We start from the raw sequence: 72,089 nt of genomic DNA, 5'->3' as shown, positions 1-72,089 counted from the left end.
GCTGCATGGGGCATTATAAAGACAGGGGAGTGATATGCTGCATGGGGCATTATATGGGGGGTGACATCCTGCATGGGGCATTATATGGGGGGTGACATCCTGCATGGGGCATTATATGGGGGGTGACATCCTGCATGGGGCATTATATGGGGGGGTGACATCCTGCATGGGGCATTATATGGGGGATGACATCCTGCATGGGGCATTATATGGGGGGAAAGGGACATCCTGCATGGGGCATTATATGAGGGGAAGGGACATCCTGCATGGGGCATAATATGGGGGGGTGACATGCTGCATGGGGCATAATATGGGGGGGTGACATGCTGCATGGGGCATTATATGGGGGGTGACATGCTGCATGGGGCATTATATGGGGGGTGACATGCTGCATGGGGCATTATATGGGGGGTGGCATCCAGCATGGGGCATTATAAGGGGTGGAACAGCCTGCATATGGCATTATAAGGGGGAAACAGTCTGCCTATTGGGAACATTTACCTGCCCATTGAGGACCTATGCTGCCTATTGGGAATATTTACCTGCGTATTGGGGACATTTACCTGCCTATTGGGGACCTATGCTGCCTATTGGGTACATTTACCTGCCTATTGGGGACCTATGCTGCCTATTGGGTACATTTACCTGCCTATTGGGGACCTTTGCTGCCTAATGGGTACATTTACCTGCCTATTGGGGATATTTACCTGCCTACTGGGGACATTTACCTGCCTATTGGGGATATTTACCTGCCTATTGAGGACCGATGCTGCCTATTGGGGATATTTACCTGCCTATTGGGGACATTTACCTGCCTATTGGGGATATTTACCTGCCTATTGAGGACCGATGCTGCCTATTGGGTACATTTACCTGCCTATTGAGGACCGATGCTGCCTATTGGGGACATTTACCTGCCTATTGAGGACCTATGCTGCCTATTGGGGACATTTACCTGCCCACTGGGGACCTATGCTGCCTATTGGGGATATTTACCTGCCTATTGAGGACCTATGCTGCCTATTGGGGACATTTACCTGCCCACTGGGGACCTATGCTGCCTATTGGGGATATTTACCTGCCTATTGAGGACCTATGCTGCCTATTGGGTACAGTTACCTATCTATTGAAATACCGGTTGATTTAACTTTACTTGTTCTTCATTTTAAATATTGTATTTGTTCCTGTATTGTTTTTTTTTACTACAAAATAAGATATGTGCAGTGTGCATAGGAATTTGTTCATAGTTTTTTTTAAAAACTATATTCCGGCCCTCCCATGGTCTGAGGGACCGTGAACTGGCCCCCTGTTTAAAAAGTTTGAGGACCCCTGCCATACAGGATCACCAGTACATTTCTATGTAGATTCTTTTACCTGAAAGGTTCTTGGTAGTCTTTGCACAGTGACCTGGAAAATGGACTCTGAATTGTGCTGAGATCTCTGCTAGAACGTGGTATTTTAATATTTCAGCTTGTACATGACACTCTCCCTATGGAAGAAAGGATATATTGTCATTTACATCCCAGAAGAGACGACACGTGACGTCCCATATCTGCACAGTACCAGGGCTGGGGTCAGTTATAACAAGTACCAGGAAAAGAGAAAGCATCTGATTGTTGGTTCTGTCAATTTTTGTTCAATTACAGCAAAAACAATAAAATACAATCTCCCAATTGATTCATTCCACCTGTCACTTACATGAATGTCAGAAACAAGAAACAAATATCTGATCATTCAGAGGTTCAGGTGTAAAACTGTGTATGGAGAAATATGTCACATAATATGATGTATAAATCATACTTTATATGTGAACCCTTTTTATAAAATATAGATCGTTCCGTGTCATTTAAAAAAATATATAACATACCTTCCTGCTCATATTTCTTTTCTTTACCTGGAAAAATGCTCTTAGAAAGATCTTGTACAGCTTTCTGGTCATTGCTTTCCTCTGGTTACATGCGCTTGTGTAATAGAATCTGCATTGCACCTCGCCATTGTTTTCAAGACTTTCATGGGCCACCAGTGCTAACTTCAGTTTTTTTTTAATAGATAAAGCTGTACACAGTGCATAACCGTTACACAATCCAGGATTCTAGAAAGGATTTATTGAATATATTCACAAGATTAAAATACAAATTCAACATAAGTGACACATGTTGCTCAAGCCTGACTCAAGGTTTCATCTCACGGCTTTGTCTGAGGCATGATGAGGCTAAACTCTGGGTCATACCCCTTAATCATTCCCCGGACAAAGCCTTGATGCAAAACCCTTGGTCAGGCTTGTGAGAGGCATGCTGTCTTTAATGTTTTATGCTGAATTTAGATTTTAATCTTGTGAGCATTTTTAATCAACTTTGCTGGAATTAAGATCTTGTAATGGTTTTGTAATTTTTTGCAGGTGATGAAAATAAAAATCCTGATTGTACAGGAAAGCTTCAGGAGAGATTTATGTCACAACGTACAATGGTGGCTTATGTCTTTGGGAAATAATTTTGGACCTCTGCCTGCCCAGTTGATTTCTTCAGGCTTTGGTTGATATATTTTATGTTACATACTGTATGTGTTAGAGTTGTCTATTGTTATTATCTATTATTAGTAGTATTTAGGTTGTCTTTCACTTATTGGTTTATATTCCATCACCTCGATGCAATCTACTATCACATTATAACATCTCAAACTTCTCCTCCTGCTGATCCTCATGCACTTATGTCACTGAAATGTGAACACAACCAATCACTGCTGGGTTTAAAGCTTTAGGAAAGGGGATCAAATGGAATTAACACAGCAGGGGGATTAGAAATTGATTTTAGAATAAAAGACTTGGGCACTGATTCATCAAGACTTGTATTTTGCCAGACCTGATGAAGTGTGCAGAGGAGTAAGATGCACCAAATATATTAAGAGGTGTGCGCCTCCTCATAAATGAATGAATTTTCTAGCCGTAGTGCTCCGGCCTAAGAAATGTTCTCCAGTCAGCATAGTTAATTTACGCCACTTTTTTGGCAAAAATTATTAGGAAATTGTCAGGCTCATTCGGCCATGTTTCCTTCTGGCCGAGCTCCACTTTTCAAAAAGTTGGCTGAACAGGTAGGGAATGGCTTAAAAATGCTAAAAGTTGCAAAATGTTGTGTCGATATGAGTTATGTAAAATGTTTGTGACATTTCAAGCAATTTTATGCCGCAAAACTGGTGAAAACTGTTTGATGAATCATTTTCTTAATTAAACCTGTCATGTAAAATAACCCTGTTATGGGGTTAATCTGCAGGCTAATAGCGTTCTGACACAGTGCGTTGCTGACACTGAGTCCTGCCTGCTGTCAGTGACATGTGTTTCCCATAATTGGCACAGTCAGCTGCCACCCTATGATATGCAGGTGGTTGGTATAGGTATTGCGGTGCAGGGAGCCCATGGCTTCCTGTTCCGTGGTATATTTCAATTGAATGTGCATCCGAGGACACACATTCAGCTGAAAAAAGTGCTGGCATCAGCAGGCAGCCTTCCTACCTAGTTTTGGGAACTCTGGTGCCAGTGGGCTATGGTCTCAAGAACTGCATGTGGCCGCCGGGCTGCATGTTTGAGACCCCTGGTTTTGTGATATCATTGCTTGTATTGTGCTAGCATACCAGTACATATACTTGTCCCTTTCTGAATAAGTAAGTGTACATCTGTCCCTGACTGCGTGATAGTGTGATTCTATGTTCTCCTTTTATTGTCTTTCTCATATAGATGACGTGGCATAGGCGAGATTCACACACCCGGCTTCACAGTCTGTCATTTTATTACCATCTGTAGGTATCCTGACCTGAACTCAACAGCCTTATATGCAGAATGCCTATGAAGCTGTTGCGTTCTGCTCGGGAGACCCGTGGGTGGTTGGAAATTAAGGTCTGTACACAGATCGTGAAACTCTGACTTTTGAAGCCGGTCTTGCATATTAAAGGGGGTGTGAGTGATGAGGGGCATGGCCAAGAAAGACAAAATTTGCTGTAGCCCATTTTCCTTGATTTGAGAAGCGATTGAACAATATTCTATGTGGGATGCTGAGGTTTGTGTTGGCGCTGAATTTTAGTCCCAGTATGGCTGCACAAGTTATATGCTCCCCCTTTAGACCATGTTCACATATCCAGTATTTGGTTAGTATTTTACATAAGTATTTGTAAGCCAAAAGCAGGAGTGGGTGATAAATACAGAAGTGGTGACGTGTTTCTATTATACTTTTCCTGGTTTTGGCTTACAAATACTGATGTAAAATACTGACCAAATACTGATCGTGTGAATGTGGCCTTATACAAAGTGTGGGATATAAATATAATTACTGCACTACTGTTATTGGGCACAGCTGCATGTTATCGCTATATCTCATATTATACCTCCAGCTATATGACTGCTATAATCATTGTGTGGCACCTTGCCTATCACCCTATGTCGTCCCTATCACTGCATACATCACATACAGAATCACCAGTAAATTTCAATATAGACTCTTTTACCTAAAAGGTACGTGGCAGTCACTGGACCTGGGAGATGGATGCTGAATTGTTTTGAGATCTCTGCTGGAACGTGGACTTTTATTATATCAGCTTGTACAAGACACTGTCCTTATGGAAGACATGATATATTGTCATTTACATCCCAGAAGAGGTGACACGTGATGTCCCAAATTTGCACAGTACCAGACCTGGGGTCAGATATAACCAGAAGCTCCTCACCGGAACCAACTGACACATTCCAACTGTGATCTCACAAGGGCAGAAAAAGAAAGAATCTGATTGGTTGGTTCTAACTGTCACTCTGAAATGATGGAAAACAGAGCAAGCAGCTGATTGGTTCATTCCACCTGTCACTTATATAAATGACAGAATCAAGGAAGAAGCATCTGATCATTCAGAGGTTCACGTGTAAAACTGTGTCAATTATTAATAATGTGCAGGGGCAACAGTACCTGATATTACTGTGTTACCACTGTTTATATTGCTCTTATTGCCTCTAATGATCTCATCCCGATGGCGCCATCATCTGCCACCGCACTGATCATATTGCGTTGCCTCCGTTCATTAAAGGGAACCTGTCAGGATGGTTTTACTAATATAACCACAGGTATGGCTTTATAGGTCATAAAACAGCAGTAAAAATGATACATGTATTGTAGGAATCTGATGAGCCATCACTGAAACATAGAGCATTGAGGAACTCAGGCTGCTGCCTTCACCCTGACCAGAGGTGTTTGCATACCTCCCAACTTTTGAAGAACAGAAAGAGGGAGCGTAGCACGCTGCGGAGAATTTTGGCCACGCCCCTGGCCACACCCCAATCCACGTCCATTTACCATTTCTTTCTCCCCTGACAGGAGGAGTTGTCAGAAGGGCGCTGGTAATGAGGGACATTCAGCAGATCCCGAGACTGCAGGGTGCAGACCCAAATCCAGGACTGCCCTCTGTATCCAGGACTGCCCTCTGTATCCAGGACAGTTGTGACTAGAGATGAGCGGATGGATTTGTGTCACCCAGGGGGATATAGGGGACTCGGTACCCGGGCCTTTTACCTTGCTTGGGATGTCACGGCAGTCAGCTCCCAGGCCCGCACTCTGGGGTCTCTCTTGAAAAAAGGGATTTTTAGTGTATGGTTTGTTTCGTGACGCCACATGTGGCTTCTGGTAATAGATACCAGCGCTGCTTCAGACCTCTGGGGTGGTTGGTAGGGCAGCTGAGTTGGAATGGCTCCCCACAGGTGGAGCGGGTGCTAGGGCTTGTGGTGCAGGAGAGATGTCGCAGCGGAAATAACTGATGGAGGCAGCGGAGTGCAGTCATCCGAGTTTACTCACAGTTCTGTTCAAGTTCCTCAGGTACACTGTATGGGTGTCAGCCTCCCGCGTCGCGCTGCGTCTACCAGATAAAGGGTCCAGCACTTTCTCAAGTATATCAGGAGCGCTTGACGGAACCCCGCTTTCTTTATGTTCCTTACTAGACCGACTTCTCGAGCTGGGTCTTCTCCCTCCTGCCCTGCGCTTCCCAACACTCAGTCCCGATCGGGTGCTCTGAAGTTCCTCTGGACAACCTGGAGTTCCCGGACCTACTTGATGCCCTTCACGGTGACTAGGATGAGGCTGTGGCGACTGCACCATGGAAGTGCAGAAGCCTCTGGTTTTCCAGCCGAGACCTGGAGTAACACTGCTGGTCCAGGGACCGGTTCCCTTCTTGCGGCCTGATCCCTCTGACACTTGGCAGACTCGGGCATACGGGTGCCGTCCTGCACTCACCGTACCCCCTGGGATCCCTTATGTCAACGGAGACTTCCTCCTCTGCTCCCCTCCTGGGCTTCTATTACTAGGCCCCTTATGGAGCAGAGCTCCTAAAGAGACTCTGCTCCCCTCCTCTCCTTGCTACTCACTCTCTGTCCTCTGCACTACTCCTCACTAACTAAGATGGCTTCCCTTTATATACCTCCTATTATGGTGCTCCCCTACTCTACATCCTCCACCCTCACCAACTACTGGTTCCCCCTCTCTTTGGTTCCCCCCACTCCAGCCAGGGACAGGGCTCAGCAGAAAACACAGTGCATCTTGCCCTTCCAGCCGGCCTGGAGTAGTGTAGTGTTGAATGCGGGTGTTGGGGTTCCGGGCAGCACTCCTTCCTTACCTGAGAGAAGGAGACACCACACCTCTGGGTGAGGTGCAGTACCTCTGTGGCGACTGAACCCTCAGGGGCGCCACAGATTCACGGGTCTCCGGTCCAGCGTCCAGGTCAGTGCTACCTGGCGGCTGGACAGGAGGACATGAATCTTTAATCATCTGGCGTCCTGAGCGCATCTTTTGACCACCCAGGGCAGTGCGATGTCAACTGTGCGTCCATACAGTATGGGCCCCATATATAGCTCCATTCAGTACGGGCCCCATATATAGCTCCATACAATACAGGCCCCATATATTGCTCCATTCAGTACTGGCCCCATATATTGCACAATTCAGTATGGGCCCCATATATTTCTCCATTCAGTATGGGCCCCATATATTGCACAATTCAGTATGGGCCCCATATATTGCAAAATTCAGTATGTGCCCCATATATTGCACAATTCAGTATGAACCCCATATATAGCTCCATACAGTACGGGCCCCATATATTGCGCCGTTCAGTACGGACCTCATATATTGCTCCATACAGTATTGGCCCCATGTATTGCTCCATTCAGTATGGGCACCATATATTGCTCCATTTAGTATGGGCCCCATATAATGCTACATAGAGAATGGGCCCCATAAAATGCTCCATACAGTACAAACCCCATATAATGCTCCATACAGTACGGGCCCCATATATAGCTCCATTCAGTATGGGCACCATATATAGCTCCATACAGTTCGGGTCCCATATATTGCTCCATTCAGTATGGGCTCCATATAATGCTCCATACAGAATGAGCCCCATATAAAGTACAAATTTTATAATGGAACAGCAGCAATCAGCTATGGGCCATATATGAGCTATCAGGGTCTGGGCCAGCATTTACAGCTTTGAGCTGAACTTCAAATTAATCACTTCTTCCAGCCAGGACTCGTCTCTACATAAAATAACGCAGTTATCTAGAGCAGCTTACAAAGCACATTCCCCAGTTTTTCCCAACTTCTACACTTCACCAGATGAAGAAAAAAAGTGACAGTGTTAACCTGCACAGTAACAGGACACCCCCTCACTGAAAACAGTATCCTCAAAAATAAAATACATCACAGCAGTAATAATATCCTTTAATTAGCCCCTACAGTAATGTCCTACATCTTACCCCCATTTCTACATCCTGCCCCAATGTCTCCATCCTGCCCCCAATGTATCACATCCTGTCTCCATGTTTCCATTCTGCCCCCGAAGTCCCCCATGATTTCATCCTGCACCCATGTTTTCTGCCTCCAATGTCACCCATGTTTTCATCATGCCCTCATGTTTTCTGCCCCCAATGTTTCCCATGTTTTTATCCTGCCTCCATGTTTTCCGCGGCAGCCCCCAATGTTCCCTTTACTGTCCTGGTGCGGCTTTAAAAAATAAAAGTCAAAATCCTCTGCTGAATGAGGGAACCAGGGTGTGTGTAATATATGGGGGGAGGGGGTGGACGATAGGACAGATCTAAAGGATAAGGGGAAAGTGCTCATAGGGAGTCATTGAGATAGACGGGTACTGACAAGGGCACCAGGAGCCCCCCTGCCAGTCGTGCTGACTCGGAGGTGTTGTGTTAAGAGTGCACCCTCTATAGTCGCATGGGAAATGAGGTGATCTTGGCAGTGGATGGGAGCCCTGCAGCCGGCTGTGCTGCCATTTCCCCTGGGGCGTATGATCACATACATATCACAGATGCTGCAGACACCAGAACATCCTGACTGGGGGCCGCGGACACCGTGCGCCCTTACACGTAGGAGTTCAGATATAGATAATATTCCGGAATCCAGCAGAGCTAAGTCCATATTCATCATGGAGGATGGAGGCCCCATTTGCAGTGGCGACAGCAGTCAGGGGCCCCATAACGCAGTACAGGGCCCCCACAGAGCAGCCTCTCCTTATTGGTGGGTTTAGTCTGATGACATCATCTGTTGTCCAATCCTCAGGTGTTCTCCTGCCTGATCATTAACCTCGACGCCCTCAGCACTCACCTTCCCTGGGGAGGTACGGCACAAGAACAGCAACATAAGGGGTTCTCCGATCACAAAATATGTACAGTACAGACCAAAAATTTGGACACACCTTCTCATTTAAAGATTTTTCTGTATTTTCATGACTATGAAAATTGTACATTGACACTGAAGGCATCAAAACTATGAATTAACACATATGGAATTATATACTTAACAAAAAAGTGTGAAACAACTGAAAATATGTCTTATATTCTAGGTTCTTCAAAGTAGCCACCTTTTGCTTTGATAACTGCTTTGCACACTCTTGGCTTTCTCTTGATGAGCTTCAAGAGGTAGTCACCGGAAATGGTTTTCACTTCACAGGTGGGCCCTGTCAGGTTTAATAAGTGGGATTTCTTGCCTTATAAATGGGGTTGGGACCATCAGTTGTGTTGTGCAGAAGTCAGGTGGACACACAGCTGATAGTCGTACTGAATAGACTGTTAGAATTTGTATTATGGCAAGAAAAAAGCAGCTAAGTAAAGAAAAACGAGTGGCCATCATTACTTTAAGAAATAAAGGTCAGTCAGTCTGAAAAATTGAGAAAACTTTGAAAGTGTCCCCAAGTGCAGTTGCAAAATCCATCAAGCACTACAAAGAACCGGGCTCACATGAGGACCGCCCCAGGAAAGGAAGACCAAGAGTCACCTCTTCTTCTGAGGATAAGTTTATCCGAGTCACCAGCCTCAGAAATCGCAGGTTAACTGCAGCTCAGATTAGAGACCAGGTCAATGCCACACAGGGTTCTAGCAGCAGACACATCTCTACAACAACTGTTAAGAGGAGACTTTGTGCAGCAGGCCTTCATGGTAAAATAGCTGCTAGGAAACCACTGCTAAGGACAGGCAACAAGCAGAAGAGAATTGTTTGGGCTAAAGAACACAAGGAATGGACATTAGACCAGTGGAAATCTGTGCTTTGGTCTGATGAGTCCAAATTTGAGATCTTTGGTTCCAACCACCGTGTCTTTGTGCGACGCAGAAAAGGTGAGCGGATGGACTCTACATGCCTGGTTCCCACCGTGAAGCATGGAGGAGGAGGTGTGATGGTGTGGGGGTGCTTTGCTGGTGACACTGTTGGGGATTTATTCAAAATTGAAGGCATACTGAACCAGCATGGCTACCACAGCATCTTGCAGCGGCATGCTATCCCATCCGGTTTGCGTTTAGTTGGACCATCATTTATTTTTCAACAGGACAATGACCCCAAACACACCTCCAGGCTGTGTAAGGGTTATTTGACCAAGAAGGAGAGTGATGGGGTGCTACGCCAGATGACCTGGCCTCCACAGTCACCAGACCTGAACCCAATCGAGATGGTTTGGGGTGAGCTGGACTGTAGAGTGAAGGCAAAAGGGCCAACAAATGCTAAGCATCTCTGGGAACTCCTTCAAGATTGTTGGAAGACCATTTCCGGTGACTACCTCTTGAAGCTCATCAAGAGAATGCCAAGAGTGTGCAAAGCAGTCATCAAAGCAAAAGGTGGCTACTTTGAAGAACCTAGAATATAAGACATATTTTCAGTTGTTTCACACTTTTTGTTAAGTATATAATTTCACATGTGTTAATTCATAGTTTTGATGCCTTCAGTGTCAATGTACAATTTTCATAGTCATGAAAATACAGAAAAATCTTTAAATGAGAAGGTGTGTCCAAACCTTTGGTCTGTACTGTAGACCAACACTTTAAAAAACTGAAATGGTCCATTAAATGGTTCCCTATGTATAAATATGTCCTGCTGGGGCGGCGGGGGAGGGGAGTGACCAATGGGATCTGTAGTTTCCCCTGCACAGTTTTGAGGATTAGATCTGGAGATCCTTCTAGCCAGAGGTCTGATAATCCGGCACATATGATCCCGCCCCAGATTACTGGTGACCGTGCTGGACTCTGGGCCCATCCCCCTCTGCAGAGGGGTCCTACAGGCTGGGGCCCCACTGGGCACTATATGTTGCTGCAGGAGGACTGCCCCCAGGATCTTCTGGGACTTGTGGTCCTACAAGCTGGTGCCTCACCCTGCTGTGCCCGGGAGGTGACCTGCAGGGAGGGCATGTATGTGCTGCGGTGCAGGGAGAAGACACTCACCAGGTTCTATGGACTTTCCATCACTTCCATAGAGCCTGGCAGGATGTGTGTGCGCGGGGCTCGGGGGAGAGCTAGGCTGGAGTGCGCGCTGACATCAGCCACCAGCCAATCACTGTGATTGGCCGGCGGCTGTTAACTATTGCCTCGCGGGAAGGTCACCGCACGGCAATAGATTAAAAGTGAACCCGCGTCCGAGAATGCTGCCGCTCGGGCCCGGTGAGCAGAAGAATGGGGTCCCGACCGGGACCTCTCTGCTCACCGGGCCCCATACGCCAGTAAGGGTAGTAATGCCCTGATGGCGACCCTGAGTTGGATAGCAGATAATACTTCCAGTCAGTTTGTCACTACCACCACCCTGTCTTCCACACGGTCAAGTCTCAGTATCCGTGAGTCTGGATCATGTATTCCTCACTCTGATCCTCCTTCCTACCACCATGCCGAATGCCTGGAGACAAGTGATCCCACACTTGGACACTCCGAAGAGCTGTTAACTTTTCCATTTATAGATTCGGGCCTCTCGCCCGGCCAGCTTGAAGCGGGTCAAGAGGAGATCGCATGTAGCAATGCCCAAATTTTTGAGCAGCCACGGTCACACGAAGGTGACGGTGGGAAACTGCAATTACTGTTGCAAGAGGTGGATGATGATGATGAGACACAATTGCCAACAAGTCAGGAGCAGGCCCGGAGTGCGTACGTGGAAGACGAGGTGGTGGACGATGAAGTCACTGACCCAACCTGGCAAGGTGACATGCATAGTGAGGACAGCAGCACAGAGGGGAATGGAGGCGTAGCACCATAACAAGCAGGAACAAGCAGTGGGGTGGCCATAGACAAAAAGCGGGAAACTGTTCCCTGGAACACAAACATGAGGGAAGTTGCCAGTCCAACTGTTAGGTCTTCCAGAGTCTGGCTCTTTTTTAAAGACTGTCCAGATAGCCCCAAAAAGGCCATTTGCAACATCTGCCATGTCAGCATCAGCAAGGGCATCAAAACTACCAGCCTGACCACCACCAGCATGCTTAGGCACATGACAGCAAAGCACCCAACTAGTTGGGCCAAACCCCAGGGTCCAGAAACAGTGTCTGTGGGTGACACCACAGCCTGTGCCGCTGTTGTGCATGCACATCAATCCCCTGTCCATGGCGCAGGTGAAGATGCCTCCCACCCTGCAACTGTTGTTGCACACTTGCAACCACCACCATCAGCAACCATGTCCATGTCCTTGTCCCAGCGCAGCGTTCAGTTGTCCCTACCCCAGACCTTTGAATGCAAGCGTAAATACGCAGCCAACTACCCACAGACCAGAATACTAAACTGCCACATTTCTCGACTGCTTGCACTGGAAATGTTGCCTTTTAGGCTCGTGGAGATGGAATCTTTCCGCAACCTCATGGCGGCAGCCATCCCTCGGTACTCAATCCCCAGCCACCACTCTTTCTCATGGTGTGCCATCCCTACCTTACACAAGCACGTGTCCCAGAACTTTACCCGTGCCCTCAACAACACAGTTACTGGGAAGGTCCACCTAACCACGAACACGTGGACAAGTGCTTATGGCCAGGGATGGTACATCTTGCTGACGGCACACAGGGTTAATGTAACGGGTCTGGGAGGCGGAACCTCTGAGCAACTATACAAGGGGGCGGTCCTTGTAAGGAAGCGGGTGGCTCCCAGGGAAGACGGGCAGGTAATCACGGCAAGTGACAGGGACAGTCTCTGGGTAGAAGGGCAGGTAGTCACGGCAAGTGACAGGGACAGTCTCTGGGTAGAGGGGCAGGTAGTCACGGCAAGTGACAGGGACAGTCTCTGGGTAGAAGGACGGGTACTCACGGCAAGTGACAGGGACAGTCTCTGGACAGGCAGGTGGTCACGGCTAGTGACGGCAGAGCCTCCAGGTAGGCTAGCAGGCAGGTAGCAGGTGAGCTCTCCTAGGTGAGCAGGCGAGAGTCTCTGGACAGGCAGGTGGTCACGGCAAGTGACGGCGGAGCCTCCAGGTAGGCTAGCAGGCAGGTAGCAGATGAGCGCTCCCAGGTGAGCAGACAGTAGTCTCTGGACAGGCAGGTGGTCACGGCAAGTGACGGCGGAGCCTCCAGGTAGGCTAGCAGGCAGGTAGCAGATGAGCGCTCCCAGGTGAGCAGACAAGAGTCTCTGGACAGGCAGGTGGTCACGGCAAGTGACGGCGGAGCCTCCAGGTAGGCTAGCAGGCAGGTAGCAGACGAGCGCTCCCAGGTGAGCGGGCAGGCTGGTCCATAGACAGACTGACAGGTGTCGGAAGGCAGACCGTTGGACCGCAGGCTTGCAAGCAGGTAAACGGATATCTGGCAGGTATCAAGCAGGAATCAGGCAGGTGACTGGCAGGTAAAAGGCAGGAATCTGGCAGGTGACTGGCAGGTAACAGGCAGGAATCTGGCAGGTGACTGGCAGGTAACAGGCAGGAATCTGGCAGGTGACTGGCAGGTAACTGGAAACAGGACCTGAGGGCTGAAGCAGAGTGAAGGCTTTGCAACAACATTGCTTGGGCACCTCCATTTTGGAGGAGGTGCCTTATATATGGTGAAGTCCTCTGGCCATTGGCCGGGGACTCCTTAGGACGGCGCGCGCGGCCCCTTTAAGAGAGGGGGAGCGTGCGCGCGCGCGCCCTAAGCACCGTGGCCGGGCACAGAGCGGAGAGGTGAGGGGAACAGCGTCCCTGCCTAGCAGGAGGCAGGGACGCCGATGCTACAGTTAATATAGTGGAAGCCGGGAACAGGTCGGACCCTGGGACGGAACACGTCTTCCCGACACCAAGGATTGCTGGCCCTTGGTAAATCAGGGACGCCCCCACATTCTACAGCTCCTGCACCTCCTCCTCCTCTTCAGCCTCCATACCTGAAATGACCACATCAGTCGGAAGCTGGAACCATGGCAGCACTGCCTCGACCTGTCGGCAACAGACTGTGCTGAAGCTAATATGCTTAGGGGACAAACCATACACCGCTGGGGAGTTGTTGACAGCTGTAACAGAGCAGGCAGATCTGTGACTGTCATCACTGAACCTACAGCCAGGCATGGTTGTGTGTGACAATGGCCGGAACCTGGTGGCGGCTCTGAAGCTAGGCAAGCTCGCACATGTACAATGCCAGGCCCATGTGCTCAACCTAGCGGTTCAGCGGTTTTTCAAAACCTATTCGGATCTTCCTGAGCTGCTTGTCAAAGTACGCTGCATGTCTGCCTATTTTAGAAAGTCACCTACAGCTTCCTCCGCCCTCACCGTGCTTCAACAGCATTTGCAGCTTCCAGCTCACCGACTGGTGTGCGATGTCACCACGCATTGGAACTCAACCTTGCATATGTTGGGAAGGATTTGTGAGCAGCAGAGGGCAGTTGTTGAGTACCAGCTTCAACACGCCTGTCGGTATTCAGGTCAACCTCCGTACATAACAGCTGATGTGTGGGCATGGATGTCTGACATCTGTGCCGTCCTCCAAAATTTTGAGGACTCCACCAAGATGGTGAGTGGCAATGATGCCATAATTAGCATCACCATCCCGCTTCTCAGTCTACTGAAACGCTCACTGCTCACAATTAAAGAGGAGCCATTGCAGGTGGAGCACAATGAGATGGAGCAAGGAACCATACAGGGTGATGCCACACAGCCCAGCCTCATCTCAATGCAGATTGGGTGATAATGAGGAGGGGAAGGAAGAGGAGGAGGAACAGGAGCTGTTTTCCTGCGCCACAGACGGTACTACCCACACAACAGTCATACCATTTATTAAAAAGATTCCCATCTGAAAATGCTGGCGGCAGAGGTCACAGCTTGTTAGACAACCAAGGAGTACAGGTGAGGTAGGCACAAATATGATGCAGCAGAGGCAGGGGAACACTGTCAAAGGTGTGGGACAGTTTTCTCAGACCCACCAAGCACACAGGCCCTAATGCGTGGGGTACTCTGACAAGGAGATAAAAGTTTTGGAAGATGCTGAAGGAGTACCTTGCCGACCATACCAACGTCTCCCGTGATTCCTCTGTGCCTTATAATTATTGGGTATCCAAGCTGGATACGTGGCATGAACTGGCTCTCTATGCCTTGGAGGTCCTGGCTTGCCCTGCCACTAGCATTTTGTCAGAGCTGGTTTTTAGTGCCGCCGGGGGTATTATCACTGATAGGCGCATCCGCCTGTCAACTGAAAATGCTGACAGGCTGACTCTTATCAAAAGCAACAAGGGCTGGATTGGGCCAGACTTCTCAACAACACTGGATGATAGCAGCGGAACATAAGGTCAAATCCAGTGTTTTTTTTGTGAGGTCTATTCCCATGCACCTCTTCACACCCAGAAATGGGTATACGCTTCCTGATTTTGTTTATTTTCTGTTGTCCTCCTCCTTCTCCTCATCCTCCACCACCGTATCACCAGGGTGACCGTGATCCCACATAATTTTTTTAAGGGTGTTTATGATGCCCGTAGGAAATTTTTTTTAGAGGTCTACCTCTAACATTCTGTATGTTATACAGTATGTTCATGCATACCCCCCAGGGTTAAATGTTTTTTAGCCCATGCACTTTGTCCAATCCTTAACAATGGGAACTTTTTTTTTAATGAGGCCCTCCTCTACGTCTCTTGAAAGGGGTATTGGAGTGCGTCCTAATTTTTGGCAGTCATTGCAGTCACTGCATACGCAATAACAGTATAGGAGACCCACTCTTTAATAATGGGAACAACAAAGCATAGCCGGCTGATGGCCCTCTAACAATACTGGGGGATGACTGCTGGCCATCTACCAACAGTAAGGGCCATGTGATGGCCTTGTAAAAATAGGCCTTGTGTCTTTCACTGTCCCTCCATAAATGAAACAGGATGTGTCCGATCATGTCTCACACACCACATGGCCAGATAAGGTAGTAAAATAAAATTACATTTACCGGTGAATGAATTTTTCACCGTTGAAAGCAATGCAAAAGTGCAAAAAACACATCAAAAAGACTATATGTGAACAAGGTGTGGAGGAGCATTTTTGGTTTTGGTTATTTATTTTGTCTTATATACAAGTCATTACCCTGGAAAGAATGTTCCTTAACATTTTTTTCCAGGAAAATCCATTTTGGCTTCGTTTTTGTATGTTTTATTGTGAGTCCTTAAAAGTGCCCTAATACTCTGACAACATTGTTCACAGCAATGAACCGAGCATTACGATTTGCTCGACCCGAGCAACGAGCACCCGAGCATTTCAGTGCTTGCTCATCACTAGTAATAACCAGATTGTTAATAATAAGATTGTCATTGTGTCGTTTTGCACCCCAAACTGCTCTTCTACTGCCCCACCATGTACTCTGCTGCCTCCTCACCTTTCTGTGAGGGTTAACCTTTACCTCCCCCATTGCACTGAGCTTGTGTGTTATTCTGCTGTGTTATATGTCCTGTGCAGGGGAGATAAGGGTTGAGCTGCCCACAGTGCTCCCTTCTGTACTCTGTGACTTTTCACATCCACTCCATAGACTGTAAAAAAGATTCCCCTCCCTTTGCCCTTCACCTCATGCCCCATATGTGATGTGGTTCTATGCATGTGGAGCAGGGGTGGGCAAACAACTTTTTTTCCAATGCTCCCAATTTATTTATTGCTCAACCAACTGCTAATACAAGTTATGATGCAAAAAGTATTCAGGCTACGTTCACACAACTGAATTTTCGGTCCAGTGCTGTCTGTAAAAGAAAATAAACCTGACCTCACACAGACAGCACTAGGAGCAATGTTATAAAATAGAGCTATTCAGAGTGAAAAAGATCACATCACGCACTGGTCTTCTATATGTCGGATGATAATCGCCTATTGAAGTCTAATGAGTGCGAAAAAACAAAATTGGATCCCATATGAATCATCCATAAAGCATCCAATTTTTACAGATACATTTCCATTACTAACATAGGAAACTGTGTTCGTTCTTATAAATTTTATTCACTTCTGATATATAAAAATGGAAAATCTTATTTTTTTTATGCACTTATATAAACTTAACCATATACTCAACTGTTTTTTATAAAGCAATAAAATTTGTATTGTGCAGAATTAAAGGGGCTGTCCGGAACTGAAGGTGAATTTCATACTAGAAGTCTATTTAATTCAATAATCTAATCACTTTTCTAATACATTTCAATTAAAAATTCCCTACCATTTCCCCTCTACTCTAACTTCCTGTTTGCTTGTTTTTTGTTTTGTTTTTTTACTTCCAATTGTTGGTATATGCAACAGTTGTGGACTTCTTTGTTTGTGTGAAGGAGGAATTTATGCTGATCTGACAGTAGATGGCGATGTTGTGTAAAGTTTCCTTGTTTACTGTATTGTAAAAGAAAAAAAGTCTCTCTTGTACTTTCTGTTTTGTTCTTACTTCCTGGTGCAGTATTGAGTGACTGCGTGTTTTTTCCTTTACCTCATGTTCTGAGAAGTAAAAGCTTGTAATCCCATGTAATCTGCCCTGTGAAGTTTCTACCGCAACTGTGGGTATCCAGAAGCTGTGCAACACTAATGACATTTCATTTGAGAATTCCAGTGAATTTTGGGATACTCACACGGGACAACATCAGGAGTCAGAGGCTGCGGACCTTTTAACAAAGCGTCATCTGTGACCTGTGTTTCAGGGGATGGGCTAGTCCTTGCTTGCTTCGTGGTCTCCTTACAATTTCTACTGAGAGTGCTCTCTCCTTCTGGCTTGTCATTTCTCTCTAGAATAAGGCGCTAAGCTGAAATGCGTTGGTCTATCTGCACTGTCTCCTGGAATTTTCTTGGTGACCTGCTACTACAGTTTATGTGAGTATAAATGAGACTTTCACAGTGACTCCCCGGCACCTGCGCAATAGAACACTGCATCACTGTGCTCAGCCAAACGGGCCTGGGAGGAAACAAAGCACGCTCCCTGTGAACTGCGCTTTACGCATGCGCCGGGAGGTGAGGGGGAAAAAAGCGCATGTCACAGGGCCCTGTGACGTGCGGGGAGTGGGGGAAATATGGTAAACATGTACATAGGCGGGGAATTGGTGGAAGAACAAGCAGATGGGCGGGGATAGCTTGGCATCTGGGGGACGCCAAGCCTGTGAAAAACCAAGGAGATAAAACTACATTTCTCTGCATTTAGACCTCTACCATGGGCCATACTGGTATGTATAGATTTACTTTTCTATACTCTGTATGCCCATAGTAGAGGTCTGGTAACTCCAAAGAGGTGAGAGATTCCCTTTAACAACCACCAATACACATTAAAACATCAGTCATAAAGAGGCCTCATTCCTGATCGGCGATTAGGAATAAGTGCACAGCGCCTGCCAGTGGGCAAAAATCTCATGAGTGACAGCTGTATACGACAACTGACACACTGCAGCTTCGGCCCCTACTGGTTTTGGAACCGATCAGGCCCAATTAACCCCTTTCCACTGTCAATTGCGACAACCGCACCGAAGTTGTTAAAAGGGGTTTTAAAGATTCCGTTTGATACCATCACCCCCCTCGTGATCCTAATCGCTGATGGTGATAATTGCCATGGTACCCCAAGGTCATCTGATGACCCCACAGTACGGTGGTTTGTTAGATTCTGCTATAAGCAGGGCCTAACAGGCTGTGTCACTGAGTCACTGGCACGTCTTACGCACTGCAGTACAAGAGTAAACATATTTTTCCCCTCACCCATGACAGCACACCTTGAGAGAGGGATCCGCCCCACCAAGGACAGGAAACCGTCTGAAATAAAAGGGCGGTACCTCTCCATCGCTTCAGTTGGTTTCCTGTCCTTGATGGGAACCTGTCTGGAAGAAAGAAGACTTACCTGGGGCTGTTCCGGTGTGGAAGAGCGGGCACTGGCTTGTGCACCGGGTTCCAGTCTCCAGAAGTGCCGTCCGCAGCTCCCCTGGGGTCCTGCGTCCGAGCGGGCACACGCGGTGAGGCAGGTTACGTCCTCCCGTAGACAGCGGCGCCATCCTCCCCCTGCTGCTCCTGTCGGCCGCGCACCGGAGTGGTAACTTCCGGGTATGACACACCTGACGTCACGACGCGGGGCACGCTGGGAGAGGCGTGCCAGGTGACGTCAGGGGGGCGGCGCCTGATCCAAGATGGCGGCGCCCTGTGAAGCGTTCCTGGCTCTTTTTTTTCAGATGGAGCTCCGGCCTGGGAAGGGGGGAGGGCCCATGAAGCGGAGGAGGTTCTGGATGGCCCTATTTTAGGGGGGGCTATCCTGGAAGCGTGGTACGCTTCTGAAGCATGGCTGACCAGGATAGCCAAGAGCAGCAGCTAACCCCCCCCCCTCAGCAACGGAAGAAGCAGAGGGATGCCTCTCACACGGACAGCCGCTCGAGCAATCGCAGTGGCAGCCGCAGGAGCAAGGTGTCAAGCGCCTCTGGACCATCCAGAAATGAATCATCGGTTCCGCTACAGCCTCCGAATCCAGTACCCGTTTGTGACTTCCGGGGGTGAGTGATCTTCGTGAATGTCATCTTTTAGTAATGGGAAGTCTCTTATGTGCTTCCTTTTATAGGAGCCTAAGAAGAGTAGCGCCAAGCAAAAGCACAGAATGTGTGCCCTATGCCAAACTTCCCTTCCCATAGATTGGCAAAAGCCGCTTTGCCCGAACTGCGTTGCTAAAACTATAAAGGAAAATTCCCTGGATTTCGCATCTAATTTGAAATCTATAATCCACGCAGAGGTTCAGGGGTCCCTGAAGGGGTTGCTTAGAGGGAAGAAAAGATCCCATAGAGATGTCTCCTCCAACTCTGATTCATCCCAGTCCGAGGATCTGTGGCTGAGTGATTCATCATCCTCTTCCTCATCGGATAACGGTAGACCCTGTTTCCTCATTGAGAGTACGGACAGACTGGTTAGAGTAGTCAGATCAACCATGGGTCTGGGGGAGGAGAAAGCATCCAAATCCCGAGAAGACGTTATGTTTGCGGGCCTTGGAGAAAGAAAGAGATGCTCCTTTCCAGTAAACATTAAAATTCAGGGCCTCATTGAGAGTGGAAGAAACCAGAAAGATCAGGGGCCTTACCCTCCTTCTCTAAAAGAAGGTACCCCTTTGAAGAGAAGGACACTGAGCCTTGGGATAAGATCCCCAAAGTTGACGGGACTGTAGCCAGGTCGTCCAAAAAATCTTCCCTGCCCTTGGAGGACTCAGGCGACCTAAAAGATGCCCTTGATAAAAAAGGCTGACTCCTTTCTGCGTCACACTTGGGAAGCTGCAGCAGGAGGCCTGAAGCCAGCGGTAGCTGCCACCTGTGTGGCAAGAACCCTAATGGTGTGGCTCCAACAGTTGGAGGACCAACTTAAGGATAAAAAGGTCTCTAGGGATAGAATCCTTTCAAATCTACCCCTAATGCAGGCAGCATCTGCCTTCCTGGCGGACTCTTCAGCAGACTCTGTCAGGCTTTCGGCTAGATCAGCGAGTCTATCTAATGCTGCCAGACGGGCCTTGTGGCTCAAAGGTTGCCCAGGCGATCTGCAGTCCAAGCATAAATTGTGTTCCCTCCCGTGTGACGGCAGACTCCTGTTTGGCCAGAAGTTGGAAGACATTTTAGAAAAGGCGGGCGATAGGAACAAAGGGTTCCCAGGATTTTCAGGGGACTCAAAAAAGTTTGGTTTTCGGAGGAGAAAATTTAATCGGGGTCGCCCTCCAGGAGACAGGAGAAGATGGGAGACCAAGTCCAAAAAGGAGTCGGGCTATATGTTTGGAGGACCGTCCTCAAATACAAAAAAGTCCTCCCATGACGCCAAGCCAGAGGTAGGGGGGAGGGTTTCCCACTTTTTTCCAGCTTGGAAAGCAATTACACCAAACCCCTGGATTCTGGACATTGTGAGTGGTGGCCTGAAGATACAGTTCAGCCAGATCCCTTGTCGGACCTTTGTGATTACCCCCAAAAGGAAGGTCCAGGAAGAACAAATAACACTGGAAGCAGAAATATTAGGGCAAGTAAGGAAACGGGTCCTTCTCGAAGTGCCGATACCACAAAGAGGGACGGGATTCTATTTCCCTCTGTTCATGATAAAAAAAAACAACGGGTCCTTAAGGACCATCATCAACCTCAGGAGTCTGAACCAGTTAATAGAAAACCAGACTTTCAAGATGGAGTCAGTGAGCTCGGCAGTGAAGCTCTTGCACCACAATTGCTTTATGGCAGTAATAGACCTGAAGGACGCATATTATCACGTCCCAATTCATCCAGACTACCAGAAGTATCTGAGAGTAGCCCTGTTCATTCAGAAAGAGCTGAGGCATTTTCAGTTTGCTGCCCTACCCTTCGGCCTCTCCATAGCCCCGAGAATATTCACAAAACTAATAGCGGAAGTAACAGCCTTTCTACGAATCAAGAACGTAGTGATCGTGCCCTATTTAGACGACTTCTTAATAGTAGGGAAATCAGAAGTCCACTGCTCCAGTCAACTTCTAGAAATCACAGTGGTGTAAAATCAGCTAGGGTGGTTGGTAAATTCCCAAAAGTCAAAACTAACCCCCTCAAGGACTCAGATCTTCCTAGGTCTAATCCTGGACTCTCATCTCCAAGCATGCTTCCTCCCAGAAGACAAGGTCCGCAAATTGATCATTTTAGTGTTGAAAGCCATGCGATCTCCAATGATGTCCCTAAGAGAGGCAATGTCCTTCCTGGGCTCTATGACGGCCTGTCTCCCAGCAGTCAAATGGGCTCAGGGGCATATGAGACTTCTTCAGTGGGATGTCCTGTCAGCGCAGAGGTCTTTCTACGGGCATTTAGAAAGCAAGTTCTCTCTCTCCCCAGAAGCTGTGGATTCCCTTTCATGGTGGACAGACAGGGGAAATCTAACCTCAGGCGTACAGTGGTCCAGACCAGTAGATCGGGTGATTGCGACCAATGCGAGCAGTTCCGGATTGGGGGGTCATCTGACAGAGCTCTCAGTACAGGGTCACTGGACATACCACGAGATGGGGGCATCCTCAAACATAAAAGAGCTTTGGGCAGTAGGGAGATCCCTGATAGGCTTCCTTCCTCACATTCAGGGTCACCACGTCCAGGTCAGGTCCGACAACCGGACATCAGTAGCCTATGTGAATCACCAGGGGGGGGGGGGGGACAAGATCACGCTCTCTGATGGCTGTGGCCGACAGAATCCTTCATCTGGCAGAACGACACCTCCCATCCCTCAGTGCCCTTCACATAAAGGGGGTGGAAAACGTAAAGGCAGATTTTTTCAGCCACCATAACCTAAGACAAGGGGAATGGAGCTTAAACCCGGGGTCTTCCAACAGATTGTCCAGTTATGGGGACATCCAGATATAGACCTGTTCGCCACAAGAGCAAACAGGAAGGTAGACAGATTCTGTTCCTTAAATCCAGCAGAAAATCCCCATGCCGTGGATGCCCTCCAGATCCCTTGGAAGTTCAGGAAGGCATATGCCTTTCCCCCGTTAGTAATGATTCCAGCAGTGGTGAGGAAGATTCGGGAGGAAGGCGCAAGGGTAATTCTTATAGCCCCTTTTTGGCCCAAGAGGCCTTGGTTCTCCCTGCTTCGACTAATGTCGGTTTCAGATCCCTGGGTTCTACCAGAGAGGCCGGACCTTCTCATTCAGGGACCAGTATTCCACGCCCAAGCCAGAGGTTTCCATCTTGCGGCGTGGAATTTGAGAGGTCACTACTGAGTAACAAGGGGTTTTCACCAGGGTTAGTCTCTACCTTGCTGGGTAGTAGGAAACCAATAACGACTAAGATTTATAACCGAGTCTGGAGTAAATTCCTAGAATTTATAGATGCCCCATTATCAGACAAGCCTCCAATCAGGGGAATCCTGGAGTTTCTGCAAAAGGGGCATGACCTAGGTCTAGCCACGGGGACTCTTAAAGTTCAGGTGTCGGCATTGGGGGCACTCTATAATTGTAACTTGGCTGGGAACAGGTGGGTCTCGAGGTTTATCAAGTCCTGTGCCAGAGCCAGACCGGTTCGGTCCCTAAGAGTTCCTTCCTGGGACCTGAATTTGGTCTTGAACGCACTTACCAGTGACCCGTTCGAACCCCTACAGGATGTCTCTCCAAAGATCCTCACCCTTAAGACCATCCTCTTAGTGGCCTTAACTTCTGCTTGTAGGGTGGGTGACCTGCAGGCCCTTTCGGTTAATCCTCCCTACACACAAATTTATGATGATAGGGTAACCTTGCGTCCAGATCCAGCATACCTTCCCAAAGTGGTATCTAGATTTCACTGTAACCAGGAGATTGTACTACCCTCGTTTTGCAGCAATCTTAACCCCTTAAGCCCCGGAGCATTTTTCGTTTTTGCATTTTCGTTTTTGCTCCCCTTGTTCCCAGAGCCATAGCGTTTTTATTTTTTGGTTAATATGGCCATGTGAGGGCTTATTTTTTGCGGGACGAGTTGTACTTTTCAACGCCATTACTAGTTTTATCATATCCTGTACGGGAAAACGGGAAAAAAATTCCAAGTGCAGTAAAATTGCAAAAAAAGTGCAATACCACAGTTGTTTTTTATTTATTTTTTTACCATGTTCACTGAATGCTAAAACTGACCTGCCCTTCTTATTCTACAGGTCATTACGAGTTCATAGACACCAAACATGTATAGGTTCTTTTATATTTAAGTGGTGAAAAAAAATTCCAAAATTTGGTAAAAAAAAAAATAAAAAAATAGCGCCATTTTCTAAGACCCGTAGCGTCCCCATTTTTCGTGATCTGGGGCTGGTTGATGGCTTATTTTTTGCGTGCCAGGCTGACGTTTTTATTGATAACATTTGGGGTAGATCCGATGTTTTGATCGCCCGTTATTGCATTTTATTGCAATTTTGCGGCGACCAAAAAACGTAATTCTGGCGTTTAGAATTTTTTTCTCGCTACGCCGTTTACCGATCGGAATAATTCTTTTTTTATATTGATAGATCGGGCGATTATGAACGCGGCGATACCAAATATGTGTATGTGGGTTTTTTTTTTATATATATTTTATTTTGAATGGGGCGAAAGGGGGGTGATTTAAACTTTTATATTTTTTTATTTTTTTTTATATTTTTAAAAACTTTTTTTTTTTACTTTTTGCATGCTTCTATAGTCTCCATAGGAGACTAGAAGCAGCAACTATCCGATCGCCTCTGCTACATACAGGGGACGAGCAGGTCCCCTGCATGCAGCAGAAATGGTCCTGTGCTATGAGCGCCGACCACTAGGTGGCGCTCATAGCGACAAGATCATGACAACCACAGGCGTCTGCTGCAGACCCTGGGTTGTCATGCACGCCCATCGGCGACCCGCGATCACGTGACGGGGTCGCCGGTGGGCGGGGCTTATGACGCGCTACCCGGAAGCGCGCGTTAAATGCTGCTGTCGGAGATTGACAGCAGCATTTAACTGGTTAACAGCCGCGGGTGGATCGCGATTCCACCCGCGGCTGTTGCGGGCACATGTCAGCTGTAAGAATCAGCTGACATGTGCTCCGTTCAGTGAGGGCTCAGCGCAGCAGCCCTCACTGAACGGGGGGTACGCAAATATGCGTACTAATACGTCCCCGGTAAGTAAGGGGTTAAAAACCCAGGAGAAGTTAGATTTCATAACCTAGATGTTAGAAGATCCCTACTACAGTACATTAACATGACTAGTGTATGGAGGAAGGACCACTCCTTGTTCCTGGCCTTTCAGGGGAATAGGAAAGGTCACGGGGTGTCCAAGGGTACCATTTCTAGGTTACTTAGGGAGGCCATTTGTTTAGCATACACGTCCACAGGAGTTCCGGCCCTGGACAATGTCAGGGCTCATTCCACCAGAGCCGTCACAACCTCTTGGGCGGAAAGGGCAGACGTCTCAATCGATCAGATATGTAGAGCTGCTACTTGGTCTACACCATCCATCTTCTTTAAACACTATCGGTTGGATCTGTCCTCCTCTGACCTCACCTTTGGGAGAAGGGTACTTCAGGCGGTGGTCCCTCCCTAGGGTGCTCATAATTCTCCAAAATTCTCTCAAGGTGTGCTGTCATGGGTGAGGGGAAAACACCAAGGTTACTTACCGGTAGCCGGTTTTTCCTGAACCCATGACAGCACCCTTAGTCCCCCCCCCCTATTTTTCTGTTTCTCACACCCTAGTGTGCACTGTTTTGGGTGTTATATATATATATATATATATATATATATATGTATATGTATATTGTAGGTGTTGGTTATATGCCTAACCTCTTTGGGAGGTCCTCTCAATGCTCTGTAAACAACTGAACCGAGGGAGAGGTACCGCCCTTTTATTTCAGACGGTTTCCTGTCCTTGGTGGGGCGGATCCCTCTCTCAAGGTGTGCTGTCATGGGTTCAGGAAAAAACAGCTACCGGTAAGTAACCTTGGTGTATTTCTGTGCTAAAAGGCTCAACATATAAAAGTACTTAAAGTGTACGTTAAATGGTGGAAGGCAAAAAAATGAAACATCTCTTGGTTTCTGCGCTTCTCCCCAAACATACAATAAAAAACAATTAAACCAATTAAATAAGCCTTCACCCAGTTCCTTGGACAAAAAAATAAATAGAAAAGGTTACCAGTCTAAGAAAATAGTGACAATAACCTTTTTTGTTAAAGAAGGTTCTGAATTTTCTTAACTATTAAAGGAAACATCTCATGTTAAAAAAAATGCTATTAACCTGCAGATATGGGGTAACTCTGCATGTTAATAGCGTTCTAAAGCTGTCCGGTGCCCACATTGAGAGCCCGGCAGCCGGGAGGAAATTAATTCTTTATGCACTGAGCAGTGACTGAAGCTGCACTAGCCATACCCCTATGGTTGAAAGCCTGAGACTGCTGCAAAGAATAAAGTTAATTCCCTTCTGGCAGCGGGGCTCTCAGTGCGTGAACCACGCAGCTTTAGAACGCTATTAACCTGCAGATTAACCTCATATCTGCAGGTTAATAGCTTTTTTTTACATGACTGTTTCCCCTTAAAATATAAAAAGTTTGGTATTGTAATCATACTGACTGGGAGAATCATATTACCAAGTAAATTTTGCTGCAGAATGACTTCTGTAAAAACAAACCCCAAATAACAGTGAAGAAATTGCATTTTTTTCACCATTTCACCCCACTTGGATTTGTTTTCCCATTTAACAGAACATTATATGGTAAAAAGTTGTCATTAAAAACTACAACTCATCCTGTTTTTTTATCTTACAGTTTCCCTTTAACCCCTTAACGATGAATGATGAGCATAGCACTTCATGAGCAAGTGTCAGTTCCCGCATCATGACGAGCTATGTCCATCATGAATTTAAGCTGTCACTGTGTGAAAACAGTGACTGCTCCATGCAGACAGCTTCCACTGACAGAAATGCAGGGACCCATTTCATTGATCCCGCTCTCTGATTGCTGTCAGAGAAATTGCACAACAAATTATATAGCCCATTTCCTCCTGTTACCCTTGTGAAAATGCAAAATTTGGGGCTAAATCGAAATTTTTGTGGGAAAAAGTTCAATTTTAATTTTTTTCCTTGCACATTGCTTTAATTCCTGTGAAGCACCTGAAGGGTTAATAAACTTATTGAACGTGGCTTTGAGCACTTTGAGGGGTGCAGTTTTTAAAATGGTGTCACATTTGGGTAATTTCTGTCATATAGACCCCTCATAGTCACTTCAGATGTGATGAGCTCCCTACAAAAAAATAGTTTTGTAAATTTTGTTGGAAAATTGAGAAATTGCTGGTCAACTTTTAACCCTTCTAAATTACTAACAATAAAAAAATGGTGTTTCAAAAATGATGCTGTATGGAGGACCATGACGGGTGCATTCTATTATATGGAGGACCAGGCAAGTGCATTATATTGTATAGAGGAAAATGGGGGTTCATTATATTGTATGGAAGACCATGGGGGGTGCATTATATTATATGTGGGACCATGGGCAGTGCATTATATTATATGGAGGACCATGGCAAGTGAATTATATTGTATAAAGGACCATGGGGGTTCATTATATTGTATGTAGGACCATGGGGGTGCATTATATTGTATGGAGGACCTTGGGGGGTGCATTATATTTTATGGTAGACCATGGGAGGGTGCATTATATTGTATGGAGGACCACGAGGAGTGCATTATATTGTATGGAAGACCATGGGGGTGCATTATAATGTATGGAGGACCATAGTGAGTGCATTATATTGTATGGAAGACAATGGGGGTGCATTATATTGTATGGAGGACCTTGGGGGTGCATTATATTGTATGGAAGACAATAGTGAGTGCATTATATTCTATGAAGGACCATGGGAGTGCATGATATTCTATGGAGGACTATGGGGAATGCATTATACTCCACCGCGTGCAGAATTATTAGGCAAATGCGTATTTTGATCACTTCGATACTTTTTATACATTTTGTCCTACTCCAAGCTGCATAGGCTTGAGAGCCAACTACCAATTAAGTAAATCTGGTGATGTGCATCTCTGTAATTAGGAGGGGTGTTGTCTAATTACATCAACACCCTATATAATGTGTGCTTAATTATTAGGCAACTTCCTTTCGCTTGGCAAAATGAGTCAGAAAAGAGATTTGACAGGCTCTGAAAAGTCCAAAATTGTGAGATGTCTTGCAGAGGGATGCAGCAGTCTTGAAATTTCCAAACTTTTGAAGCGTGATCACCGAACAATCAAGCGTTTCATGGCAAATAGCTAACAGGGTCGCAAGAAGAGTGTTGGCCAAAAAAGGAGCAAAATAGCTGCCCATGAATTGAGGAAAATCAAGCGTGAAGCTGCCAAGATGCCATTCGCCACCAGTTTTGCCATATATCAGAGCTGCAACGTTACTGGAGTATCAAAAAGCACAAGGTGTGCGATACTCAGGGACATGGCCAAGGTAAGGAAGGCTGAAAAACGACCAACTTTGAACAAGAAACATAAGAAAAAATGTCAAGAATGGGCCAAGAAATATCTTAAGACTGATTTTTCAAAGGTTTTATGGACTGATGAAATGAGAGTGACTCTTGATGGGCCAGAGGCTGGATCAATAAAGAGCAGAGAGCTCCACTTCGACTCAGACGCCAGCAAGGTGGAGGTGGGGTACTGGTATGGGCTAGTATCATCAAAGATAAACTTGTGGGACCTTTTCGGGTTGAGGATGGAGTGAAGCTCAACTCCCAGACCTACTGCCAGTTTCTGGAAGACAACTTCTTCAAGCAGTGGTACAGGAAGAAGTCGGTATCGTTCAAGAAAAACATGATTTTCATGCAGGACAATGCTCCATCACATGCATCCAACTACACCACAGCGTGGCTGGCCAGTAAAGGTCTAAAAGAAGAAAAAATATTGACATGGCCCCCTTGTTCACCTGATCTGAACCCCATAGAGAACCTGTGGTCCATCATAAAATGTGAGATCTACAGGTAGGGAAAACAGTACACCTCTCGGAACAGTGTCTGGGAGGCTGTGGTGGCTTCTGCTTGCAATGTTGATCGAAAACAGATCAAGCAACTGACAGAATCTATGGATGGAAGGCTGTTGAGTGTCATCATAAGGAATGGTAGCTATACTGATCACTAATTTTTTTGTTTTTTGTTTTTGCATGTCAGAAATGTTTATTTCTAAATTTTGTGCACTGATATTGGTTTAAATGGTGAAAATAAACAAGTGAGATGGGATTATATTTGGTTTTTATTAAGTTGCCTAATAATTCTGCACAGTAATAGCTACCTGCACAAACAGATATCCTCCTAAGATAGCCAAATCTAAAAAAAAAACAATCCAACTTCCAAAAATATTAAGCTTGGATATTTATCAGTCTTTTGGGTTGATTGAGAACATAGTTGTTGATCAATAATAAAAATAATCCTCTAAAATACAACTTGCCTAATAATTCTGCACACAGTGTATATGGAGGATTATGGGGGGTGCATTATGCTATATGGAGGATGATGGGGCGCATTATACTATATGGAGGATTAAGGGGGTGCATTATACTATATGGAGGATTATGAGGGGTCGCATTACATTATATTGAAGACTATGTGGGGGACCATTTTAATATTTGGAGGGATATGTGGGGGGCCATTATACTGTATGCAAGAAAGTATACAGTATGAAGTTTTGTATGGGGTCCATCATACTGTGTGGAGGGCTGTGTGGGGGCCATTATACTGTTTAATGTTTGGAGGGTCATTATATAGTATGGGGCAATTAAACTGTACAGTCATGGCCAAAAGTATTGAGAATGAGACAAATAGTAATTTTTCCAAAGTTTACTGCTTCATTTTTTGTAATGGCAATTTGCATATACTCCTGAATGTCAAAGAGTGATCAGCTTAACAGCAATTACTGTACTTGCAAAGTCAATATTTGCCCAGAAAATGAACTTTAACCCCCAAAACACATTGCAACATCATTGCAGTCCTGCCTTAAAAGGAGCAGCTAACATCAGCTGCATATCCTGCTACATGTTCACAGACTTGCCAGTGGAAAAGCCAAACTTCACATGCCAGAAATGCAAGCTTGTGTCCCTGTTGGAGGAAAAGTTGCGAAATCTAGAAGAGAGGTTAACTACCTTGAAAATCATTAAGGAAGGTGAAGAGTTCTTAGACAGAGCAGAATTATCTCTTCATGATTCAGAAAGAGAAGAAATTCGAACTGCACCTGACGAAACAGAGGAATGGAAGCATGTGACCCACAGAAGCAGGAGGATCGAGAGGCAGTCAGCACCCATACTGCTCAGGAACCAGTACCAGGCTCTCACACAGGAGAACCATGAAGAAATACAGCAAAATAAGACTTTGCCAGCAATGAATAACCTTGTAAGCCCTCAGAATCCTCCTGGATGGAGAAAAAAGAATGTTGTGAAGAAAAAACGGAGAGTGGTGGTCATGGGGGATTCCCTGTTAAGAGGAACAGAGGCCGCTATCTGCAGACCAGACATAACCTCAAGAGAAATGTGCTGTCTTCCAGGAGCAAAAATTAAAGATGTGTCTGACAGGATATCAAGACTCTTCAGACCTACAGATCACTACCCATTCCTGCTAATACATGTGGGGATAAATGACACCGCAAGAAAGGACCTGGAAACCATCTGCAGTGACTTTGAAGACTTAGGCAAGAAAGTGAAAGAATTGGGAGCGCAGGTGGTCTTCTCATCCATCCTCCCAGTGGATGGCCATGGAACAATGAGGTGGAATAAGATTCTACAGGTGAACAACTGGCTACGTCGATGGTGCCGTCAACAAGGATTTGGATTTCTGGATCACGGAATGAATTACCTATACGATGGACTACTTGCTAGAGATGGGGTGCACCTTACGAAGACTGGAAAACATGTATTTGGAAGTCGCCTTGCTACACTCATCAGAAGAGCTTTAAACTAGAACAATGTGGGAAGGGAAGCAAAAGGCCAGAAAAAGCCATACAGCTGACAAATACTATTGAGATCTCTGCTACTGGAAGTGGAAAGGAAGAACAAAGACAAAACAATTTAAATAATAAAAATATGGGAGGAAGAGAAACCAATCACAAACTAAAATGTTTTTATACAAATGCACAAAGCATGGCCAACAAACAAGGAGAATTGGAACTACTAATGCAGGAAAAGGAATATGATGTCAATGGAATCACTGAAACTTGGTGGGACGATACACATGATTGGAATAAAAGGCTAAAAGGATACAACTTATTTGCAAGAAATAGACTTGATAAACGAGGAGGAGGTGTTGCATTGTATGTTAGAAAAGCGTATATCTGCACAGAGATTGAAGCTTCAGAGACTGGGAGTTCTGTGGAAACTGTTTGGGTAAGAATACAAGGAGAGAACAACGGAAAGGACACCATTGTAGGCATTTACTACAGGCCACCTGGGCAAGCTGAAGATATGGATGAACTCTTTATGTATCAAATGACCAAGTTCTCCAAAAAATATGACGTAGTGGTCATGGGAGATTTCAACTATCCAGACATTTGTTGGGAATCTCTCTCAAGTAAAACTAACAGGTCAAGCAAATTCTTATCCTCTCTTGCTGACAACTTTATCTTCCAAAAGGTAGGGGAGAAAACAAGGGGATCGGCTACTTTGGATCTAATCCTTATAAACAGGGAGGAAATGGTTGAGGAGGTAAAGGTGGCTGGGACCCTAGGAGGCAGCGATCATGCTATTATAGAATTTTGGATAACTAGAGGAGGAAGACATGTGAAGACTCAGACTTCAAGGTTAGATTTTAGAAAGGCAGATTTTAAGAGACTCAGAAAGAGAATAGGAGGGATCCAATGGCTGGATGTCCTTAAGGACAAAAATGTCCAGGAAGAATGGGAAATTTTTAAAAATGAGATTCTCAAAGCACAATCGTTAACAATCCCGAAAAGTAGGAAGAATGGGAAGCATTTAAGGAAACCAGGATGGATGAACACAGAACTTAAACACATGCTAAAAAGAAAGAAAGAAATGTTTATTAAATGGAAAGAGGGAGGCATATCTAAAGAAGATTATAATGCAGTCTGCAGATCCTGCAGGGCACGTATCAGGTTAGCTAAAGCTGACAATGAATTAAGGCTTGCAAGAGATGTCAAAAGCAATAAAAAAGGATTTTGGGGGTATGTCAAAAGTAAAAGAAAAGTCAAAGATGCTATAGGATTTTTACAGGATGAAAATGGAGAAATGGTAAGAGAGGATGTTGAGAACGCCAAACTTTTTAATTCCTATTTTGCATCTGTTTTCTCTCAGAAAGAAAATGTAACATCAACTGATCTTCACTGTCCTTTTAAAGGAATAGAGGAATCCAAGTTATCTGTAAACAGAAAGATTGTGAGGGAATATTTAGCTAACATAAATGAGTTCAAGTCTCCAGGTCCAGATGAATTACACCCCAGAGTACTGAAGGAGATCGTAGAAGAAATTTTAGAACCACTCTCCATAATCTTTGAAAATTCTTGGAGAACAGGAGAAGTCCCAGAAGACTGGAGAAGAGCAAATGTTGTTCCTATCTTCAAAAAGGGGAAGAAGGTGGACCCAGGGAACTATAGGCCGGTGAGTCTGACTTCTATACCAGGAAAGATCTTTGAACAAATTATTAAACAACATGTATGTAAGTACATGGATAAGAATGAAGTGATTAACCAGAGTCAGCATGGGTTTGTAACTAACAAGTCATGTCAGACTAACTTAATTTCCTTCTATGACAGAATTACTGACTGGGTGGATCAGGGAAATGCTGTAGATATAGTATATCTTGACTTCAGCAAAGCATTTGACAAAGTATCTCACACCATCCTTATTGAAAAAATGACCAAGTATGCAATGGACCTGGCAACTGTTAGGTGGATTCATAACTGGCTTAGTGATCGGACTCAAAGGGTGGTTGTAAATGGCTTCACATCCAGCTGGATGAATGTCTCAAGTGGGGTACCACAGGGCTCCGTCCTGGGACCTGTATTGTTCAACATCTTTATCAATGATTTAGATGAAGGAATTGAGGGTAAACTGATTAAATTTGCTGATGACACAAAGCTAGGAGGGATAGCTAATACTAGAGAAGAGAGAGAGAGGATTCAAAAAGACCTAAATAAACTGGAGCAGTGGGCAGCAACCAACAGAATGGTTTTTAACAGGGAAAAATGCAAAGTACTACATCTGGGCAATAAAAATGAAAAAAGCATATACAGAATGGGAGGAATAGAGCTAAGCAACAGTACATGTGAAAAAGACTTAGGTATACTAATAGATCATAGACTGAACATGAGTCAACAGTGTGATGCAGCAGCAAAAAAGGCAAATACAATTCTGGGATGTATTAACAGAAGCATACAGTCTAGATCACGTGAAGTCATTATCGGTCTTTACTCCTCTTTGGTCAGACCTCATCTGGAATACTGTGTACAGTTTTGGGCACCACATTTTAAAAAAGACATAGACAAACTGGAGCAAGTTCAGAGAAGAGCGACCAGAATGGTGACTGGTCTGCAAACCATGTCCTATGAGGAACGGTTGCAGGATTTGGGAATGTTTAGCTTGCAAAAAAGAAGACTGAGAGGAGACTTAATAGCTGTCTACAAATATGTCAAGGGCTGTCACATTGTAGAAGGATCATCTTTATTCTCATTTGCACAAGGAAAGACTAGAAGCAATGGGATGAAACTAAATGGGAGGAGACACAGATTAGATATTAGAAAAAACTTTTTGACAGTTAGGGTGATTAATGAGTGGAACAGGCTGCCACGAGAGGTGGTGAGTTCCCCTTCAATGGACGTCTTCAAACAGAGGCTGGACAGACATCTGTCTGAGATGATCTAGTGAATCCTGCTTTGAGCAGGGGGTTGGACCAGATGACCCAGGAGGTCCCTTCCAACTCTACCATTCTATGATTCTATGATTCTATGATCGTTTTAGTGAGTGATCCATTAACACAGGTGTGGGTGTTGATGAGGACAGGGCTGGCGATCAATCAGTCATGATTAAGTAAGAATGACATCACTGGACACTTTAAAAGGAGGCTGGTTCTTGGCATCATTGTTTCTCTTCAGTTAACCATGGTTATCTCTAAAGAAACATGTGCAGCCATCATTGCACTGCACAAAAATGGCCTAACAGGGAAGAGTAACGCAGCTTCAAAGATTGCACCTCAGTCAACAATCTATCGCATCATCAAGAACTTCAAGGAGAGAGCTTCCATTGTTGTCAAAAAGGCTCCAGGGCGCCCAAGAAAGACCAGCAAGCGCCAGGACCGTATCTTAAAACTGTTTCAGCTGCGGGATCGGGCTACCAGCAGTGCCGAGCTTGCTCAGGAATGGCAGCAGGCTGGTGTGAGTGCTTCTGCATGCACTGTGAGGCGGAGACTCTTTGAGCAAGGGCTGGTTTCAAGGAGGGCAGCAAAGAAGCCACTTCTCTCCAGAAAAAACATCAGGGACCAACTGATATTCTGAAAAAGGTACAGGGAGTGGACTGCTGAGGACTGGGGCAAAGTCATTTTCTCTGATGAATCCCCTTTTCGATTGTTTGGGACATCTGGAAAACAGCTTATTCGGAGAAGAAGAGGTGAGCGCTACCACCAGTCTTGTCTCATGCCAACTGTAAAGCATCCTGAAACCATTCATGTGTGGGGTTGCTTCTCAGCCAAGGGAATCGGCTCACTCACAGTCTTGCCTAAAAACACAGCCATGAATAAAGAATGGTACCAGAATGTCCTCCAAGAGCAACTTCTCCCAACCGTCCAAGAGCAGTTTGGCGCCCAACAATGCCTTTTCCAGCATGATGGAGCACCTTGCCATAAAGCAAAGGTGATAACTAAATGGCTCATGGAACAAAACATAGAGATTTTGGGTCCATGGCCTGGAAACTCCCCAGATCTTAATCCCATTGAGAACTTGTGGTCAATCATCAAGAGACGGGTGGACAAACAAAAACCAACAAATTCTGGCAAAATGCAAGCATTGATTATGCAAGAATGGACTGCTATCAGTCAGGATTTGGTCCAAAAGTTGATTGAGAGCATGCCAGGGAGAATTACAGAGGTCTTGAAGAAGAAGGGGCAACACTGCAAATATTGACTTGCTGCATTAACTCATTCTAACTGTCAATATAACCTATTGGTACTCATAATATGATTGCAATTATATTTCTGTATGTGATATAAACATCAGACAAACACTAATAAAAACCAGAGGCCAGTAGATCATGTGAAAATATAATTTTAGTGTCATTCTCAAAACTTTTGGCCATGACTGTATGTAGACCCATTATCCTGCATGGAGGGCTGTGTGAGGGCCACAGTTGGGGGATTATACTGTGTTAGAGTCACCATACTTTGCCTTAGGAATTGAGGTGGGGTACAGTAGGGTCATTATACTGTGCATGTGGAGGAATTCACTGTGGGGGTATCATATTGTGTTTGGTGGGCACTTTTGTTGGAATTATACTTTATGGGGGCACTGAAAGAGGAATCTAGGACTACAGCAGGAGGAAAATGACCATGTAAAGGCTGAAAAGTTGTGAGATATGGTCTTCTGTGACGCTGACAATTATTTTTTTTTGGGAGTGTGGACCCAATTAGAATTTCTGCTATGGGGCCCCATGATTTCTATGTACACCCCTGGCTACTGCTAAAGCATAGCTTTTTACCTGAGAACCATTGCAGACAGTTATTGTCTTGGCTACAGTAAACAGAGGAGAGAGACCGAGCATGCATGTCCAGCAGTACTAAGCACATTAGCTGGACCTGCACATTGATATACACTTTGAACACAAGAGGGTGCCATACTATATATTTAAATGAAGAAAATGACTGCATAATTGATGTTTATAACATGTAAATGCATATAAATCCTATTAACTATTTTTTTTCTAACATGAGATACCTACATAAGAGATATGAACACCTGTAGGGGAAAAATGTAAATTTGCAACAAAGTATATATAAAGTAAAACACCTTTATAAATCAAATGTGTTTATCATATACATCGCTGTATTATATAGAGTTCATAACAAAACGGTAAATTTTTAAAATGTTTTCATCCACTATTGAAGCTCGAGCAGGCATTAAAATATGTGTATCTGATACAATGACAGTAAGTGATGGTGGTACATATAATCCTTTACTTGTTCCATCAATAAACAGAGGTCCAATGAAATGTAAAACAGGGCCGAATGGAGTTTTCACTTTCCAGTATGAGCAAAAAGTGTCCCAGACCACAGAATATTTTTCATTGTTCGAGCTAAAAACCCATATTTGGTAGCCATATTCTCCTTTTCGGAACCCAAATGACTTCGGGGGAGAATCCGATGTAAATACATGGTTAATTCTTTCCCATATCAACTTCATTGGCCAACATGCCTCATCAAATGCCGCCATCTGTACGAAATCCATCTCAGTATTGATTTCTGATGTCTTCTTTCTGTAATGTCTTCAGAAGTGCAGAATCAAAATGTTAAATTGGTATTGATAATAAAGCATGTCTGGAATTAAAAAAAACAAACAAAATTCATGATGAAAGAAGCAGACCAGCTATTATACCCCTCACCAAGTTTATCACACTCTGCAATTCTTTTATATAAAATTTACTCAGTTTCCTGCAGTTAAGCCCCATCTTTGCGTCTCTTTAGCCTCGGATTTCACAAAGAATTTTTTCTTCTATACTTTGCTATCAGTACCATGATGCATCAGCACAGCATCACATGAGCATCCACAGCCAGGATCATCTCAGCCTCTAGGAAAGACATGGTAATTATCCTCCACTCTGCATTCCCTAGATAGGTTAACATAAGTAAACAGAGCTGTTTAGTCATCATCAGTAGCTGTGATATGAACTCCTGTGCCTGCTTTATGAGACTGTGCTGTAATGAAGATTGTTGCTGTAATATCCCTAAACTGCACTGGCCGTGCTTAAGATTAAATTCCACTGCTAAACTGTTAAAAAAGACTCTTGTCAGACGTGTCTGGTCAGCAACTGAATCTATCATGTGCCTAAGAGAAGCTGCAGCCTATGGTCATCCTGAGTAACAGTTCCTCCAGGATTCCAATGAATTTATGAAACCCGTCTCGCCCTATCTGAACCTAGCGGTGTGCGTGTAACATTGGTGGCCCATATGGGGAGGACTGAGCGGGGATTAGTGTCTAGAGGGAGAAGAGGAAAAGTGTCTGGAAAAACACAGCAGCACAGCACCTCAACTTAACTCTGCTACACCACTTAAAGGGGACCATCCCTAAAGAAAACTCACTAGCAGCAATGGATGTTGAAATACAAATAGACAGAATTAGTGAGCTGTTTCTTCAGTTAACCTGTGAAGAATTAAGAACAGTAGCATATAAAGATGTCAGAAGAACAGATTTCTAAAGCACACAACCGTAGGCAACTGTTAGCTGCCATTAATGCAAAAATGGATGAGCTGGGGGAGAAAAAAGCTGAAGAAGTCATGGGGACGTTCCTCCAGGAGCTAACACAGTTTCTATCCAGGTTGAAGTTGGAGGATGGAGGGGCGGCACCAATTGTCAAAAGCGGGAATCTCTGTCCGCAGACTGAACTACAGGATTGAAAGAACAACTCAAAACCCTAACAACAGCCCTGCAGGAATCGACCAAAACCTCTTAACGGGTGACAGACTCAGACAGAACCTTTAAACTGCTCGGGTTAGATAAATCAGGAAGACAGTCCTCTCTAACACCACAAATCACCATAAGGAAAGAATTCAAGATCCTGGGACAGATTGGAGAGTGTGAACAGAAAGAGAGACTGTCTTATATGAACTTGTTTCACCAGATTGATGCAGGCTTACAGAAAGGCTACCAGCCAGATGAAATCGTTGAGGGGGTGGTGAAGTGAGCAGCCCAGGAATGAACCTCTGTAGTATGCTAGAATTGAAGAGTCAATTGACCTTGCAACAGCTGAAGATGATTTTAAAAGGGCACTATAAAGAAGAGAGTACTTCAGAATTGTTCCACCGACTCACTAACCTTTCACAGAAAAATAATGAATCACCCCAAAGTTTCTTGTTCAGAGAAATTGAACTGAAGGATAGACTGTTTTTGCATCCAGAGATGTAGAAGCGGACGAGAGGTTTGATGCTGGACTAGTCCAGAAGAAGTTCTTGAGATCATTGGGAACAGGGTTAATCAGCAAAAACATCAAGTCGCAGCTGAAACAGTACCTAGAAGATCCTGGCATTCTGGACGAAATCCTAATTGAACAAATGAATGAGGCAGCTAGTTTGGAGTCAGAGAGCGAACAAAAGTTAAAGAAAGGCTCTGCTCCTAAATCAAAAAATATCACAGTAAAAGATAATTCCTTACCAACACCAGGTCAGGTTACATGGAGGGGGTGGCTGTGTAGTATTATACATGCACACGCACACCGATGGAGTTTGCATATTTTTAATGTTTAGTGTTAGGACTCGCAAGTATGGGGACCCTTGATGTTGGGTTGCGAGCTTGCGTATTTTGGCCAAAATTTCGACCAATACCTCATGTGGTGTATTTATCTTATACACTATTTTTCATCTTTTTTGCACATTTTTATGCAGGATGCGGCCAGGCCTCTTAAGTGTTGGCTGGGTGAATTGGGGTGTCTGTCGTGTGGGGGTGCACGTATATAGTGCTGGGCAGCCCGCCTGATCTAATAGTTTGGGCGTCATCAATAGGCTGCAAGCCAGACACTGTGCATCACACATATCTGTGTGACTGGCGCCCTATGCAAACTCCATTAGTGTGCATGTAAAATACTACATAGCCACCCCCTCCATGAATTGGTAGGTTAGTGAGTGGCTGTCTGCGTCAGTATTTTGCACATGTGCTGCCCCCGCCTTTATCATGGAGGCTTGCTGCATCCTGCAGTGCATTGGTAATCTTACCTGGTGTTGGTAAGGTATTATCTTTTACTGCGATGTTTTTAAAATTATGTCCAATGTTCACCATTTTTAATGTTTAGTGTTAGGACTTGCAAGTATGGGGACCCTTGACGTTGGGTTGCGAGCTTGCGTATTTTGGCCAAAATATCGACCAATAGCTCATGGGGTGTATTTATCTTATACACTATTTTTCATCTTTTTTGCACATTTTTATGCAGGATTTAGCCAGGCCTCTTTAGTGTTGGCTGGGTGAATTGGGGCGTCTGTCCTGTGGGGGTGCACGTATATAGTGCTGGGCAGCCCCCCTGATCTAATAGTTGGGCGTCATCAATAGGCTGCAAGCCAGACACTGTGCATCACAGATATCTGTGTGATTGGTGCCCTATGCAAACTCCATCGGTGTGCATGTATAATACTACGCAGTCACCCCCTCCATGAATTGGTAGGCTAGTAAGTGGCTGTCTGCATCCAAATCCAAATCTCACCAAACCCAGAACGTCATATGAGGTAAAACGGCTGCGTCATTACTATCCCCAAGTGTGTTTCCGTCTACAACAGCTGCAAGAGAGACAGGGGCATCAGTTACTTAATGCCCAGTGAGGAGGTCAAATAATGTACTCCTGGGAGGAGGATTCCTCGGTCAGTAAAGATAGCATCATCGGCCTAATCGGCGAAAGATGCTTTATATAGTGCCATCTAGATGGACTCCTGATAACAGCACTGTGGGACACAGGAGCCCAAGCGAGCCTTTTAAATGAAGAATGGAGAAGGCCACATACGTGCCTTCAAACTCTTATGACCAGTGGAACTCCACGGCAAAGCCGTCAACCAGACCGAAGTCCCTTTCATAGGCTGGGTGGAAGTGACTTTCCAACTGAGGGCCACGAAGAACAGCAACACCATTGAGCTTTTAGTACCTTTTCTCGTGACCGGTGATCAGAACGTGGCAGAGGATCCTATCCTGGGTTATAAAGTAATCAGTGAGGTCATCACGAGACACAAGTCAGGGACGCTGGTGGTGGATGCAATTGCCACATTGCTTTCCATACCCAATGTCGTGGTGGAAAATGTGATTCATAGAGTAAAGAAAGAACAGAATACAATGGACCTAAAAGAAGTCAAGGTAGGCTGGCACCCAAACATCATTCCTGCAAACCAAATGATGGGGGTGAGGTGTGGAGTCCGGGCAGAACTGGTAAGAAAAGTTCAGAAAAGACTGTTCATGCCAAAAGACTCCTCAGAACTTCCGTAAGGCCTAGTTCAAAGTGAGACTGTGCTTACGATTCCTACTGGTGGGTTTACTCGAGTGATAGTACCAGTGATGAATACTACGAAACAAGAAATTAGACTGGATCCAAAGACAGTGTTGGGTCACATTGAAACCGTTAAAACTGTATACTCAGCCAGTGTGAGACCCGCCCAGGGGTCTACCGTGAATTCAGTCTCCCCACCAAGGAACAGGAGTTGACCAGGGGAGGAAATTGCATGACCCACCTCGAGGTCCTGGGATCCCCCAGTACCCCTAGAACACTTGTGTGCTGAAGATATAGCGGTAGCAAAACAGATGCTGAGAGAAGAGTGTCATGCATTCTCCAAAGATGACTCTGATATAGGCAGTATCCCATTGGTGCAGTAGGAAATCAATTTGAAAGACATGACCCCTGTAACCAGAAGTTACATGTCTGTGCCGAAACCATTACACCGTGAAGTGAAAGAGTATTTACAAGATCTAATGAACAGAGGTTGGGTCCAAAAGTCAAAGCCGTCTTATTCCTCTCCTATTCTTTGTGTTAGGAAGGACGGTACGTTGAGACTCTACTGTGTTTACCGGGAACTAAACCGAAAGTCAGTACCTGATCAGCACCCAATACCACAGATTCAAGATATGCTGGATAACCTATCAGGAAGTACCTGGTTCTCTGTCCTCAATCAGGGTAAAGCATACCATCAAGGGTTTGTTGAAGAGTCCAGTAGACCTGTGACAGCATTCATCACACCGTGCGGGATATACGAGTGGATCTCCATACCTTTTGGGCTCAGTTCAGCTCCAGAAAAATTCCAGAGGAGCATGGAGACATATTTAGAAGGATTGAGGGATAATATCTTCCAGCTGTACTTGGATGACAATGTGGTACACAGAAAAACTTTCCGGAAAATTGAAGTTCCTGGAGTTGAAATGGGCTATCTGTGAACCATTTAGAGATTATCTCTACTACAGCAAAGAGTTTGAGGAATACACTGACAACAACCCTTTGACCTATGTCCTCACTACAGCCAAACTGAATGCAATGGGTCAGAGATAAGTCGCTGAACTAGCTGACTTCAATTTCAGCATCAAGTACAGGCCAGGAAAATGAAAGGCGGATGCTGACAGATTGTCGAAAATGTCACTAGAGCCTGATGAGTTCATGCAAGAATGCTGAGAGGAAGTCAGTTTGGAAGCAATTGAGAGCACTACCCAAGCAGTACAAGCTTATCAAGAGGAAGACACACCATTGTGTTGTCCGTTGACGGTGGAAACCACCATAAAAGCGAGAGAACAAGATTACCCCCTGTCTATTCAACAACTACCAAAAGGAAAAATCCATAGAGTACAACGGGAAGATCAGATAATTGGTAGAATACTACTTTATGTGGACCAAAATCGGTTTCCAAGTAAACGGGAGAGAGATAATGAGTCACCAGCAGTATCTGTTTTAGTTAAAGAATGGATGAAGCTCTACCTCAGTGAAGACGATATCCTGTATCGTAAAGGAGGTCAAAACCGGCAGTTGGTACTACCCAGAGTATTTCGTAGATTGGTCTTCAAAGAACTCCATGAAAATATGGGACACCTGGGAGTGGAAAGGACAACAAACTTGATCCGTGAACGTTTCTTCTGGCCGTACATGCAGAGAGATATTGAGAGATACGTGACCAGGGAGTGTGGGTGTCTGAAAGATAAACGTCCCAACACATCAACCAGGGCACCTATGGGCAACATCCAAACTACGTATCCGTTTGAGATGGTCTCAATAGACTTTCTACATCTCGAGACGAGCAAGGGTGGTGACGAATACATCTTGGTGGTGATAGACCATTTTACTTGATTTCCTCAAGCATATGCCACCACCAATAAAGCGGGTCGAACAGCAGCAGAGAAGATCTTCAATGATTTTGCTTTGAGGTTTGGGTTCCCTACGAGGTTACACCATGACCAAGAAAGAGAATTTGAGAACCAGATCTTTGCTAGGAAAGTACTGTAGGATTCAGAGATCCCACATAATGCCCTATCACCCAGAGAGTAATGGACAAGTGGAACGTTTTAGTCGGACATTATTGTCGATGTTGCGCACTTTAACAGCTGACGAGAAGAAAGACTGGAAGAGTTCTCTGTCAAAAGTGGTACATGCCTATAACTGTACAAAGAGCGATGCAATGGGTTACTCACTAGTGTTGAGCGAGCACTAAAATGCTCGGGTGCTCGAAGCTCGAGCCGAGCTTTCCCGTGATACTCGGGTGCTCTACTTGAGCAACAAGCCCAATGTTAGTCTATGGGAGACCCGAGCATTTTTGCGGCGGCACCCCCGGCAGTATTTTAAAAGCCTAACAAGTGCCCAAAAAGATAGTGACAGTGCTCAAATGACATGGGGACAGCATGGGGATCGCCCCAGGAAGCATTTCTGACCCCCAGGTCACTGCTGTCAACAACGTGGTCAGAGGTATTAAGCCACTTTTAAGGGCTCACAATAAAACGTTCAAAAACGAAACTGAAACTGCTTTCCTGTGAAATATTTTAAGGAAGTTCCTTTCCAGGGTAAAGACTTGTATATAAGGTAAAATAAATAACCCCCCAAAAAAATACTCCTCCACACCTTGGGCTATGTTCACAAGTAGCATTTTTTATGCGTTTTTGCACTTTTGTATTGCTTTCAACCGTGACAAATGCATTCACCGGGAAATGTCATTTTAACATTTTACAACCTTATCTGGCCATGTGCTGTGTGACACATGCATACAGTGCTGAAAAAACATGGGAACAGCATGGGGGAGACCCCTGGAAGCATCTCTGACACCCAGGTCACTGCCTAAAAGTGTGCCCATCAGAAGTCATCCTTGCCGCATCAGAAGATGCAGACTTGCAACTATCCTCGTGCAAGTTCTTGTCCCAGGGCACTGTTCAATTGTACCTCCCCCATTCCTTGCAATGCAAGCGCAAATATGCAGCCAACCACCCACCCACCCCCAGGCTGCAATACCATACTGCTTGCTTGCACTTGAAATTGGGCCTTTTAGGCATGTGGAGGCGGAATCTGGCCACCATGTCATGGCTGCGTTGGCGGCCTGGAATCCATACTCAGTCCCCAGCCCCCCATAAACGGTCCCCAGCCGCCCCTATTTCTCCTTGGAACATCCCCCCACACACTTTTCTTAGCCCGGCCTGCTTTAGGGTAGCATTGGACGAGCCCACCAGAGAACCAGACTCCTCCGATGGGACCTGGCTTCTCCATCAGGGGAGTTGAGAGTGCCAAGGTGAGGAGCATGATGGTGATGATACAAGTAAGCATCTGCTTTGTTTCCTCGGAATGCAAGCGTAAGTGTGCAGCCTGCCACCCACCCACCCCCAGGCTTCAATACCATACTGTTTGCTTGCTTGCACTTGAAATTGGGCCTTTTAGGCATGTGGAGGCGGAATCTGGCCACTACGTCATGGCTGCGTTGGCGGCCTGGAATCCATACTCAGTCCCCAGCCGCCCGGCGGCCGGGTGTCCACATTCGGTCCCCAGCCGCCAGGGGGCGGCCGGGTGTCCATACTCGGTCCCCAGCCGCCTGGGGGCAGCCGGGTGTCCATAAACGGTCCGCAGCCGCCCCTATTTCTCCTTGGAACATCCCCCCACACACTTTTCTTAGCCCGGCCTGCTTTAGGGCAGCATTGGACGAGCCCACCAGAGAGCCAGACTCCTCCGGTGGGCCCTGGCTTCTCCATCAGGGGAATTGAGAGTGCCAAGGTGAGGACCATGATGATGATGATGATAGAAGTTAGCACCTGCTTTATTTTCTTGGAATGCAAGCGCATGTATGTAGTAGCGGCTAGGCCTGAGGTGGTCAGCGTTTTGGCGCATATCCTACCTCCTCCGAGGATTGCTGGATGTTTTCCTGCTACTATCCCAGTTCTATGACTCAAGTTAAAACAAAGCTTCAGGAGATGAATGATGGATGAGATGGTGGCAAAGGAGAAAGAGCAGGGGGAACAGGGACCATTCACATCAATATCAGGCCTGTCAACCACACATGTCTTGTAGGATATGTTTCTGTACCAAAAGGAGCGGTTCGGCTACACAGTTATAGGGCATACAGTGAGTGCATTGCCTACCAAAAATTTTGAGGCACTCCAATGCGCCTTGGAAATGACATGGAGGTCAGAGGGCCTTAACTAAACCGTTTTTTCCATTTATAGCAACTGGGTTTCCTGTACACTGTTGGCCTAAGCAGTGAATGGAAGGCTTTCCAAAAATTATGAGGAACTGCAATGCCCCTTGAAACAGATGGGGATTACAGCATACTAAAAACCTTCTACCCATTATTGGGGAGTGGGTGTCCCTTAGTTTTCGCCTTTTCATTGAAAAGCAAAATCTGACTAAAATTAGGAGGAAATGCAGTGCCCGTTGGAAGAGTCGTGGAGGTTAGAGGTAATTAAAAGCAACATTTCAATGACCCTTGGAAGAGCTGTAGAGTTCAGAGTGGCTTAAGAAGACGCTTTTAATGCCCCTTTGAAGAGACATGGAGATCACAGTAGCTTAACAAGACGGTTTTAATGCCACTCAGAAAAGACATGGAGGTCCCAGTAGCTTAACTAGACGCTTTTCATGCCCCTCAGAAGAGACATGGAGGTCCCAGTAACTTAACAAGACGCTTTTAATGCCCCTCAGAAGAGACATAGAGGTCCCAGTAGCTTAACAAGACGGTTTTAATGACCCTCGGAAAAGTGGTGGAGGTCCCAGTAGCTTAACAAGATGCTTTTAATGCCACTCGGAAAAGTGGTGGAGGTCACAGTAGCTTAACAAGACGCTTTTAATGCCCCTCGGAAAAGTGGTGGAGGTCACAGTAGCTTAACAAGACGCTTTTAATGCCCCTGAGAAGAGACATAGAGGTCCCAGTAGCTTAACAAGATGGTTTTAATGCCCCTCGGAAAAGTGGTGGAGGTCACAGTAGCTTAACAAGACACTTTTAATGCCCCTCGGAAAAGTGGTGGAGGTCGCAGTAGCTTAACAAGACGCTTTTAATGCCCCTCAGAAGAGACGTGGAGGTCACAGTAGCTTAACAAGACGCTTTTAATGCCCCTCGGAAAAGTGGTGGAGGTCCCAGTAGCTTAACAAGACGCTTTTAATGCCCCTCAGAAGAGACGTGGAGGTCCCAGTAGCTTAACAAGATGCTTTTAATGCCCCTCAGAAGAGACGTGGAGGTCCCAGTAGCTTAACAAGACGCTTTTAATGCCCCTTACAAGAGCCATACAGTACAACATCTTAAAAACATTATTCCCATTATTGGGGAGTGTGTCTCCCATAGTACTTGCTTATGCCTTCCAAGCAAAAGCTGCCACAAATTAGGACGGAGGAACTTGCAATGCCCCTTACAAGAGCCATGCAGTACAGCATATTACAAACATTATTCCCATGATTGGGGAGTTGGTCTCCCATAGTATATGCTTATGCCTTCCAAGCAAAAGCTGCCAAAAATTAGTACGGAGGAACTTGAAATGCCCCTTACAAGAGCCATGCAGTACAGCATATTATAAACATTATTCCCATGATTGGGGAGTGGGTCTCCCATAGTATTTGCTTATGCCTTCCAAGCAAAAGCTGCCAAAAATTAGGACGGAGGAACTTACAATGCCCCTTACAAGAGCCATGCAGTACAGCATATTACAAACATTATTCCCATGATTGGGGAGTGGGTCTCCCATAGTATTTGCTTATGCCTTCCAAGCAAAAGCTGCCAAAAATTAGGACGGAGGAACTTGCAATGCCCCTTACAAGAGCCATGCAGTACAGCATATTACAAACATTATTCCCATGATTGGGGAGTGAGTCTCCCATAGTATTTGCTTATGCCTTTCAAGCAAAAGCTGCCAAAAATTAGGACGGAGGAACTTGCAATGCCCCTTACAAGAGCCATACAGTGCAGCATCTTAAAAATATTATTCCTATTATTGGGGAGTGGGTCTCCCACAGTCTTTGCTTATGCCTTCCAAGCAAAAGCTGACAAAAATAAGGACGGAGGAACTTTCAATAATGGCAACACGGACCATGGTCACCCTGGTGGTATAGTGGTGGTGGAGGCTGAGGATAAGGAGAAGAACATAAAACAGCCGAAATGAGGAAGCGTATACCCATGTGTGGGTGTGAAGCAGTGCATGTGAATACACCTCCCGAAAAAACACAGTGGATTTGACTTTATGTTACTCTGCTGTCATTTGGTGGTAATGAGAAGTCTGGCCCAATCCAGCCCTTGTTCATTTTGATAAGGGTCAGCTTGTCAGCATTGTCAGTTGACAGGCGAGTGCGCTTATCAGTTAAAATTCCCCCAGCAGCACTAAAAACACGCTCCGATAACACGCTAGCGGCAGGGCAGGCCAGGACCTCCAAGGCGTACAGAGCGAGTTCATTCCAAGTGTCCAGCTTGGATACCCAATAATTAAAAGGCACAGAGGAATCACGGAGGACGCTGGTACGGTTGGCAAGGTACTCCCTCACCATCTTTTCAAACTTTCCACTCCTTGTGAGAGTACCCCACGCCTTATGGCCTGTAAGCTGGGCGGGTGTCAGAAAACTGTCCCAGAACGTTGACAGTGTTCCCCTGCCTCTGCTGGATTGGAGTTGCCTCTCTCTCATTTGTACGCCTTGGTTGGTCAATGAACTGTGACCTCTGCCTCTAGCGTGTTCAGATGGGAATTTTTTTAACAGTTCTGCAGCAAGGGCCTTCTGGTACTGCCCCATTTTTGTAGACCTCAGGAATAAGAGAGTGAAAGTTCTCCTTGTAGCAGGGGTCTACAAGTGTCACCAACCAGTAATGACTGTCACCCAACATTTGGTGAGAGGAAGGAGCATCAGGGTGAGGAGGAGTATGCGGTCGAGACTCACGGCTACTAAGAGTCGACCGTGTGGAAGACAGGCTGGAGGTGGTGGTGCCCAGGTAACTGGAAGTATTATCTGCTATCCAATTAATTACCTGTTCACACTGATCAGTTCGCAATACTGGTGTTGTTCTGTGCTTCCCTAGTAATTCGGTCAAGAAGTGGGAGCGAGAAGATGGCTGTTGGTTGTGGCACATTTTCACCTTCGCCACGGCCCCGTCCTCTCCATGCACCATCACCAGAACGTCCACTTCCACGTCCCTTGCCACGCGCCTTGCCCATGGTAAAGTAAGTTAAATAGCTTACACTCGCACTATCAATGGAAAAAGGGTAATAAAAAGAAGATTAGAACCGTGGAAAAGGAAAACCACAGTTCTATTTCTCTGGCCTACACCCGACTCTTTTAAACAATCTGAACAATCAGGGAGAAAATATTACTGTTTTTCTTTACGGAAAAAATACCAAAAGCTGAATAATAGAGATTTCTTACCGTGGAACTGCAAAACCACACTTGTATTTCTCGGGCCTACACCAGACTATTTTCAACAGATATATTTGTGTCTGAACAATCAGGAGACACTATTATTTATATTTTACGGCCAAAAATTGCGAAAAGCAGGATAATACAGAGATTTGACCAGTGGAACTGCAAAACCACACTTGTATTTCTTGGGCCTACACCAGACTATTTTCAACAGATACAGTATATTTGTGTCTGAACAATCAGGAGACACTATTTATTTTTTACGGCAAAAAATGCCAAAAGCAGGATAATAGAGATTTTTTACCGTGGAACAGCGAAACCACAGTTATAATTTACTGGTGTATACCAGACTTTTTAAAATATATATATATTTGCGGCTGAACAGTGAGCGACACACTCAAACTGTTTTTTTTATATACAAATGGCCCAAAAGTGGATAATACAGAGGTTTGAACCGTGGAACTGCAAAACCACACTTGTATTTCTCGGGCCTACACCAGACTATTTTCAACAGATATATTTGTGTCTGAAAAATCAGGGAGACACTATTATTATTTTTTTTTACAGCAAAAAATGCCAACAGCAGGATAATAGAGATTTTTTACCGTGGAACAGCAAAAGCACACTTCTGTCTCTCTCGCCTACACCAGACTATTTTCAACAGATATATTTGTGTCTGAAAAATCAGAGAGACACTATTATTATTTTTTTACGCCAAAAAATGCCAAGAGCAGGATAACAGAGATTTTTTACCGTGGAACAGCAAAAGCACACTTCTGTCTCTCTGGCCTACACCAGACTATTTTCAACAGATATATTTGTGTCTGAAAAATCAGAGAGACACTATTATTTTTTTTTTTTACGGCAAAAAATACTAAAAACAGGATAATAGAGATTTTTTACCGTGGAACATCAAAACCACAGTTATAATTTAGTGGTGTATACCAGACTTTTTTAAATATATATATTTGCGGCTGAACAGTGAGCCACATACTCAAATAGTTTTTTTTTTAGATACAAATGGCCCATGGAACTGCAAAACCACACTTCTATTTCTCTGGCCTACACCAGGCTATTTTCAACAGATATATTTGTGTCTGAAAAATCAGAGACACACTTTTTTTTTTTTCTTGGGGGGGGACACCAAAAGGTTAATAAGACGGGTATTTGTACAGTGTGAAGGAGGAAAAAAAAAGAGGATTTAGATGAAAAAAAAAGGATTTTTCCTGGCCCCTGAGACGTGGAGCTAAGTCCAGCAATTTCAGCAACAGGAGCAGTCAGGACTGTAATGCAGCGTTTGCTGGTATAACCACTGCGTCTCCTATACAGCCTGCCTGCCTGATATCTGGGATGGATATTAGTCCTGAGAAGGACAGTTTGTTTGATCTGGCAGCCTTTACAGACCCTACACTAACTATTTTGCAGGATATATCTCTCCCTAAATCAGCAGCGCTGTCCCTACACTGTCTGATCCGGAGCGACTGTGTCCAAGATGGCGGCGCCTGGTTTTAAATACTCGAGGTGACGCTGTGCGGCCAGCCAATCACTGTAATGCCCACAAACAACATGGCTGCGGCATTACAGTGACTGGCTGGCAATCCCTGCATGTTCATTGGCTCTGTAAAGAGCATCAAAAATGCAGGGCGGAGACCCGAGCTCCCACCTGAGTAACCCGGAGATGCTCGGTGCTCGCCGAACATCCCGAGTAGCGTGATGCTCGGGCGAGTACCGACCAGTGTCGAGCATGCTCGCTCAACACTATTACTCACACTTCTTTCTATTGTACGGTCAAATCGCCAAGACTGTCAATCAACATCATGTTCGATACTCCAGTGTCAGAGACTTACAGAACATATCCGGAGTACGTTCGGAAATTGAAGGAACGGATGGCAGAGGCATACAGCATAGCGTCCAAAGTGGTTATGCAAGGACAGAGCAAGAGCAAGGAGTACTATGATTGAAAATGTTATGGAGCAGAATTGGCACTGGGAATCCGTGTGCTAGTCAAGAACAAAAGGCGGTCCAGGAAAACTTTGTTTGTACTGGGAAGACAAGGTGTATGTGGTCGTAAGGAGGAAAGCCGATGACAGTCCAGTGTATGAAATCCGATTGGAAACCAGAATAGTCCATCAGAATTTACTACTACCCTGTGATTATCTCCCACCACAACAAGACTTTCCAGAAGTAGAACAACATCATCCGAGATCGACTAAGGGACCACCACAGACTGAAGCTCCGAAGGTGGATAGTGATCTTGAAAGTTCACATGAAGAAGAACACACCGTTGTATTTCTCGGACCGGCAAGGAGAGGGATGTACCATCCTCAGGAGAGTGAAATAAGTCCTGAGGCTCCAGAGTTTGTACCAAGGAGTACAGATGAAGTCCAATTCAGATTTGATGATCGAACACCGGTCACTGAAGAGACCGATTGACACTTAGGAGTAGCAGAATTACCAGACCAGGTGGAAACGAACGATTCAAGAGAAGTACAGTAACTTACAGAGGCAGTTCCAAGATCATCTGAGGAAGTACAAGAAATGAGTGCGGCAGAAGAAACTCCTGCATCCGAGGAACCTGTGGTATCTGAGGAACAACCTACCAGGAGGATGTTGACTCGAGAAGTGAGGAGGCCTGTGATGCTGACGTATGAGACACTCGGTGAACCGAGTCAAGTGCCAAGGACTGTCGATTGGAAACAGGTATTTCTGCCTACGGACCAGGTAAGCTCATATGAGTGGTATTCACCACCGAGAGACAGTATGGACAATGTTACCTGGTGGAAAGACTTGTTTTGGCCTAGTGAGAGAGAGAGCTGGTTGAAGACGTATGAAAACCTCCAGCGGAAGAGATGCTGATTGTTTTAATTGTGTATTTCTTTCAGGAGTTCTACAAGCAAAAGGTTGTAAGAATAGGTTGTTATTGATGTTTGTAAATTTTATGACAATGCCAATTTGTATATAAAGTTATTCAACTTTTACCACTGTCTCAGAATTGGTCAGCTTGACCAATTAAGATGAATGTCGAGAACGACATTCAAAAAGAAGGGAAAGTGTGACATGCAGAAGTAGTGCTGTTGCTTCAAAAGCATCCAGCAATTATAAGAGTCAACAGTCACAAGAGACAGGGAGTGGTTAGCAGAGCCCAAGGGGGATTGTGGGGAACTTGTTTACTATTCTGGCTGCAGCCAAAGGGAGAAGTGGTGTGTGATCTGTATCTCACAGAAGTGCAGGAAAGAGAACAGGATTCAAGTCCAGGGTGAAACTCAACACAGGTCAGATACCCTGCACTGTTAGTTCAGGAAATCTATCATTGGGCAGGAAGATAAGGACTGGAAGGAATTGTGTCACAGAGATCATCTTTCTCATCAAACCCTCCCCCCTCCATCTCCATGCAGAATAAGGAATGCTGTGTACTAGTGAGTCTTTGTGAAGGAAAAGCCTGCTGTTTATGTATAGAAGTGTGCTGCCAAGAGATCTAATTTGTGCTGAATTATTCTACTGAAGAGACTGAGGTTCCTGTGCCTGCTTTATGAGACTGTGCTGTAATGAAGATTGTTGCTGTAATATCCCTGAACTGCACTGGCCATGCTTCAGATTAAATTCCACTGTTAAACTGTTGAAAAAGACTCTTGTCAGATGTGTCTGGTCAGCAACTGAATCTATCATGTGCCTGAGAGAAGCTGCAGCCTATGGTTGCCCTGAGTAACGGTTCTCCCAAGATTCCAATGAATTTCTGAAACCCGTCTCGCCCTATTTGAACCTAGTGGCGTGCGTGTAACAAAAGCCTAGTTTTGTTGGTTGCCTCTGTCAGGCACTGTAGTAAGGGCACTAGCAGCAGCTATCTCAGTCATAGCAAATTTAAAGATGTGAATAATGTGTGGGAGCATTGAGCTCAGGACATTTTTCATACTGACTCCGGGATAGTGATGATTTTGTAAAGGTGTCAGTTGTGTCAGCCAGACCTGGAGATTATCTGTGAATGAATGCATGGTAAGCAAGGCTACAGCATGTTAGAGAGGTGGTAGCTAGAGAGAGCCCCCTTAGGCTGCGTGCCCACAATGTTTTTTAAGCATTTCCATAGCAGCAATTTCGCCGCGGAAACGCTTAAAAAACGCTTGGTATAAGGTCTGCAATGTTCCCCAATGATAATCCGCATTTGCTGAGCACATGCTGGGAAATTTCCGCTGCAGATTATCATTGCGAAAAAATCTGCAGCACTACCATTAATTTTGCGGAATTGCGGCGTTTTAGCCACCATTGACTTGTATTGGACCGCATAACATCCGCATGACTACATGTGCACATGCGGATTTTATGCGGTTCAATGCGCAGATGGTACCTGGGTCTGGAGAAGAGGTGACTCTCCTCCAGTCCCGAGTACCATAGTACCTGTAGTTAAAAAAGAATTAAAATAAAAAATAAACATATACTCACCTTCTGATGGCCCCCGGTCTCCTTCTCCGGTGTCTTCGGCTGCTCGCGGTGGTAAAAGGACCTTCCATGATGTAATTTAGTCATGTGACCTGTCACATGACTAAATGAGGTCATGGAAGGTCCTTTTACACCACCGCGAGCCGCTGAAGACACCGGACGCAACGGAGAAGGAGATCAGGGGCCATCGGAAGGTGAGTATATGTTTTTGTTTGTTTTTTTTCACCATTTGTATTCTTTTTTTTACTATTGATGCTGCATTTGCAGCATCGTAACTTGGTCACACTATATAAATCCATGCTGGTTGCATGGATTTATAGTGTGACCAAGTTGTCAAGCACTTTACAAAGTGATGCTAAAATCGCTTGGAAAAGCGCTTGACAACCCGCATGCGAAATCGCATGTTAAAAATGCTTCACTTACGCTTCTACCTGGCTGAAAAAATGCATGTAAAATCCGCATGTACAATCCGCATGTGTTTTTTTCTGCCAGGGAGATGCAGAAACGCTCAGGAAAAATCCGCAGCATTTCTGCATCATGGGCACATAGCCTTACACTGTTTCACAAGAGTGCAACTAGGGTGCAGTGGTCACAAGCGAAACACATGAGCCATGTGGCCCTATATCAGGAAGGTGGAGGTGATGTTATCAGTGTGGGATGATGTTGACAACAGACGCATGCTCAGTAGAGCAGGAACTAGCCCAGACCCTGAAAAGGACATCACTGACGGCTCTTAATTCAGGGAAAGGACAGGCGCTACTGTAGTGACCGCAGCCTCTGCTCCCTGATGATGGTTTGTTTGTAAATCCCAGTATGCACATGGGGTTCTCAAATGAAGCAACGTGAAACAGGAAGAAGGTAAAAAAAACATAAAAAAAGGAGTCAGATAGTCTAGTGAAGGAACAATAGGGATTTTTTAATTAATGTATATTAGAAAAGAGATTAGGCAATGACATTAACCCCTTCATGACCTTTGACGTTAATGTACTTCAAAGGTCATGTCCCTGACTTTAATGCAGGCTCATACGCCGAGCTCGGATTTTTCACAGCAGATGATGGCTGATTTAAGCCCAGATTCCGTTGGTCAAGACCGAAAACCCAGTCTTCACCAGTCAAGACCCGACATCCAGATGCCACAGGTCAAGCACCGAAGATCAGACGGTGGTCATTGGATGAGGCAGGACGTCTGCCGTGCTGACGAGAAGACCTAAGTGAACCAGGCCTTTAATTCAAGCGTAGACTAACGGTACAGGGTGTGGGCCGTGGCTGCGCTTCAGAAATGAACGAAGGTGGCCAGTGTGAAGAACACACTAAGTGACTCACATATCAGGCACTTGTGGCCTAGCGGAAAGTACCGGTGTCCCCCGTTGGTGAAAGTATAACAATCAAAGGTGCTTGAAGCGCATATTACAGCTACAAGCCTGGCGCTGGCAGTGACGCTCTTTAAGCTAAAGATATTAATAGTCGTTTAACTGTGAAATGAGACTGCACGCAGATAGAACATAGAGTAAGATATTGCATTTACTACACTGCTTTTATTGTCATTATTGCTAAGATTGTGCTAGTTGTCTCCATATACCTGCATCACCATGTGTTCCTATAGTTAAACTTTCTTTCTGTGGTAGGAAAATAAATAGCTTTGGTTAACTATCCCTGCATCCTCACTATCTGCATCATTGCATCTAGATCATTTCACCCGATAAATGAGCATTTTGCTGGTTTATTGTGTGTGTGATTGGCTGCCTGTTTAGAAGGGACTGAAAGCTGTATTTTAGGTTTAAATGCAGCTTTCAGTCCCCCATACATAAGTCTAAAGTCGGTCGACGCATTCATATCAATAAATATGCCTTACACTCTAATATGTATGGCGCCCCTGAGGGTTCAGTTGCCACAGAGGTACTGCATCTCACCCAGAGGTGTGGTATCTCACTCTCAGGTAAGGAAGGAGTACAGCCCGGGACCCTAACACCTGCATCCAACACATCCACTTCAGTAGGGCTGGGCGAGATTGCTCCTACGGGAGAGCACAGTCCCTGGTCCCTGGCTGGAGTGGAGGGGAACCTAGTGAGGGGGAACCATGTAGTGGGTGTGGGTGGAGGACCTAGATCAGGGGAGCACTGCTGAGGGAGTGATATAAAAGAGGGAACCATCTTAGAAAGATAAGCCAGTCAGAGGAGGAGAGTGTGTGGAGCAGAGGCTCTGCAGGAGCTTTGCTCCGGAGGCGGGCCTAGTGAGAGGCCCAGGACTGAGAGAGGAGAGGGAGCAGGAGAAAGGCTCCAGGAACAGAAGGGATCCCAGGGTTATGGGCAGTGCTGGAGGCCACCCATATGCCCGAATCTGCCAGGCGGTGGAGGGATCGAGCCGCAGAGGGGACCGGCCCCTAAACTAGTGGAGAACTACAAGGCTCAGCTAGGAAAAGGAGGCTGCTGTACTTGCAAGGTGCAGTGGCCACATCCGCAACTATATCGCCGAAAAGGTGGACACAGAGGGTCCAGGGGACTGCAGGTCGCCCGACAAGACCTGAGGCTACCGGATTGGGACACTGGTTGCGAGGCACAGGGCAGGAGGGCGAGAGCCAGTGCAGGAAGACGACTGAGGAAGGCACATAGAAAGGGGTCCTGTCAGGCACTCTTGAATTACCTGAGGGATTGCTGAACCCCTGCCTGGTGAATGTAGCACGACGTGGGAGGTTGTGGTCTGGACCCTGTAACCTGAGGAACTTATCAACTGTGAGTAAACTCGGAAGACTGCACCCCACTGTCTCTGTGATGATTGCTGCGCCATCAACCCCTGCACTACAACGCCCAGCATAACCTATAACATCTACACTGCCCTGGAGCTAAGCTCTACCTGTGGAGAGCCACACCATCCCTGCTGCACTCATATCAGCTCCCAAGGACCTGCTCCGCAGCGGTGGCTCCCTTAGCCGCATACCACAGGCGGCGTCACGAACTTTATACAATCACTATAAATCCCCATTCAATAACCCCTTTTTATTGACCGTCCTGGGTCACGGACCGGGTCACCGCCACTGTGACATCCCTCAGCATCTACCGGCCCGGCACCGGGTACCCCACAGCCCAGGGGTCGCGTCATATGTATGTGTGGCGCCCCTGCATCTCACCCAGAGGTGTGGTATCTCACTCTCAGGTAAGGAAGGAATATATGGCCTGGGATCCTAACACCTGCATTCAACACTACACTATTCCAGACCAGCAGGAGGGGCAAGATGCGCTGCTCCTCTGCTGAACCCTGTCCTTGGCTGGAGTGGGGGGAACCAAAGTAGGGGGAACCATGTAGTGGGTATGGGTGGAGGAAGTGACTCGCCCCCTGGGCCGCGTGGGGAACTCGGAACTGGGCCTTTTGTGGGATGCTGGGGGTTGTAGTCACCGTGGCGATGACCCGGTCCCGTGGCTCAGGGTGGTCAAACCAGTGGCAGTCAATTGATATGGTTTTCATTATTTTCAAATGTCCGACTACGCCACCCGTGGATTGCGGTCAGGATGAACCGCCGCTGCAGGGCAGACCGCTGGGGCTGGTGTTGGTGAGCAGCACAGGAATGGTGTAACTCCCCACGGGAGAAGTGTAGCCCCAGGGCAGTGTAGGTGGATGATGGGGGTGATGGTGCGCGGGAATAATGACTCAGAGTCTCTGTAATGCAGTCCAGGATCTTTACTCACAGTTCGTTAGTCCACGTTACTCCGGCCGGCTGTAACTTCCCGCGTCGCACCATGTTCACCAGGTGAGGGAGCTCGGCCAACTCCCAGATAATTTTGGAACGCTTCGCAGGACCCCCTTTGCGTATCCTTCCTCTGGCCTGTCATACCCCTCCAGTGACCACGCTTCTGTCCGGCTGCCTCGGGCCTTCTCTGGGTAAACCTCGGCGCCAGTTTCCCTGACCTTATGTGGTGCCTTCCTAGCGGGTGTAGTGAGGGGCTGCACCATATGAAATGTCACAGTCTCCGGTTTCTAGTTGAGGGTAGTTCCCTGCCTCCACTAGTTTTGGGAACCGGTCTCCCCCTTGGCCTGACCCCTCTACTCAGGTAGACGCGGGCGTATGGTGGCTACCAGATGGTCCCCCTTCCTGGGGTCCCTTCTTTCCTCTGTGCTCCTGGAGCCTCCTCCGCTCTTCTTCATTCCTTTTCCCCAACTCTCTCTCCTTTCAGTGCTGACTGGGCCTCACAGGCTAGACCCGCGTCCGGAGCAGAGCTCCACAGAGTCCTGCTCTGTCACATCTTCTCTCTGACTGAACTCAACCGACTTCTCCTGAACTAAGATGGTGCCTACCTTTTGTACCTCTCTCTAGGTGTACCCAGGAACTGCTTCCTCCTTGCTCCTGCACTACAGGGTTCCCCCTTTCCTAGGTGTTCCCTCCCCCCACTCCAGCCAGGAACAGGGACTGTCGTGCTCTACTTGGAGCATATCGGTCGCCCTGCCCCCCGGAAATGTGGTGTAATGCATGCAGGTGTCGGGGTCCTGGTCCGCACTCCATCCTTACCTGAGAGTGAGATATCGCACATCTGGAAGAGATGCAATACCTCTGTAGCAACCGAGCCCCCAGGGTGCTACAGAAGCAGTTCAGGGGAGCTCAGTAAGGAGTGATATAAAAGAGGGAACCATCTTAGAAAGACAAGCCAGTCAGAGGAGAAGAGTGTGTGGAGCAGAGGCTCTGCAGGAGCTCTGCTCCGGAGGCGGGCCTAGTGAGAGGCCCAGAACTGAGAGAGGAGAGGGAGCAGGAGAAAGGCTCCAGGAACAGAAGGGATCCCAGGGGTACGGGCAGTGCTGGAGGCCACCCGTATGCCAGAATCTGCCAGGCGGTGGAGGGATCGAGCCGCAGAGGGGTCCGGCCCCTAAACTAGTGGAGAACTACAAGGCTCAGCTAGGAACCGGAGGCTGCTGTACTTGCAAGGTGCAGTGGCCACATCCACAACTATATCACCGAAAAGGTGGCCACAGAGGGTCCAGGGGACTGCAGGTCGCCCGACAAGGAGGGTGAAAGCCAACGCAGGAAGACGACTGAGGAAGGCACATAGAAAGGGGTCCTGTCAGGCACTCTTGAATCACCTGAGGGATTGCTGAACCCCTGCCTGGTGAACGCAGCACGACGTGGGAGGTTGTGGTCCGGACCCTGTAACCTGAGGAACTTATCAACTGTGAGTAAACTCGGAAGACTGCACCCCACTGTCTCTGTGATTATTGCTGCGCCATCAACCCCTGCACTACAACGCCCAGCATAACCTATAACATCTACACTGCCCTGGAGCTAAGCTCTACCTGTGGAGAGCCACACCATCCCTGCTGAACTCACATCAGCTCCAGAGGACCTGCTCCGCAGCGGCGGCTCCCTTAGCCACATACCACAGGTGGCGTCACGAACTTTATACAATCACTATAAATCCCCAATCAATAACCCCTTTTTATTGACCTCCCTGGGTCACAGACCGGGTCACCGCCACTGTGACATCCCTCAGCATCTACCGGCCCGGCATCGGGTACCCCACAGCCCAGGGGGCGCATCATATGTATGTGTGGCACCCACAGAGGTACTGCATCTCACCCAGAGGTGTGGTATCTCACTCTCAGGTATGGAAGGAGGACGGCCCAGGACCCTAACAGCTGCATTCAACACTACACTACTCCAGACCAGCAGGAGGGGCAAGATGCGTTGCTCCTCTGCTGAGCCCTGTCCCTGGCTGGAGTGGGGGGAACCAAAGTAGGGGGAACCATGTAGTGGGTGTGGGTGGAGGAAGCAGTTCAGGGGAGCTCAGTAAGGAAAGATATAAAAGAGAGGGTGGAACATTCTAGAGTGAGTAAAATTCTGAGGGGGTTGAGTCAGAGAGAGAGTCAGAGCAAGAGCTCAGCAGGAACTCTGCTCAGGAGGAGGGCCTAGTGAGGAGGCCCAGGAGAAGGAGAGGACGAAGGAAAGGCAGCAGAGGGAAGGCTCCAGGAGTGAAGAAAGGATCCCAGGGGTATGGGCAGTGCTGGAGGCCACCCGTATGCCCAAATCTACCAGGCGGTGGAGGGATTGGGTCGCAGAGGGGACAGGCCCCTAACTAGTGAAAATTGCAATATTCAACTAGGTAACCGGAGGGTGCAGCATTTCAAGTGCTGCAGCCAAAAGCCACATCTTTTTCACCGAAAAGGTGGTCATAGAGGACCCAGGGGACAGAGGAGACGTCGCCCGACAAGGTCCGCGGTCACTGGATTGGGACACTGGATGTGAGGTGTAGGAAGATGGCCAGAAGGAACACACAGAAGGGGGTCCCGTTATGTACTCCGGAGGTACCTGAGGGTTTGCTGAACCCCTCCCTGAGTAAGCACAGGACGACGTGGGAAATTATGATCTGCAGTTGTAACCAGAAGCAAAGTGAGAACTGTGAGTAAATCCAGAAGACTGCACCCCACTGTCTCTGCGACTTATTACTGCGCCATCATCCCCTGCACTACACTTCACAGCAACATCTATAACATCACCATTTCCTGCCCTGGAGCTAAGCTCTGCCTGTGGAGAGCTGAACCAACTCTGCTGCACTAAGATCAGCTCCAGAGGACCTGCTCCGCAGCGGCGGCTCCCTTTAGCCGTATACCACAGGTGGTGTCACGAACATTATATAAAAACTATAAATCCCCTGTGAATATCCCCTTTTATTGACTGCCCTGGGTCACGGACCGGGTCACCGCCACTGTGACATCTCCCCTAGCAACGACCGGCCCGGCACCGAGTACCCCACGGCCCATGGGGCGCGTCATATTGGCGCGCCAATCAACTGGTCAGGGAAGATATTATTTGGGCATATACAATTTTGGACTGCCGATCACTTCATTCTCTCTGAGATAAGCTGCTGACAGAGATGTTTGTCAGTTTCTCTCATAGAGAACACAGGAGCACTCGGCCAAGTGAGCGCTTCCGTGTATGGGAGAGACGGCCAAGATGGTTGTCGGCCAAATGATCAACTGAAGCATCATTTGGCCAACAATTCGGTCACAGTTATCAGATTCTAAATAATATTATGAGTAGGTCACACCAAAGGCTAAGCCTGTCCTGTTAACCCTTTCATGAAATGCGCCGTACATATACGGCGCATGACGTGTCTTCGCCTTAGATGCAGGCTCCGATGATGAGCCCGCACCTTTCCGGGGACTTGACAGCGGATCTGATCAGCTGTCATGTGCTCCTAACAGCCGCTGGTGGAATCGCGATTCTCCCGTGATTATTAACATGTTAAATGCTGCTGTCAATCTCTGACAGCGGCATTTAACATGGCTCCGCTGGAAGCGGGTCACAAGACCCGCCCATCGGTGCCAATGTCACATGACTGCGCATCGTCGATGGGTTGGCATGATAACCCGGTGTCTGCAGGCGACCCATGCAGTTGTCATTGCAGGGATGCAAGTGAACATTTTTGCTACATACAGCGCTATGTGTAGCACAGGCGATCAGATGATTGCAGCTTCTAGTCTCCCCAAAGTTTACCTCAAAATGGTATAAATAAAAACATCAGCTCGGTGAGCAAAAAATAAGTCCTCACCCAGCCCCAGAACCCGAAAAATGGAGATGCTACGGGTCTCAGAAAATGGTGACTTATTTTTTTTTAACAAACTTTAGATTTTTTTACCATTTAAATAAAAAAGAAACTATACATGTTTGGTATCTACAAACTCATAATGACCTGGAGAATCATAAAGGCAGGTCCGTTTCAGCATTTAGTGAACATTGTAAAAGAAAAACCCAGAAAACAACTGTGGAATTTAATTTTTTTTTGCAATTTTACCACACTTGGAATTTTTTCCTGTTTTCCAGTACAACCAATGGTGTCGTTAAAAAGTACAACTTGTCCCGCAAAAGCAAACCCTTACAAGGCCATATTGACAGAAAATTTAAAAAGTTATGGCTCTGGTAAGAAGAGGAGTAAAAAACAAAAGTGCAAAAACAGAAAAGGCTCGTGCCATGAAGGGGTTAAATAGGGAATATGACCTATTTATTTTACCTATTTCTCTACTCCCACATGGGTGACTAGCCGTCTTTGCCTCTCCTGATTTCCTACGCTGGCTAAGTGATAGCAATATGCCAATTTGACCATGATACTTGATTTCTCCCCAATATGATGACAAAATAGATGTCACATCTACAATCCAGGGGCGTAACTATAGGTGCAGGGGTTGCAATAGCACACGGGCCCTGGAGCCGAGGGGCCTCAAAGGTCCCTTTGGCCAATGTGAAAAGACCATTACTATTGAAGATTTGCAATAACAAGGGGCCCCGTTGGAGCTTTTTCATCAGGGCCCATGAGCTTCAAGTTATGCCACAGCGAGAATCATTCTGACCCATGTTCACAACACATTCAAAGCCATGTAAATCTGCAATAACATATCCAGCAAATAATCATTATCACACAATAAGTGCAACATAACACATGCAATATCTCCCATGGGGAAAAGAACAACGGCCCCTGCATTCTAAAAAATCCCTAGTATGTAATATACAGTGAGCCCCAAGTATAACAATGTGTGCAGAAAATAAGAAGAGCAATAGTTTGTAGATATAATGGAAGTAGGAAGCGTAATACTAATTATGAACCTATCCTGATGTTATGCAGTTAGTATTATTTAGACGATATGAATCATGACGAGGCTTTATATAAATTGGGCAAAAAATAAACATTTAAGTCTCTTCTACATGTTTGATGCCTACCTGCTATATCATTTCTTCAGTGTCTGCTGCTTTTGAGCTTTGATCTCTTAGGAAAAACTTATGGTCAGTGACCTCCTATGTAATCAGTGGCTCCATCCCTCCTTTCAGTACTGCAGCTCTGTGAACTCGGATTCGAACAGAGCCCTAAAAGATACAGTTACCAGAGTTCATAAATCCATACCCAAACCAGACTCTCTCTTAAAGAAGTTGTCCACTACTTGGACAACTCCTTCACCCCCACACTTGGCCCCAATAAAATAAAAAAGCTTATGCTCATGTGGCACCCCAGGGGTCTGGTTTTCCACAGTAACAGCAATGTTATGTCTGAGAGCAGGTGGGAGGTCTCTTGGTCAGGAATCCTATGCATGCCACACCTCCTGCCCAGTCCCTGGGAGGGGAAGAACTTCCCCTGTATAAACCTGGGGCTGAGGCAGGGTTAGAGAGTTCAGAGGGAGAGTTGAGCCAGGAGGGGCTGACAGGGAGCTGTGGCTCCGGCTGGGCCCAGCTCCTGGGCCATGCCAGGAGTAGAGAAGAGAGCAGCATAGGAAGAAACATCAGGAGCTCTGTGGGAGCAGTGTTACAAGGAGTCAGGGGCTGGCAGCTGCAGAGCTCGCCCTGACTGAGAAGATTTCTTACCGGACCCGGAGTCCGAGGCTGTGGGGACTAACTCCTACCCAGCAGCAGAATCCGTCAGGCAGGGGATTTCAGGTCCTCTGGCCAAGAAGCCCGAAGGCACGGTCACACGCATGGGACCAGCACCGCCGTCGTGGAGCGGAAGCTACTAGAAGGCCCCGAGTCACCGGCCATACGGGTGAGCACCACACGGTACACTCAGGGACGTGGGCTACTTATACCCGCCTCTAGCAAGGTAGCCAGAAGAGTACAGTCAGTTTGGGAGGCCTACAACTCCGCCTGGCCAGGGGAGATCCCATCTGCTCAAGGACTGTCCAGGCCCAAATCGCTAGCCAGTACTCCGGGAGGGTCTATCGTTGTCACCAGTAAAGACCCTGAACTACACCGTACCGTCTCCGAGTGGTTCCTGCTACCCCCATCATCCACATCTGCTGCCCTGAGGCCATACCCCTCCCGTTGGGGGTTATACCATCTACGCTGCACCATCCATCCACCGGCCTCAGCGGACTGTCCTGCAGCGGCAGCTCCATAGTTGCATTCAACGGGTGGCGTAGTCGTACAACATCTACCGCTGATTCAGCGCCACTTAGTCTGACTCCCTGGGCACGGACCGGATCACCGCCACGAGACTACAACCCTCAAGAGATCCGGCTCCGGGTAAGCCCCCGTGCGCGAGACGCTGCGCGACACAGCAGGCCCAGGGGCGCGTCAACTTTTGGCGTAGTCGGCAGGATTTCGTGCCCGCAACCACCGGGTACTGCGTGCCTGAAAAAGACTGTTCAAACTTACCTGTGGTGAAGATTCCCGCCATCCGGCGCCATCTTCCGCTTCCTTCCCGCCATCGGTGGAGTTTTCCCGCCATCCGGCGCCATCTTCAGCCTTCTTCCCGCCATACGTGGAGTTTTCCCGCCATTGGACGCCATCTTGAGGACGCCGCGTGGGAAGAAGAGGGGCGTGGACTCCGAAAGCACGCGAGAACTGAAGCCCCGCCTCACGTCCGGACGTTGCGTAAGGTCCTGGAAGGAGCCCAGCAGACGCCGACGTCACAGGAGCGCGACGGAAGGTCCTCAACCCTGACGATCCACTGCGGAGCCGCGGCCTACGGAAGAGGATCATCGCAAGGTAGGCCACGGTCCACTAGGGGGGAGAAGGATGCCGGATACGGAGGAGAGCTTCACCGCTTCAACCTCCGCCAGCGCCACCGCTGTTGCGGTCATGCCTTTCACCATGCCCTATATCCCGGGGGCAGCCTGGCTACCCCAGTACTCAGGGGAGTCACATACCCTGCATGACTTTAGAGAAAAGCTGGATAGCCTCTTCCAGGTGTACCCCCTCACAGAGGAGCAAAAAGTGAGCATCCTGGTGGCCCAATTAACCGGGGCAGCCCAAAGGGGGGTAAAGTCCTGGCCACCTGGGAGGAGGACTGTCGCAGAGATACTAACCCAGCTAACCGAGGAGGAGCTGCAGTACTACCAATACGAGGAAAGCCAAGAGGACCCGGACGGGTCTGAGGACTACCCTCAGGAGGGAGCACAAAGAGGACATAGCTACTGAAGGGAAGTAGCGTGAATAAAGAGCTGTACATAGTTACCTGTTAGGGTACAAGGACTGCTGCTAATTAAAATATGGTCCCCGTTGGGATTAGTGAATTGTTCCCCGTGTGTCCCTATCCCTTACCAGGCTGAGGACTGTGAGCAGCCATCCCCTATCCCTTACCAGGCTGAGGACTGTGAGCAGCCAATCCTTATCCCCACTGGCCGAGGACTGAGAGCGGCCATATCCTGTAAATAATTATGTGTTTCTAGTAATTTATAGGAGTCCTTGGTGGATTTACCGGGAATCCTTTGTACAGTTAGTGGAGCGTAACCTAGGAATGGACTAAAGACTGTTAAGGACTCGGGGCAGGACAGACCCCTACCTGGTTACGTCTCCCTGTTTTGGTGAAATGGACACCTTGCTTTTCTTCAAAGACTGCACCCGGTTGCGGACACGCCGTAACCATCTTATGTGTTTTTCTTATTGTATTGTTATTGTTATATCTTGTTATGTTTTTCTAAAATATGTTTAGTCCCGGAGTACTAAATTTCACTAGGGGGGAATGTGGCACCCCAGGGGTCTGGTTTTCCACAGTAACAGCAATGTTATGTCTGAGAGCAGGTGGGAGGTCTCTTGGTCAGGAATCCTATGCATGCCACACCTCCTGCCCAGTCCCTGGGAGGGGAAGAACTTCCCCTGTATAAACCTGGGGCTGAGGCAGGGTTAGAGAGTTCAGAGGGAGAGTTGAGCCAGGAGGGGCTGACAGGGAGCTGTGGCTCCGGCTGGGCCCAGCTCCTGGGCCATGCCAGGAGTAGAGAAGAGAGCAGCATAGGAAGAAACATCAGGAGCTCTGTGGGAGCAGTGTTACAAGGAGTCAGGGGCTGGCAGCTGCAGAGCTCGCCCTGACTGAGAAGATTTCTTACCGGACCCGGAGTCCGAGGCTGTGGGGACTAACTCCTACCCAGCAGCAGAATCCGTCAGGCAGGGGATTTCAGGTCCTCTGGCCAAGAAGCCCGAAGGCACGGTCACACGCATGGGACCAGCACCGCCGTCGTGGAGCGGAAGCTACTAGAAGGCCCCGAGTCACCGGCCATACGGGTGAGCACCACACGGTACACTCAGGGACGTGGGCTACTTATACCCGCCTCTAGCAAGGTAGCCAGAAGAGTACAGTCAGTTTGGGAGGCCTACAACTCCGCCTGGCCAGGGGAGATCCCATCTGCTCAAGGACTGACCAGGCCCCAATCGCTAGCCAGTACTCCGGAAGGGTCTATCGTTGTCACCAGTAAAGACCCTGAACTACACCGTACCGTCTCCGAGTGGTTCCTGCTACCTCCATCATCCACATCTGCTGCCCTGAGGCCATACCCCTCCCGTTGGGGGTTATACCATCTACGCTGCACCATCCATCCACTGGCCTCAGCGGACTGTCCTGCAGCGGCAGCTCCATAGCTGCATTCAACGGGTGGCGTAGTCGTACAACATCTACCGCTGATTCAGCGCCACTTAGTCTGACTCCCTAGGCACGGACCGGATCACCGCCACGAGACTACAACCCTCAAGAGATCCGGCTCCGGGTAAGCCCCCGTGCGCGAGACGCTGCGCGACACAGCAGGCCCAGGGGCGCGTCACTCACCTATACTCAGGCGTTTTAATTTTATTAGGGCCAAACATTTAGATCAAGAAGGGGTTGTCCAAGTAGTGGACAACCCCTTTAATGCAGACTCCTGACCACAATCCTCTGTAATACAAACTCCAGACTTCCTTTTGAAATAATGCTTAATCAGACTCCCCTCATGCCTCATTCAGACGATAGTGTTTCACGTACGTGTTATATCCGTGGTGCTCACCCACCCATTATAATCTATGGATCAGATCACATAGCCTTGTTGTTTTCCAGAGTGTGTGTGTGTGTGTGTGTGTGTGTGTGTGTGTGTGTGTGTGTGTGTGTGTGTGTGTGTGTGTGTGTGTGAGTGTGAGAGAGAGAGACCCACAGCAAATTTTAACCATTTTTGAGCCATTAAAGATATATCTTTTTATTCAAAAACTGTTGTTTAAGAAATGTTTCATGAAAAATTCCACCAATTCTATTTTTACCACATACACGGAACTCCAAGCAATTCAGGTATTAGAAAATCTCTTGCTGGGGCAGGCGAAGTATACAAGGGTAAGTTTCCCTCTACCATTAGTAAGGAAAGCCAGGGAGCCCCATAGGGCGTATAGGCCACATGACAAGATAGGACGGTGGGAGTGAAGGAGTTAAAATTTTGAATAAGGGATTAGGAGTACGTGTGGGGAGTTTTGATTGGAGGGGAAGAGGTAGGGGAAGGAGCAAGAGATGATATAGGGAAGGGCCGGGGTCAGTTACCTCCTCTTGCTTCCTGGATCGCAGCTGAACCAGACCAGACACTGCAGTGGAGCCATGGCAGATCTTGTGGCCTTGCTGGACCTAGCGCGGCCTGTCTCAGCGATCCATGGGGCAGACTTGGCGCAGCAGCAGCTGAGGATGACCTGTTCACAGTCATCGGCTGCAGAAGAAGCTTCAGGGAGGCCTGCAGTGGTCACGGCCGCCGGAGCGTTACTCACCAGCAGGTGAGATTCGGAGCAGGAGAAGCTCCAGGAGCCCCCTCGGGGACCTCTGGAGCCAGGGGAGCAGCGCGTGCCTGAGGCTCCTTCTCCGATCCCCAGGAGGAATCCTCGCCGGAGCCGCAGCCTACCAGAAGTGGGAGTGCCTGCGTTGCGGCCTACTTCCGGTTTGCGGCCTAAAAGGCCCCAGAGCAGCGCGGCGGTGCCCCCCGGTGACAAGCCAGGGGTTGTACCTGGCAAGATGGCAGGATTGAGGAGTCCTCCCACGGACTGCGGATGAGGGAGGGACCAGCATCCAGTGTACGGCGGGGGAGGAGTTGCTGTCTGCAGCGGTGGCCCCGATGTCATGCTGGGTTTGAACTCGGCAGGGGAGGGAGCGTGAAGGGCCTTCCCACAGTCGGCAGGGAGGAGCATGGCTTGCAGGGCGGAGGTGCAGCAGGGCCATGAGGAACACTGGCGCAGCAGCAGGTGGTCAAGAAAGGGGACGGATGAGAGATGAGCGACCCTCCTGCAGGCGACAGGGTGGGTCTGGGTCTGTGGATGGAGGATCTGGGGTCCAGGAGTGCCATGGGAGATTGCGGGGGCAGGCTGTCCTGCGGGGTCCTTTTAAGATCATCGGCTAGGGGCAAGAAGCGGCCGGCAGATGTGCGGGACCTTAGGGAGCTATCTTTGGAAACGGAGCGGCGGCGGCGTCAGGCAGCCCCTTCTGCGCCTTTATCAAGACCTGACAACGTTGAAAACATGGAGAAAAGCTGAGAGGAGGTCGAGATTTCATAGGGACCGTCAGAACATGAGCAAGTTCCATCTGTAGATGTCACGGCTGGTCAGAGGATCTCTCTGAGGCATCCTGATGAGGAGACGACCCTTGTTCATAATTTAACTGATGTGGGTCGTGCTCGGGGAGTGTTGAGGGTAGTAATTCAGAGGGTGTTACAGGGAATATTCAAGGGGCAATTGGTGGGCGCACGATCTATGGGGTCAATTATTAGGTGTATTGCAGGGCTTGGCGTCACAGGGGGCAAGTGATGTGAGGTCGCCGGCAGTGGCGTGAGTGGCTTCCAGAGGTTCAGGAGCAGGATCTGGGCAGTCGGGAGTGCACCTGCAGGGTGGTGGCTCGGTGGTATCACAGGAAAAGAGTAATACTGAGAAAGAAAAGGAAAAAGAAAAGGAGAATGAGGTGGTTCGGTTGGATGATAGGTCCAGGAGTGAAGTGTATGTGGCACCCCAGGAGTCCGGGTGCCACAGTGGCATTGCCTCCCTCACAAGGGGTGATGCCATGCCTGGAAGCAAGGAGGGGTCCCCTAATCAGGTTTTGCTAGTATGCAACAATTTCCTGGCTCCAGACCAGCAAGAGGAGCTCCTCCCCTTAACAACTGGGATCTGGAGGCGGGGTTAGTTAGTTTGAGGAGAGCAGAAAGGAGTTGAAGTCAGGACGTCGATGAGGAAAGACCTAGGGAGTGGAGCTGCACGGCAGTTCACCCCAAAGGAAGCGCAGAAGAACCAGACACCGGAGTCCGAGGTTGTTGCGCACCGAAAGCCCAGCAGCAGAAACCGAAGGGCAGGAGACTGCAGGTCTTCTGGCCCCAACAGACGCCCGGAGGCTCAGCAGCACCATAGGGCCCAGCACCGCCACGTGGGAGCAACACTCCAGGAAGGCCGGAGCTGCCTGCCATACGGGTGAGCACAATGACGTTTTACTCAGGGACGAGGGCCACAGCACAGTTATACGCAGCAGGGCCAAAGAGGTAGCGCAAAGGGAAGGCCTACAACTCCACCTGGCTAGGTGGATCCCCCAACTTGTTTTCAGGCCGCCTGGACCTCTACTACCGGCTAGTACCCGTGCCCCGGTCTGCCTAACCACCGCAAGTAAAGATAAGAGGAAACCACCATTGAGTTGTGGACTGATTATTAACTGCGCCATCCTCTGCACCACACCATCACAGCAACGTCTACACTGCCCTGGAGCTAAGCTCTACCTGTGGAGAGTTAAACCAACTCTGCTGCATTAACAACAGCTCCAGAGGACTTGCTCCGCAGCGGCGGCTCCCTTTAGCCGCATACCACAGGTGGCGTCACGAACTGTATATAAGAACTTTAATTCCCCTGTAAATATCACCTTTTCATTGACCGCCCTGGGTCACGGACCGGGTCACCGCCACTGTGACATCTCCCCTAGCAACGACCAGCCCGGCACTGAGTACCCCACGGCCCAGGGGGCGCGTCAACTTGGCGTCACGAACAGGATTCACGAAGCCCGGTATAACAGGGTCCTGTGTGCCATAGACTGTACTGAACTGTGTTATCACGTCATTTGCCGTCAGACAAGAGGAAGCAGGAGGCCCCGATCCGGAACCGCCGGGTAAGAGATCCTTCCGCCTGCAGAGCAGCATACTGGTACGTCAGCAGACACCCAGGACCTGGCTGAGGTTCACTAGGGGGGAGGAAGATGCCCAACCTGGGAGAGGATTCAACCGCGGGTGCGGCCACCGCCACTGTCATGCCGTTATCAATGCCGTATATACCGGGGGTGTCGTGGTTGCCCCAGTACTCAGTGGAGTCGCACACCCTGACCGACTTTGAAGAAAGACTGCGCAGTTTGTTTAAAGTGTATCCCCTGTCTGAGGAGCAAAAAGTCAGCATCCTCATAGGTCAGCTAATCGGTGCAGCCCAGAGAGAAGTGAAGTCCTGGCTGGGCAGGGACAAAGGCACTGTCAAGGAAATACTGGCCAGGTTGAAGGATACCTTTGACACCCGCACCGCAGCAGAAATTAAGATGAAGTTCTACGGGTGAAAACAAAGGGTGCAGGACAGTGTACGGAACTATGCTCTAAACCTGCAGGAGGCGCTGCAGGCCATTAAACAGGTAGACCCCGACAGTGTGCGAGATGAGGACAGATTGCTAACTGAGCAATTTATTGAGGGGCTCCTGTCTAACGCTCACCGGACACAGCTGCACATTATGGCTCTGCAAAACCCTGATCTGGACTTTGCGCAATTTAAAGACCGAGCCATCCGAGAACCAACCCCAACTGGCACTGTACCCCTCTAGGGCCCAGCTATCACATACCACCAGGAGGTGGCGTCCTTTTCCCCGGCATCTGTGGAGCCTGATGCGCAGACCCTAGATAATGCAGACCTACACCTTCAGGTCCAGGAGCTGACCAAAAGTATGGCTACACTAACCAAAACCGTGCAGGCCATGCAAGTCTCTCCAAAGGAAAGGATCCAGCTGGCTTCCAGTCCAGATGATGTCCCGTGGCAACGGCAGAGAAGGATTCCACTGACCAGAGGGAGGAACAGCGATCGCTACGACCAGGCCGGACAACCCATCTGCCGCCGCTGTCAAAAGGCAGGGCACTTCGCAAAATTCTGTAATTTAAAATGAGCAACCCCTGGGGCAGAGGGCCAACCCCCAGGAGTAAGACGACCTGGCCCACAAAGCTGGCGAGACAAGTACGTGGGAGGACGACCGGTCCTACCTGTCGTGCTTGATGAACTCACTGCTGGACACTGGGTCCCAGGTGACAACGATGCCATATATCCTTTATAAACAATACTGGACTGATTCAGACACTACCCGCCGTCCAGATGAATATCTTAGTATCTATGCCAGCAATGGTCAGCCCTTGCCTCAGGTGGGGTATAAAGAGGTGACTATAAAAGCTGGCCAAGTAGAACTGCTGTAGCGCCTGCGTCCCTGCCCTCTGCTAGGCAGGGACGCTGTTCCCCTCACCTCTCTGCTCCGTGCCCGGCGTCCTCCTCCCGCTCTGCTGGCAGCGCGCGCTCCTTCCCGGCCACTGTGCTTAGGGCGCGCGCGCGCGCGCTCTCCCTCCCTCTTAAAGGGGCCGCGCGCGCCGTCCTAAGGAGTCCCCGGCCAATGGCCGGAGGACTTCACCATATATAAGGCACCTCCTCCAAAATGGAGGTGCCCGAGCAATGTTGTTGCACTGTTCACTACTCTGCTTCAGCCCTCAGGTCCCGTTGCCAGTTACCTGCCAGATTCCTGCCAGCTTGCTGTCTTATTCCTGCCTGATTATCTGCTACCTGCCTGCTAGTCTGAGGTCCGACGGTCTGCCTTACTACTCCTGTCAGTCTGTCTAAGGACCAGCCTGTCCGCTCACCTGGGAGCGCACTCCAGCCACCTGCCTGCTTGCCTGAGGTCCGACGGTCTGCCTTCCAACTCCTGTCAGTCTGTCTATGGACCAGCTTGCCTGCTCACCTGGGAGCACACATCTGCTACCTGCTTGCTAGCCTACCTGGAGGCTCCGCCGTCACGTGCTGTGACCACCTGCCTGTCCAGTGACTCCTGCCCGCTCACCTGGGAGCGCTCATCTGCTGCCTGTCTGCTAGCCTACCTGGAGGCTCTGCCGTCACGTGCTGTGACCACCCGCCTGTCCAGAGACTTCTGCCCGCTCACCTGGGAGCGCTCTTCTGCCGCCTGTCTGTTGGTCTTCCTGGAGGCTCCGCCGTCACATGCTGTGACCACCCGTTCATCCAGAGACTCTCGCCTGCTCACCTGGGAGCTCACGTCTATCATCAGCCGCCACAGGTCGTACCAACCCTTTACCCAGAGACTGCCCCGGTCACTTGCCGTGACCATCTGCCCGTTCATCCAGAGATTGCCCCGGTCACTTGCCGTGACCATCTGCCCGTTCATTCAGAGACTGCCCCGGTCACTTGCCGTGACCATCTGCCCGTTCATTCAGAGACTGCCCCGGTCACTTGCCGTGACCATCTGCCCGTTCATCCAGAGACTGCCCCGGTCACTTGCCGTGACCTCCAGCCCGTTCACTCAGAGACTGTCCCGGTCACCTGCTGTGACTTCCTGCCCGTCTTCCCTGGTCGCCACCCGCTCCCTTACAAGTACCGCCCCCTTGTATAGTAGCTCAGAGGTTCCGCCTCCCAGACCCGTTACAGTTTGCTCGGGCCATGGAACCCGGTGGCACCCAAGCTCCCTCGCTCTCGGACCTGTGTCATGAACTGTCCCGTCAAAGGTCCCAACAGGAGTCCATCCTGGGTCACCTGCGGAATGTCAATACTCGCCTGGACACTCTGACTGCTCCACCAGCAACCTCCGCCAGTGCCATGTCTCGCAATCCGGCAGCTCCGCTGCCCACTAATGCCATGGTATCCTACCCCGGACCCCGGCTTTCTGCACCTCCTCGCTTCGGAGGCGACTCCGCCCAGGCTCGGGGCTTCATAAATCAGTGCACCCTGCACTTTGAACTATTGTCCCACCAGTTTAACTCCGACCGAGCCAAAATTGCATTTATCATGTCCCATCTCACCGGGGAGGCCCTGGCCTGGCTAAATCCTCTATGGGAGAGAGGAGACCCCCTGGTGTCCAACCTGCCTGCTTTTCTCACAGCTTTCCGGAAAGTCTTCGACGAACCCGGACGGAAGACCTCATCCGCATCATCACTGCTACGCCTCTGTCAGGGAAGTCTCACCGTGGGCCAATATGCCATACGGTTCCGTACCCTTGCCTCGGAGCTGGCCTGGGATAACGACGCTCTGGTATCCGTCTTCTGGGAGGGTCTGTCCGGCCGTATTAAAGATGAACTTGCCGGTCGGGACATCCCTACCACTCTCGATGACCTAATAACTCTTGCCACCCGGATTGACCTACGGTTCCAGGAGCGTGCCAAAGAGGTCACCCGTGAGAGGAGGTTACCACGTCTAGCTCCTACTTTTCAGAAACCCGTCACTCCCTCCGTCTCTACCCAGGTACACTCTCCTGAGCCTATGCAGGTCGACCAGACCAAGATGGTCAAAACTCGTCAGGACTTACGCCGTGCCGAGGGGAGCTGCTTCTACTGTGGCAGTAAGGAGCACCGGATCCGTACCTGCCCGGAGAGGTCGGGAAACGCCTGTGTCTAGGTTCGCTCAGAGAGGTCGACCTAGACAAGAATAAATCCTCTCCATCTCTGCTGTTGTCAGTCTCAATCGTCTGCGGGGAGAACCGTTATTTCGAACTAGCCCAACTTGACTCTGGAGCAGCCGGGAATCTTATTTCACAGTCCCTGGTAGAGAAATACCGCATCCCCACCAAACCTCTGGCTGTACCCTTGTCTGTTGCTGCCGTGGATGGGGGTCTCTTACCACGGCCCATCCAACTCATCACCGAATCCATTACTGCAGGTGGGAATGCTGCATTCTGAGAGTATCTCCTTTCATGTTCTGCCTGGACTCTCCCACGCCCTCTTGCTAGGCCTACCTTGGCTCCAGAGACATGCACCCGTGCTTGACTGGCAGACCGGAGAAGTCCTTCGCTGGGGACAGGACTGCCATAAGACCTGTCTGGTTCCCGTCCATCCCGTCCGTCCTTCTCCTACCCCAGCTAAACTACCTGGACTTCCGATTCCTTATTGGTCTTATGCTGATGTCTTTAATAAAAAGGAAGCAGAGACACTACCCCCTCATAGACCATACGACTGCCCTATCGACCTGTTACCTGGTACTACTCCTCCCCGTGGGCGTATTTATCCATTATCCGCTGCTGAGACCCGGTCGATGTCCGAATATATTGAGGAGAATCTGGCCAGGGGATTCATCCGGAAATCTACCTCCCCGGCGGGAGCAGGCTTCTTTTTCGTCAAAAAGAAGGACGGCTCTCTCCGTCCCTGTATAGACTATAGAGGCCTTAACCAGATCACGGTGAAGAATAAGTACCCCCTTCCGCTCATTCCGGAGTTATTTGATCGTCTGAGGGGGGCTAGAATCTTCACCAAACTGGACCTCCGTGGGGCGTACAACCTGGTCCGTATCCGTCAGGGGGATGAATGGAAGATGGCATTCAACACCCGGGACGGCCACTATGAATATCTGGTAATGCCCTTTGGTCTCTGTAACGCTCCTGCCGTCTTTCAAGAGTTGGTCAATGACATCTTCCGGGACCTTCTCTACTCCTGCGTAGTGGTGTACCTGGACGACATCTTGGTCTTCTCTCCGGATCTCCAGACTCACCGGAGGGACGTTCGTCAGGTCCTGCTCAGGCTCAGGCAGAATGACCTCTTCGCTAAATACGAGAAGTGCCTCTTTGAGCAGACCTCGCTTCCGTTTTTGGGCTACATTATTTCTCAGACCGGCCTACGAATGGATCCAGAGAAACTGTCTGCCATCGAGAAATGGCCTCGACCGGAGGGGTTGAAGGCCATTCAGCGATTCCTGGGCTTCGCTAACTACTACCGCCTCTTCATACCACACTTCTCTTCCCGGACGGCCCCAATTTCCGCGCTCACCCGTAAGGGTACTAATCCCAAAGAGTGGCCGCCCGAAGCAGAGGAGGCCTTTCTTTCCCTAAAACAGGCCTTCTCTTCCGCCCCGGTGCTGCATCGCCCGGACGGCAACAAGCAGTTCTTCCTGGAAGTTGACGCCTCCTCCTCTGGAGCCGGAGCGGTACTTACTCAAAAATCATCTTCCGGGAGAATGGTAACTTGTGGCTTCTTCTCCAAACTCTTCTCCTCTTCTGAGCGCAACTATTCCATAGGAGACCGAGAGTTATTGGCCATCAAGCTGGCGTTGGAGGAGTGGCGTTACCTACTCGAGGGGGCTCTTCACCCGGTAATAATTTACACTGACCACAAGAACTTGGCTTACCTCCAGCATGCCCAGAGACTT

At 47.9% G+C, this 72,089-nt stretch overlaps 1 long non-coding RNA gene across 1 annotated transcript; it reads right to left on the bottom strand.

Annotated features, from left to right (window-relative positions):
- Positions 1-34,902: 34,902 nt before the first annotated feature.
- On the bottom strand, positions 34,903-59,837 carry LOC141258251 (uncharacterized). The gene is made up of 3 exons (XR_012318254.1): positions 59,715-59,837; positions 46,203-46,420; positions 34,903-35,609 (listed from the first exon to the last, which is right to left on the bottom strand). It is a non-coding gene; the product is annotated as an uncharacterized lncRNA (long non-coding RNA).
- Between the last annotated feature and the right edge of the window lie 12,252 nt (positions 59,838-72,089).

This window comes from Phyllobates terribilis, unplaced genomic scaffold (assembly GCF_046119375.1).
Source record: "Phyllobates terribilis strain yellow unplaced genomic scaffold, ASM4611937v1 Scaffold_3__8_contigs__length_932513732, whole genome shotgun sequence".
Classification (NCBI taxonomy): Eukaryota; Metazoa; Chordata; class Amphibia; order Anura; family Dendrobatidae; genus Phyllobates; species Phyllobates terribilis.
This window is presented reverse-complemented; position numbering and strand designations above follow the sequence as displayed.